The sequence below is a fragment of the Mytilus californianus genome, unplaced genomic scaffold, assembly GCF_021869535.1.
Source record: "Mytilus californianus isolate M0D057914Y unplaced genomic scaffold, xbMytCali1.0.p SCAF_66, whole genome shotgun sequence".
In the NCBI taxonomy this organism is placed as follows: Eukaryota; Metazoa; Mollusca; class Bivalvia; order Mytilida; family Mytilidae; genus Mytilus; species Mytilus californianus.
This window is the reverse complement of record NW_026262719.1, coordinates 426,201-498,289: the sequence shown is the minus strand read 5'-3', so window position 1 is coordinate 498,289 and position 72,089 is coordinate 426,201. Positions and strand designations below refer to the sequence as shown.

The 72,089-nt window shown below is 36.2% G+C and overlaps 1 protein-coding gene and 2 long non-coding RNA genes across 3 annotated transcripts; 2 read left to right on the top strand and 1 right to left on the bottom strand.

The window, feature by feature from the left end:
- Positions 1–6,753: 6,753 nt before the first annotated feature.
- On the top strand, positions 6,754–9,949 carry LOC127707347 (uncharacterized). Its single transcript, XM_052211860.1, has 3 exons — positions 6,754–6,886; positions 7,438–9,657; positions 9,945–9,949. Exons 2-3 carry the CDS (start codon positions 7,548–7,550, stop codon positions 9,947–9,949), a joined length of 2,115 nt encoding a protein of 704 aa, XP_052067820.1. The 5' UTR covers positions 6,754–6,886; positions 7,438–7,547.
- A 3,755-nt stretch (positions 9,950–13,704) lies between these two features.
- On the top strand, positions 13,705–14,414 carry LOC127707345 (uncharacterized). Its single transcript, XR_007984790.1, has 2 exons — positions 13,705–13,812; positions 14,364–14,414. It is a non-coding gene; the product is annotated as an uncharacterized LOC127707345 (long non-coding RNA).
- A 38,300-nt stretch (positions 14,415–52,714) lies between these two features.
- LOC127707352 (uncharacterized) lies at positions 52,715–53,971 on the bottom strand. Its single transcript, XR_007984791.1, has 3 exons — positions 53,874–53,971; positions 53,287–53,580; positions 52,715–52,846 (listed from the first exon to the last, which is right to left on the bottom strand). It is a non-coding gene; the product is annotated as an uncharacterized LOC127707352 (long non-coding RNA).
- Between the last annotated feature and the right edge of the window lie 18,118 nt (positions 53,972–72,089).

The following is a 72,089-nucleotide window of genomic DNA, read 5'->3' as shown; positions in this document are numbered from 1 at the left end:
TAAGTGAATTCTGTTTATTGCTAAAATTGCCACATCAATTTGATTAAAACACACGTTTTGTGTGTCAAAGCTTTGCTTACAAGAATCTGAAATCAATCATTTTACTTTCTGTTTTCCTCGCGTTGTGTCTTATTGATATGCTCCTTAAAAAAATGCAAGCTCTGAAATCTCATTGGCTGATGTATGATAACCAGAACAAAAAGTAAAACAGAAAGCTCAGAGACAGGTTCTCTATTTTAATCAGACTCATATCACAATCATTATTTTGAAATCAATTGGCGTATGTCAAAGGGACAGCAAACCATCATTTTCAGTGTGATAGAATCACAATCTTCTGAGTTTGCTTTTGTTTTTTGTGATTAATTATATTCACAACATAGAACGACTCACTATGAAAATATCAATTGAAATGGCTTAACTCAATCATGTCTTTATTCAAGCCAGCAAAATAGCATATTTCTAAAGAAATGGCGATCTTACCGGCACCAGCAATATGGTGATTTTTTTTTATTTTGCCGGTTATTTGTAAAGAGGGACATTTAATATTTACTTTTGAAAAGAACTATGGAAATGTGCACTGTCAACATACACGAATCAAATTATAACTGATATACCAGTAGTAAAATTAAAAAAAAAAAGCTAACAATGCTTAACATTTATATACAATAGATTGTTTTCAATCGATCGATTGATTAGCCATGTTGCAACACGCGCGCGCCATCTTGTAGGGCAAATAGAGTGAAGCGGTCATTCATCATGTCAATAAAGAAAATCAGCAAATCAACAGACGCCAAGGTGAAGGAGATTTATCGTGATGGCCTAGATACAATCACCAAAGCTAGATACCTGGATAAACTCAAAGGAATCGGGGATAAAGACCCATATGAGATGCAAAAAAGTGAGTTTTCTGCAGATATGGCACACTGGCCAGAAGTTACATATCCAGACATAGTTAATTACCTGGTGTACACTCAAAGTGCATACACACTTAATGAACTGAAAGCGTATAAATCTTTACAGGGATATAATTATTTTATAAGTGGTTTTGTTAAGGACATTGGACATATATGTATCAACGGGAAGAGCGTAATCTTGGGAATAGTGAAGCATTCCCAACGCATGTCAGACCCAAGTTGACGGCCGTGGTTGATCGTAGAGCAGGATGGATCGGTTACTTCTGCATACTGTACCTGTATGGCTGGCATAGGAGAAGTCTGTTCTCACATTGGAGCACTTCTGTTTGCCATAGAAGCTGCTGTTAAGATAAGAAATAGCCAGACAGTGACAGAGACTAAGGCATACTGGATGCTCCCCTCAGCTGTCAACAAGGTGGAATACAAAAGTGTACAGGACATAGACTTCACTTCAGCAAAAACAAAGAAGAAAAAACTAGACCAGGCAATTGCTGAAGATTCACCAGGAACATCCGGTCCTAAACAGCGAAAGCTTCCTACAGTAAAAGAGCCATCAACACAAGATTTGAAGAGGTTTTTTTCAAGTTTAAGTCGCACAGGAACCAGGCCAGTTATTTTGTCACTTGTGCCTCAATTTGCACACATGTACAGACCTAAGGTGCTTGACTGCAAATACCCTAGTGTGTTGTCAGAACTGTATACTGAGGATTGTGGATCCCTTCAAAGTAATGAGCTTCTTAAGCAGTGTGAGGAGGTATTTCAAACAATTAAAGTGACTGAGGAAGAGGCAAAGAACTGTGAACTTGTAACTCGTGACCAAGCGAAAGCAAACAGTGGTTCAACTTCAGAATTGGGCGAATAACTGCGTCTCGTGTCAAGAGGGTATGTAGGACTGATAAACCATCAAAAAGTTTAATTAAAGACATTTGCTATCTAATTTCAAAGACATTCACCTCGAAGGCAACTACATGGGGATGTGACCATAAGAAAGATGCAAAGGTTGACTACATTAACACCATGTCTAAGACTCGCATTAACTTTCAGTGGCATGACAGTGGACTTCTGATTAATCCTAAATATCCTTTCATGGGAGCCAGCCCAGATGGAAGAGTTTCATGTGACTGTTGTGAAGATATTCTGGTGGAAATAAAGTGTCCTTATTGTCAGAGAACAGCAGAAATAAGCGATGAGGTAGACTGTCTTAAGATTACAGATGGAAATTTACACTTGGACAAAGGACATGCTTATTTCTACCAGATTCAATGTCAACTTATGGTAGCCGAAGTACAGTCTTGTGACTTTGTAGTGTGAACAGAGGCAGACTTTTACAAAGAAAGAATTACTGTAGACAATATTTTCTGCATAGACATGGTTGAGAGAAGTTCACTTTTCTTTAAGAAGGCTATTCTTCCTGAGTTGATTGGAAAGGTTTACGCAAGGCCTCAACAAGAAGCAACCACCCCTACTACTGGGACACCCAACCAGCAAAGGTCACCTCTTCAAGCAGCCACTACCCTGACTACTGGGACACCCAACCAGCAAAGGTCACCTCTTCAAGCAGCCACTACCCTGACTACTAGGACACCCAATCAGCAAATGTCACCTCTTCAAGCAGCCACTACCCTGACTACTAGGACACCCAAACAGCAAAGTTCGAGTATCACAACAAGTGATGACAGTTTGATTATATGTACTTGTAAAACACCATATAATGAAGAAGCTGACAACGTAATTGGATGTGATAATGCAAACTGTCCCTTTGTCTGGTTTCACTTAAATGTGCAAGGATTAAACGCATCCCAAAAGGCCAGTGGTTCTGTAAGGAGTGCAGGAAAAAGTGACATTTTTAGAGTTTAAATATGTATCTGTCTCTGAATGATATATTTATTGTGAAAAGATATTTAGACAGTGAAAAAATAAAAAAAAGAAAGAAAAAAATGAACAAAAACAAATTTAGTCCATGTAGCTATATATATATATATATATATGGTAACTAATTAAAAAAAAAAGAGAAAAGTACAAAAAAACTGCTGTACTAAAAAAAAACCATCCTTATAGTGCGAAACAGTGCTTTATATTGTATACATTGTATTTCTTAAAATGAAATGACAATATAAATGATTAAACAACATATTTTCAACTGTTTTTGTTGGTAGTCATGCCCATTATCTGTACAGAGCCCAACCGCCCTAGATACATTTAACCTCACTATACATGTATGTGTCATTTATATCACAATTTTTACCTATACAAAAGAATAAGTGGACTGTTTGTATTGGGCACCTGTACATATGTTTAACCCCTCCACATTCTATATGTGACCATCCCAAGTCAGGAGTCTAGTTCATAGGTTGTTGTTGGTTCATGTCTGTCAAATGTGTTTCTCAAAATTTGTTTTGTCTTAAATTATGTCGTTAGTTTCTTTTAATTAAATTTTCATATTTTTCATGTCAGAGCCCTTTATAGCCAACTATATGGTATTGGTTTTTCTCATTGTTGAAGACTTATTACGTGTTGAAATGTTCATATGTACATCCACTTCATTTGATCTTAGGTGGATAATTGTCTCATTGACAAGCATGGGCCCTCAGCATGCAAGATACATAAACATCATAACACAACGATTACTATAAAACATGCCTATAATGCATTAATAATGAAGATGCGGGAAAAAGAACTTTATTTTTATTGGCATTTCATGTATGCATGGTATAAATAAAAAACATATTTCTAAAGAATATTTTAATATTTAATACTTAATCAAAACCGTTTCGCCCTATTAGGGCTCATCAGGTTGCCTAGCAGACAACGACGGTTTTCTTTTTTTTTTTTATATTTTTCAGTTTGGTTATCAGTTATCAGTTAATTACAGGTATATATGTAGGACTCGAAACCGCGATGGTACTCCGAACCGCGATGGTCACGCTGATTGATTGATTGATTGATTTTTTGCTGACGAATAAACAAAAGCTGCCCAATGAAGAAACATGGGAATACACGTTGGAAGACTGTAAACAGTGCAACACCTCTCATATTCATCACTGAATTTTTCGTCATCCGGTGATGCATACAATTCTCACTTTGTACAACGCTGCAACAGATTCAGTTTTGACAATTACATCACGCAAAACACGTCACAAACAACAAGAGGGCTAAATCTGTTAAGAACTTTGTAAAAATAGTACAGTCAATTGTCGAGGACCAACTTAAAATCAAATCTAATACTAGGTCAAAGTCTCTCATTCGACAATTAGATCAACTAAAAAACAGAATTTGAAAAGAGGAGAGGAACCCGGAACACACTAAAAGTTTCCCGAACATCACCTGGAGCAGATGTTTCGTTTTTTCTTTCATGTGGACAGTCTTTTATTAAACGCACAAGAGACCGTTTGGCAACTAGTTATGCAAATAAAAAGGATGCAAAAGAGGGAGTACTTAATCAACTAAATAAAGAACAACGTGGAAAAATACCAAAATAAAACATCAAGTAAATTTTTTAAACTGAATTTGACAGAGAAGCTTCATTCATGAAATAAAGGAACAATCTGAAGGGGCTGGTATAAAAACTGGTCCTTACTAGCGAGAAAATACAATTTAAAAACCAATAGCAAAGTTGCTGAAAATGCAGAATGTGACAATTCTAATGTTTGCTATTGAAATTTCATCCTAATAAAACTACACATTCCGCACTGTTTACAACCTTGGCTGATGGATTCAAACCCCTTGGTTGGATTAAGCAAACCAATCGCTTTGAAACCTATTACATAGTAGTTATCCAAGAATCGAAAAGACATCACAAGCTGAGCTATTTTGAACTATTAAGTAAATACGATCAAGAAAAATCCCGCAGAAAAATTTACGACTCTCTACAATCATTCCAATTTTTAAACTGAAATATTTTTTTTTCTTGTGTGTCCTAATGTTTTTATCATTAAGTGTAGGAACAATCTGTGATTAAGTAGTTGTGGTTATCACTTTTTCTTTTTGGCTTGTTGTCAAAGAGAATGTCATATTTCAGAAAATTACATTGGCGCAGAATATTTTCACTGTTTTCATTAAACTCAATTGCAATATTACGCCTCTTTATATATGCACTATTCTCAATCAATGAATGAGACTTTCTAGATTTAGAACAAACAAATGAAGATAGGGAACAATCTTTGTGATCTCAACAGTAACAGCCCACCATGGCATCTGAAAACATATGATAGTTTTGATTACATCAGGTACTTGTGGTATCTGATATTAGCCTGTACATATCCACATGACAACGGGTTGCAATGTCAGAAGCAAGCAAGCTTTGGAGTCGGGTTCTCTGCACCTTTAACCGAGCGGGCATGATGTGACATACTGCGGACAGATTATTTACAAGTTTTCTATGGTTAGATGCCACGAAAATGAACAGGGGTTGATGAAGTTAATGCTTCCTGGAACAAACTATCTGCTGCTCTGTAAGCACTACTGGCTGTGTCCTGTTTTCAATTAATCGAAGCACTCTCTTGCCCACCGCTCTTTATTACATATATTGTCTTGCATGTTTTTGTTTGCAGTGCACAGACCAGCATATAAGTTTTCTTGAACAAAGTTTAGATTTTGGTAAGGTGTTTATAATACAATGTTTGTAAGTCTCGTTTTCAGCTACAGTGTAAGGAAATTGGGTTGCTGGGTGAAAAGGGGTCTTCCCAATGCAAAAATAAATAGTATTATTATATACACAGTCAGCTTGAATGTTAACAACATCAGGAATTTCCGCTCGTTACTTTTTTATCCCTTTAATTGTATCACTTTGTCGTTGTAAATCTCTCATGTTTTCTTCCAACTTTTCAGACATTGCATTGGCAGTGTAGGTTAAAATTGAGGTTAATGGGAGAATTTTTACTTAATTTACTTTAAACGTAAAGAAAGGTAAGCAAAACAACCCCGATATTTCAACAGTCATGTTCTTCTATCAAGCAGATAACAACATTCGGCCCATATTTTCTACCTCTTTGACGGTTTCTTGATTGAGTTGGAATATTCTTTTAATTGTTGAAAATAACACAACAAAAATACGCGTTTGTTCTAGTACTTACAACGACAAAATTATTTCCCGTTTCGCTGTCATCCCGTGTACAAGAAGAACGTCCCTGAGGTACAGAATCAAACCTCGTATAATAGTGGAAAAGAGACGTTATCGGCATGGGAACTAGGGAAGAACTTATATGACTCAAAATTCAAGGCTCTTACTTTTCCTGTCAACTCCTTTAATTCCTGGGTTTGAAGCATTTATTTCTCATTGCCAGGAAATTGATATGAAATGTAAAAACAAAATCAATCCCCTTCAATTCCCTTTTCTAAAGGTAACAGTGGTACATTAAAAATTGAGCAAGATTGAAAGGTTGCACATCATTACTAATGACATTACTATAAAAACTGCCTTAACTATATTTTCTTTATTGTGCTGGCCTTGAGTGTAGGAGGTCATGGTTAAAACTGGGTCAATCCTACGACTTAAAAATTGGTATTTTCTGCTTCTCTGCCAATCACGCAGCATTAAGGAGTAAGAGCAAAGATTGGTCTGCCTGGAGTCTGATTTATATCTCTTGTAAGACAAACTGTTACCTTGTGTTCTTGCACGTTCAAAATTGGGTCGGCATGTCGGTCTAGTACAAAATACAAAGCAGGGTCAGTACTCATTTTAATTTTCTTGACTTGCAAATGCATCGGTCTTGCCTCTGGACATTAAGCAAATATCTGTCCATCAATTAATACTATAAATGCTTTTATTTTGATGATTTGCCGAAATCTTTTCAATATACAGTGACCTTAACCACAAGACCTCTTACATGGACTTTGTACTGTTTTGACTAAGTGCCGAATTGACCATGTCGTCCCTTTCTTATCATTTCATTCCCCAGTCTCATCAATCCCTCGATTATTGTCAAAACTGAAACACGTTGTTTTTCTACTTGGAAGTTTTATCCACCACTAGAGTAAGTTAACCTTTTATATTTGTGCTCATTTTTTATATCGTTGTGCATATTGTTTAATTATACATTTTATGCATCTTCATATTTGATTATTGGTGTTCATTTACACACGACATGAGTAAATATTGCTGCTGTGAATATACAGTACTGATTGTATTTTTTATGTATGCATTTCCCCCTTAAATTCCATTCATTATTTGTCAATCCCACATGTTAGGATTTATTTTTTGTGTTTTATTGATGTAGACAAGGGTCACGCTCGAATTTTCTAGAAATACAGTCCCGCACAGTCTCAACGTGTGTAAAATTTATATCGTGCGTGGTATGAAGAGTACAGTCAATGACAAATGCAAACTTTCAATTTTCTTGCATATTTAGATACGTGTGTGCAATTTTTTTCTGATATATTTATGTTGTATTTCGAAGTGTAGTGTACAAGAGTTACTTGTATTGAACTGTATAACCATTTTCTTTGTGAATGTACTACTATTTGACATTTATTGTATAAGTGTTGCCTTAATAGTATGCTTATGATTGTTATTTTGTACTTTCAGTTTTTCACCCTCTCCGGGGGTCTGTATACCAATAAACTGTTGATCTCTCAACGACTTATCAGTACAGTGAAAAATCTACATTATAGACATAAACCCAAGATAGATTCAACATGTCACAGTCAGAATCCGTTTCTGAAAGAGAGTTAAGAACTTCTAGAACACTTACATCTGATGGAGATCACCTTTTCCAACAGTCTAATGAACGACATCAATACATTATTAGAACTATTAAGAGAGATATCGACGCTATTATACTAGACGTAGAAGATAATCCAGTGGTGGACCTCTCCACAGCGTCGACGTACAGAGATGAAATTTCAAAACTATCAGAAAAGTTTGAAAAAGAAGCTAACACATATTTTGATTTCTTAAAATCATATAGGACAAAAGAAAGTGAAATCGAGCATGCATCATTTAAAGTGTCATTCTATGCGTTAAAGGCCAAAATATCCGTCGTCAAACAACATCTTAGTGAATTGCTACCTAGTAGATCCAAACAAGATAGTGAACGAACTCTTAAAAGTCGTAGCTCCCATCATAGTTCCCGTCATACTGGGTCAACAAGAAACTCGTCACTTAGTGCTCAATCAGAGATTCTTAAACAAACTGTGAAACTGGAAACCGCAAAGACACGACTTAAATATGCCAAAGAGGAGGCAGAACTGTTGCACCGCGAAGCTACACTCAAAGCAGAGAGAAACGTCCTCTCTATGAAGCGAGAAGTCGACGAAGCTGAGTCGGGATTGCAAGCCGTTAAGAAGGCTTTGAATTATGATCCTAATGACTATGGTGAAAGTTATGAACCACCAATAATTGCTAATCCGGTAGTTCAGTATGCCGATGTAGACAGGATATCTGAAAGAAAGTACCGTAGTTCTAAAGTACCAGATACACATAACATTACAGAACGACGTACAGCAGAATTTGTGGAGCAACAGCGCTCACAGCATGCTTCTCATTTGACCGAAAATGACTTTCAAGCAAACAGTGTTAACATTCCTGTTCATTCTTTAGGACCATTGAATCCAATAGCACGACCTTTTGTTCCGACCCAGAGGAACGAAGCACAAGAATTGGCCAAGTTTATGGTAAAGAAAGACTTGATTACATCTAGGCTCATATCATTTGATGACCAACCTTCACATTACTCATCTTGGAAAATTAGTTTTCAACACATAATGACCGAGTTAGATACAAATCCTTTGGAACAGTTGGACCTTCTAATAAAGTATTTGGGACCAAGCTCAAAACAGCATGCTCAGAACATTAGATGTGCTAATGCCAATAATCCGGATACTGCAGTGTGGCTTATATGGGAACGCTTAGATGCTAGATTCGGTAGTCCAGAGATGATAGAGTCGTCACTTCACTCACGTATAGTTAACTTCCCGAAACTTTCAAACAATAACCGAAAGGAACTCTACGAGTTAGCGGACTTAGCTGCTGAGATCGAGTCTATTCGCAAAGATGAAAAGTTTGCCACCACATTCGCTTACTTTGATTCGTCTCTAGGTGTGAATCGTTTTGTAACCAGATTACCTTACAGTATTCAAGAAAAATGGACTACTACTGCCAATGGTTATAAGTCAAAAAACCATGGAGTATATCCGCCATTCTCCTTCTTTGTGCCATTCTTGCAAAACATTGCTAAAGTGCGTAATGACCCTGGATTTTTATATGACAATCAAGACACCAAACCGACCACATCTAGACAAACGAGGGTACAAAATCGTTTTCGAAGTCCTGCGCAAGTTTCAAGCATTAAAACCGACATTGGACACAGTGTTAATAGACCACCTATTCAGAAGCAAAATGAGGACTTGTGTCCCCTCCATGGAACTAATCATACACTTAACACGTGCCGTGGTTTCCGTGCTAAACCATTATCAGAGAGACTTGATTTAATTAAGCAGAAAGGTTTGTGTTTCAAGTGTTGCGGACCTAAGAGACATTTCCGTGACAAGTGTAAAGAGGATGTCAAATGCAGTGTGTGTTGTTCTCGTGACCATCCGTCAGCCTTACATGTAGATATTACAGCCGAACCCCAGAAAAAGCACGAGGAGGAGAATTCTAAGGAACAGATTAGCAGCAAATGCACCAAAATATGTGACTCGATACACAATACCAGTAAATCATGTGCTAAGATAGTACTCGCCAAAGTATATCACTCTGATAGACCAGATCATTTCAAAACTGTTTACTGTGTGATCAATGACCAAAGTAACAGGACTTTAGCAACGTCAGATTTCTTCAACTTCTTCCGAGAAAACGACACTGAAACCGAATATGTACTTGCTTCTTGTGCAGGAAGGTTCGTTACTAGTGGACGAAGAGCTTCCGGATACGTGTTAGCGTCGCTTGACGGATCATTCTGTCTTAACGTACCTGAAATAATCGAATGTAATGACATTCCAAACAATCGGGAGGAAATACCCTCATCTGTTGTAGCTTTAAGTTATCCGCACATGATGGACATAGCAAGTTGTATTCCTGACATTGACAATCAGTCTGAAATACAGATGTTAATAGGCCGTGACCTTATTAGAGCACACCATGTTATTGAACACCGTGTTGGAGCTGACGAAGTACGGTATGCACAGCGTTTACCTTTAGGATGGGTTATTGTAGGCAATGTATGTCTTGGTAGATTTCATGGACAAAAAGTAGTTAATGTAAACATAACTGTAATCTTAGGCAACGGACGACCTACATTATTGTCTCCGTGTGATAGCGAGATGTCAGTTAAATTAGACCCAATCTTCGACAAGACTAAACTAGACGAAAAGGAAGGTGTGTCAATAGAGGATCAAACCTTTTTGAATATAATGTCATCGGGATTCTTCAAACAAGATGATGGACACTGGATCGCTCCACTACCTTTTAAACCCAACAAACCTTCTTTAGAAAACAACAAACAAATTGCAGAGCGTAGAGCTAAATCGTTTGATATGAATTTACGTTGCAACTCCGTAAAGCGCACACAAGTGTTAGATTTTATGCAGAAACTGTTTGATCGAGAACATGCCCAGATAGCACCCAAACTATCGCCAGGTACTGAGTGCTGGTACTTGCCTATGTTCGCAGTGTATCATCCGAGGAAACCAGAGAGTGTAAGAGTAGTTTTTGACTCTTCTGCAAAACATCATGGACTATCTTTGAACGACGTCTTGTTGAAAGGTCCAGACATTTATAACAGCCTTCTTGGAATATTACTCCGTTTTAGGAAAGAGGCTTACGCCGTTACCGTTGATATCGAACAAATGTTTCATAACTTCAGAGTCATAGATGAACATAGACGTTTCTTGCGCTTCCTGTGGCACAAGGACAACGATTTTGAAAAACCACTTACAGAATATCAGATGTTAGTACACGTCTTCGGAAACAGTCCGTCCCCAGCAGTGGCTACGTATGGTCTGAGACGAACTGTCCAATGCGCTGAACTTGATGTGAAAGACTTTGTTAGCAACGACTTTTACGTAGATGATGGACTTACCTCTTGTGCAACTCCAGAGGGAGTTATTGATCTTGTTCAAAGAACTAAGAAAACTTTATACGAAAACGGTAGACTTAGATTGCATAAAGTTGCATCTAACAGCAGGTTAGTGCTAGAAGCATTTCATTCAGATGACCTTGCCAAAAATCTCAAGGACCTTGACCTTGGATCGGCAGATCTCCCGATGCAGAGAAGCTTAGGTCTCTCATGGGACACAGAACTGGACGAGTTTACCTTTAGTGTGTCTTCCAACATCAAGCCATTTACACGCCGCGGAGTTCTTTCAACAATCAACAGTCTGTATGACCCAATTGGCTTTGCTGCACCAGTTATCATTAGAGGCAAATTACTCATGCGTCAAATGCTTTCATCTTCATCTACTATTGATTGGGATGATCCACTTCCAGAATTACTGAATCAGCAATGGGAATCGTGGGTACATTCATTGAGCGAACTTGAAAATTTGCGTATATCAAGAAAGTACAATGGACCTTCATTCGCCAATAGTGTTAAACGAGAGGTTCACATATTCTCAGACGCTTCTAAAGATGCAATTGCAGCTGTTGCATATATTAAATTTTATAGTGCAAATACTGTTAACATTAGCTTTCTTTTCGGAAAAGCCAAAGTTGCCCCGTCTCACGGACACACAATCCCCCGTCTGGAACTGTGTGCTGCAGTCTTAGCAGCAGAGCTTTCCGACATTATTCGAGATCAATTAGATATCAACCCAGATGATTTTTATTATTATACAGACAGTCGTGTAGTACTTGGATATCTGACAAACGAAACAAGACGCTTCTACATATATGTTGGTAACAGAGTCAGTCGAATTCGTTCTTCATGTCAACCTAATCAGTGGTCTCATGTGTCTACCAATGAAAACCCAGCTGATTTGGCTACTAGGTCCATCAGCACGATAGATCTTCCAGAGAGCCTTTGGATAAAGGGCCCCGACATGCTCTTGACTAACAACAAACAGGATGAACACGATCACTTACTAGTAGATCCAGAAAATGACAAAGAAATTCGTCCATCAGTTAGCTGTAAGAAAACAGAACTCCAAATCGAATGCAATGAAACTTCATTAGGATGTAGTAGATTCGACAGGTTTTCTCAATGGACACGTCTCGTTAGAAGCATTGCCTTTATAAAATCGGTAATTCGTAAGAAACTGCACCAAGACGGAGTTATTTCGCCCGATCTGCTAAGAGACTCTGAAAACTTAATACTACGTTCAGTTCAGCAGGATGCCTTTTCCGACGAGATTAAGTTGCTTCAAGAAGGTAAAAGCATAACATCAAAAAGCCAGTTGGCTCAGCTGTCTCCTATACTAGGTTCAGATGGACTCGTACGAGTAGGAGGAAGGCTCAAACACGCTCCTGTAAATGATTCATTAGACATGTCGCACCATCCTGTGATCCTTCCAAAGAACCACCATGTTTCGTCACTTATTATTCATCATTTTCATGAAAGTATACACCATCAAGGCCGACAGTTGACGGAAGGGGCCATCCGTGCCGGAGGCTATTGGATTATTAGTGCAAAACGTTCTATTTCAACTCTCATCAACAAGTGCATAATTTGTAAGAAGCTCAGAGGAAAACTTGAATGGCAACAAATGTCCGATCTCCCAACAGATCGACTTAGCCCATGTCCACCATTCTCTTATGTCGGCGTGGACACATTCGGTCCATGGTCCGTCGTATTTCGTAAAACTAGAGGAGGCTCAGCAAACCAGAAACGTTGGGCGTTACTGTTTACATGCATGACCACACGCGCTGTGCATATCGAAGTGATAGAAGACATGTCAACCTCGTCTTTCATCAACGCTATGAGACGCGTAATTGCAGTTAGAGGTCCTATCATACAATTTCGTTCTGATCGAGGAACTAATTTCATTGGAGCAACATCAGAGCTCAATATTGACCCTGAATTTGTCGAAAAAGGACCAATCAAGGAATTCTTACTGAAATCCGGAACTACCTGGAAATTCAATCCACCATATGCACATCATATGGGCGGCTCATGGGAGAGACTTATCGGTGTTTCTCGTCGGATACTCGACGGCTTGTTATTGGAAAACAAAAGTAGGACAATTACACACGAAGTGCTTGTTACTCTCATGGCTGAAGTTATGGCCATCATAAACAATAGACCGTTACTACCAGTTTCGACTGATCCAGAGTGTCCCAGTATTTTGAGTCCGTCGTCACTTCTTACGATGAAAACTTCACCAGACGTGAAACCGTTTCCTTTATTCGGTCCAAAGGATATGTTGAAAGCTCAATGGAAATGCGCACAAGGAGTAGCAGAAGAGTTTTGGCGTAGATGGAAATCCGAATATCTTCATGAACTTCAGATTCGTACAAAGTGGCAAACTGACCGTCGTAATCTACAAGTTGGTGACTTAATTCTCATGAAAGATCAGGATGCGCCACGTAATTCATGGCCCGTAGGACTTGTGGACAGGGTATTTCCAAGCTCGGATGGCAAAATTCGTAAAGTGGAAGTCGCCATAGTCAAAGACGGAAAGCGCACAACTTATTCCAGACCAATTACCGAATTGGTTACTCTCCTTGAAGCTGACTGACTATAATAGTGACATTGTGTTTTATTCAATCATATTTAATACACGAACAATTAGTATAACATTGTTAGGGAAACACATGTTAATTTGTCATATGACATTATCTTTTAATTTTGAAAATGTAGTGATTTCATAAAGAAATCAGAGGAGGAGTGTACTGTTTTGACTAAGTGCCGACTTGACCATGTCGTCCCTTTCTTATCATTTCATTCCCCAGTCTCATCAATCCCTCGATTATTGTCAAAACTGAAACACGTTGTTTTTCTACTTGGAAGTTTTATCCACCACTAGAGTAAGTTAACCTTTTATATTTGTGCTCATTTTTTATATCGTTGTGCATATTGTTTAATTATACATTTTATGCATCTTCATATTTGATTATTGGTGTTCATTTACACACGACATGAGTAAATATTGCTGCTGTGAATATACAGTACTGATTGTATTTTTTATGTATGCATTTCCCCCTTAAATTCCATTCATTATTTGTCAATCCCACATGTTAGGATTTATTTTTTGTGTTTTATTGATGTAGACAAGGGTCACGCTCGAATTTTCTAGAAATACAGTCCCGCACAGTCTCAACGTGTGTAAAATTTATATCGTGCGTGGTATGAAGAGTACAGTCAATGACAAATGCAAACTTTCAATTTTCTTGCATATTTAGATACGTGTGTGCAATTTTTTTCTGATATATTTATGTTGTATTTCGAAGTGTAGTGTACAAGAGTTACTTGTATTGAACTGTATAACCATTTTCTTTGTGAATGTACTACTATTTGACATTTATTGTATAAGTGTTGCCTTAATAGTATGCTTATGATTGTTATTTTGTACTTTCAGTTTTTCACCCTCTCCGGGGGTCTGTATACCAATAAACTGTTGATCTCTCAACGACTTATCAGTACAGACTTTGACAATCACACAGTGCAAGTCAGAGGGGGGAAATAGCAATGAAAGAAAGGGTAAAAAAATGTGCTAAGATGGTGTTTAGTAAATTGATAAGAAAGAAATCATATAATAACCAACTAATTTAACCAAAGGGTTGTCATTTGCTGTCTTAAAGAGAGGTCTGTCTCACTGACACTAGTAGATCGTTTTCTGTAACACTCCAAGGTAAAACAATAAGTCGATCACTTAAGGTCATATAAAACATTTTTTTTAAATTATTATTTTAATGAAACTATACTTAACTATTCATTTTTGCATTTTAAAAATCGATAACATATAATTGACCAAAATATTTCATTTAGCGATTGTTGATGAAAACTAGTTAACTTTCAGATTTTGCTGCTGAGGTTTACCAATTCTTACCTGAATGAACTATCAACAACGATCATGGAGCACATGAAAAGTAAGAAATGACATAGTGAATGTCCATGCATTTCCATTTTGAATTACGCTTTGTCATATAAGTTGTTAAATGATTTGGTTATTATATGATTTCTTTCTTTACAATGTCTTCTGGTTGGGGAAGATTTTTTTTCTTGTTAAAATATCTCTCTGATAAATTATTGCAAGGTTATTGACTCTAATCCTCCATTCCATTTTCATTACAAAATGGAAGTCCGATGACTCTTTTTTTCATCGTTTCACCTCTTTCCTTTATAATAGAAATACCAAGTTAAGATGATACCATTCTCATTATATCAAATCCTGACTTCACAGCTGTGCTTGGATGCTTGAGTTCCCAATCTTTATCTGCACAAATTTCAAGTAGTTATGTCACGTGAAATTATTAGATTATTTATTTGTGCAAATACATGATTCCATATGAAAGGTCATGAAAAAACTTTAATTTATCTTAAAATCTTTTTCCATTCAAAAGTTACGGCAATTTAGATTTCTATAAATTTGCCACTGTTAAGCTTCTTATGATGAAAATGTAGCAAAAAATGGTTAAATATCAATTTCCAAGCTCAAATATTGTTCCTGTTGATCCAGCAAAAAGAGATGTCTTTTGAAGATCTTTCTCTTGGCTGTTCTTCAAGAAGTTTAAACTTCAATGAAGTGCTTCACATCTGGATAACAAGTGTTGATACGTTAACTATGTGTATTCTTTTAAGTGAACAAAGTTCCCAACGCAGTTGTTGCACATTCATTGTTTGTAACTGTCTGATGACATGATGGAGTAACATATGCCTACTGTTGACAGCACAGCCTCACGGAAATATAAACATAACTTGCTAATATAATAAATATTTTGAGATATTTTCACAAATCAATAATTATGTATAACTTTGCTGACTCTCCATAGAAGTCCAATCCATGAAATATCCTTAAGGGCATACGATACGATCTGCGGAGCACGTTTTATATTACATATGTGTCTTCCCTCTACAAGTTGTAAAATATTTCAATACTTTGTCATTTCCAGATCTAATTTCGGTTACACGTGGTGTTTCGTCAAGTCGATTTTCAACTAATAGGGGTTTTACGCTCTTATCCATTACTTTCGAAGGCCACAAGTAATACTGGTGATTGACCGCCAAGCCATGAAATATCCGGCGATTAAGATAAAACCAGGCCACAAGTAATACTGGTGATTGACCGCCAAGCCATGAAATATTCGGCGATTAAGATAAAACCAGGCCACAATTCTCAATTTCTCTTCCACATTCCCTTTCTGTGGCTTATATCGCCTACTCTTTGTACTACAACAGCAATTTCGGACAAGTTTGATGGAGGTTTATTTGATATTTTGAACTCATATTTTGCACAACCATCAAATTTGCAATTCGTTTTTTTTTTCCAGTACAAAAATTACACTTTGTTTCCTAGATTCCTTTTTTGCAACGAAATGCCTTAAAACACACTTCGATCAACCACAGTCGCAAACTTGGGTCCGACATTCGTAGAGAATGCTTCATTTTTTACAAGAAATCGCTCTTCCCGATGATACATATATGTCCCAATGTCCTGGAAAAAAACTGCACTGATTAACAGTTAAATCACACTTGCTTCTGAACAAATGGTCATTAGGCTTAGCAGTGTCTGCTTAAATGTGCACTTGTAAGTCTTGTTGCAGTGTGTATTGACAAAAGCAGTCATAAGTCGTTTTCATCACAAAAAATCCTCAAGTTTATCTAATAATACTTCTAGTCATTAAAACATCTCAAAACACAAAAACATAATTTAGAATCTTGAAGGAAAATCGGTTTGATTTTTATTGCATTAATTTTCAGGGCTGGTAAATTTTGATCAGCACAGGTAATTTTTTTATGCAGCCAGCCCTGTGGTCTGGTAGACATTTCCAGTGAGTTTCCTACCCTGATGTACATAATCATAAGGTTACAGGTCGCAGGAAGGAATGTCTCCCTTCCTGGACACATTATTCTGATTCCCGGGCTAACCAGTCTTTGCTCTTACTCTTTTTTTTTACCCAGTCGCTGTTCGAAGCTATGACCTCCTGCACTCAGGTTGAGCATGCTAACTATTACACCACTAAGACAGTAGAGTCAAAATATAACAGATCTACCATTTTAATTTCATCATCCAGAGTTAATTTGATCATACTAAGGCAGAGTTCATGAACCGCACAAAATCTTGTTACACACTTATTTCACCTCATGCAACTATTTCAAATGAAATATCCGAGATAAATTCCATTTTTTTAATTTGGGCGAATGACGTAAAATTCTGTGAACCAAAAAATAAATAAACAAGATGGACGAAATAAAATCGTTATATATATTTCTTTAGCCAAATTCTTTCGCAAATGATGAATTTTAATACACAATTATTACTTTTTCGCAAAATGCGAAAATGGCAACCGCCAGCGGAAACCCTGGTAATAACACATGTATGTTTTTTTTCTCTAATAATTTATTCAAGTTACACCTTTGACCGTTGGTTGGATTTTATGTGGTCCTACTTGGAAGTATTAAAAAAATGGAAAATTGTGGAGAAAATCACAGCCGTGAACACCCCAAAAAATTACATATTAGAAAATAATATTCCCAAACAAGCTGAAAAAATGTGACCTATTCCAGCGGCACGTCACTTCACCTTGTATATTTTATAGGAACATTTTATTTAAATTGATAAAGGGCCAGACAATAAATATTTTTAATTAATAACTGGGGACATTTTAAGATGAGTATTTTTTTCTGTTGCCAAAACTTGGAACGGGACAGGAAATTGAATATCAGCATCATGTCCCTTCACTATTCCCAATATTTATGTCATCTTGAAAGGCTATTTCTTTTTCTGCGACAAAAAAATTAAAATAGCCTTTTAGGCTTTTAAGACATTAAAGATTACTTTTTTTTACTTTAAGACATTATAGCTATTTGGACAAATCCCTTTACTAGAAAACAATGCAGCATTTCATCTCCCCAAAAGTATGTTCAACAATGTTCAATAAGCTATAACAAAATCAGCATTCTTGCCAACCTTGTGTTATTTGTCATAAGGGGAGTCTGTACCTTAAAAAAATAAAAAAGATTTGATGATAATTGCAAAAATAGTATGAGAGAACTCTCCTTCCAAGACCAAATCTTGTCAGTGTATTCAATGAAAGATTACTGTAGTAACTGTACGGCCTTCAACACAGACTCCAGAGTCTTGGCTAACACCACAAAAAGGCTATAATCAAAAAAATAAATTAAGGGCACAAAATTCCTAAATGGAATGCTGTTATGAATTGTTTCAATTAAAACATGAATAACTTGAAGATACATTGTCATTGCAAATGTTTGCTCTTTCTAGCAACTTTTCAAAAAATTACTTGCAAGAAGAAACAAAAGGCCTTTGCGTTTTACCAGCTTGCAAAATAAACTGTAAGCCTCAGTAATTTCGGCTCGAGTCTCAAATTCATATATTTCGTGACAATTTAAAAAAAAAACCACAAGGACCGACCAAAGGAATTCGCATCTTGATCATATCTTCCTAGCTCCTAAAACCATTTTAAGGTGTTATTTATCTTTGTTTTTTAACGAGCAGTCACTCTTCTGGCTTCAATCTCGATTTATGTAGACAGGCGACCACGAGGTCTGTGAAAAATACCTCGTGGTTCTGGCAAAATTGGCTTTCAGACACCAAAATCTTCGCAATTGCAGATGTTTGCACAGTGAAACTTAACACAATTGTTGAAAATGTTCATACAAACTATAATTATCAACTCTCTTACCGATAAACACAAAAATCAGTGCTTAATTCAAGTATTTGTGTCCAAATTTCTTCGTCAGTTAATTTCACACAGGTGCTCGTCTTCTGCTGAATGCAAGCTTCTGATCGACCCAGCGAATTTTTTGATTGGTTGTTTTCTATAGAAAGGCGTGGCCAATTCCCGGATAAAAAAACTGCTAAATCTAATAAACGTTAAGTATATTTGAAAAATTGAGAGCAAATATCTGTTTCATATTAAAAAAGGCATCATACTGAACTACTTTTTACATCAATAGCGTATCTGTTTTTAAGTTATTAACACATCTAACCAGCATACGCTCGGTTGGCCATTGCTGACGTCATGAATATTAATTAGGTAACTAGAGTTGTCTCCTCTTAGAAAAAACTACGGGAAAAAATAAAGAAAACAGCATTAACCAACCTGCGAATGCACATATATTACACAAAAGTCAAAACACATTTATTATTGCTTCCAAATATGTTCATCCAAAAGCCCATATGGCTGTATATGAATTTGTATAAATCATTTTCTAGTTTTAACAATGATGCTCATCTGTAAGGACTGCTTAGAACAAGGTTTAAAGTATATGTTACATGTAATCGCTTGATGAAAACCTGGCAGTGGTTAGATATCAGCCTCTGAAAATGCAATATGTTAAAACAAATGCCAGTTGTCATCATCAGTTCTGATGTTTCATTGACGTGCATGTTATTAAACAGTAACCGGGAAACAGAATATGTCTTCAATTTGTATTGCAGTGTGAGGACATACGAGAACAAACAGATGAATAGGCGTCTCCGACGAGTTGGAATGTCATACCGCATGTGACCCCACGCCCAGAAGCACCATGATGCTCCTTTTGTATTCTTGGGTTTGAGCCAGATCCTGAACTACTGTTAATCCCAGTTGCCTCCCCTTTACTGCCAAGAACAAATCAATCTGAGTATTTAACGATAGTGGTACATCGTGCCAGATTAATCTCTGTTATGGTTCCAAAACCGGCTAATCAAATTACTGATGAAGGACTGCTTAGAACAAGGTTTAAAGTATATGTTAAAACAAATGCCAGTTGTCATCTTCAGTTCTGATGTTTCATTGACATGTGCGTTATTAAACAGTAACTGGGAAACAGAATATGTCTTCAATTTGTATTGCAGTGTGAGGACATACGAGGACAAACAGATGAACAGGCGTCTCCGACGAGTTGGAATGTCATAACGCATGTGGCACCACGACGCTCTCTCCGGATTCTAGGGTTGGAGCCAGAGCCTGTACTGATCCCAGTTGCCTCCCCTGAACTACCAAGAAATAATCAACCTGAGCATTTCACGACAGTGGTACATCGTGCCAGATTATTCTCTGTTATGGTTCCTTAACCGGCTTATCAAATTGCTGTCGAACTTATCATTGATGAAGATGAAATGGCTGAGGTGAGCCATCTCTTCAGGAGCTCTGGGACAGGTTTAAATTACAGAGAAGATCAGCAATGAAATAAAATGGAATGCGAGTAGAAGCTTTTTAAGGGGAATTAACTACTATGTGTGTCAACACATGCACATATATTACACAAAAGTCAAAACACATTTATTATTGCTTCCAAATATGTTCATCCAAAAACCCATATGGCTGTATATGAATTTGTCTAAAACAATTTCTAGTTTAAACAATGATGCTCATCTGTAAGGACAGCTTAGAACTAGGTTTAAAGTATATGTTACATGTAATCGTTTGAAGAAAATCTCGCATTGGTTAGATATCAGCCTCTGACAATGCAATATGTTAAAACAAATGCCAGTTGTCATCTTCAGTTCTGATGTTTCATTGACATGTGCATATTATTAAACAGAAACTGGGAAACAGAATATGTTTTCAATTCGTATTGCAGTGTGAGGACATACAAAGGCCAAACAGATGAACAGGCCATCTCCGACGAGTTGGAATGTCATAACGCATGTGGCACCACGATGCTCTCTTCGGATTCCAGGGTTGGAGCCAGAGCCTGTACTGTTTCGAGTTGCCTCCCCTGAACTGCCAAGATTGATTGATTGATTGATTGTTGGTTGCTTAACGTCCAGTGGCAAATATTTCATGCATATTCAGGACGAGAACAAGTTCACAATAAATACAATAGGTAGGTTCTGTAAAAGATTAAGGGATTAAGGTCAGAGAAATTTAGACTGCCACGGGAAATGAGGGTATATTGGATAGGGACAGAAATTTAGCCTTGCAACAGGTCACCTACGGACCCCTCAATGAGTTGTTGCAAGGGTTCTTAACGTGCAAAGAGCGTGGCACTCTCTTTACACGAGGCATCGGATTTAACGTCCCCATTCTGACCGGACGTGGCTGCAAATTTGTACATCCCGCACAGCCAAACGGACGCCCCACTTTAGCACGGGTTTTACTGCCGGTCGGAGGAAGACCAATGGTGACCATACTTCTATTCCCCAGTCACCCTTGGGGGTTGAACTGCCAAGAAATAATCAACCTGAGCATTTCACGACAGTGGTACATCGTGCCAGATTATTCTCTGTTTTGTTTCCTTAACCGGCTTATCAAATTGCTGATGAAGTTATCATTGATGAAGATGAAATGGTTAAGGTGGAGCCATCTCTTCATGAGCTCTGGGACAGGTGTAAATTACAGAGAAGATCAGGAATGAAATAAAAAGGAATGCGAGTAGTAGCTTTTTATTGGGAATTAACTAAAATGTGTGTCAACACAATGCACATATATTACACAAAAGTAAAAACACATGTATTATTGCTTCCAAATATGTTCATCCAAAAACCCATATGGCTGTATATGAATTTGTCTAAAACATTTTCTAGTTTTAACAATGATGCTCATCTGTAAGGACAGCTTAGAACTAGGTTTAAAGTATATGTTACATGTAATCGTTTGAAGAAAACCTCGCATTGGTTAGATATTAGCCTCTGACAATGCAATATGTTAAAACAAATGCCAGTTGTCATCTTCAGTTCTGATGTTTCATTGACATGTGCAGGTTATTAAACAGTAACTGGGAAACAGAATATGTCTTCAATTTGTATTGCTGTGTGAGGACATACGAGAACAACTAGAGGCTCTCAAGAGCCTGTGTCGCTCACCTGACTCTACTTTGGTTTTAGAAATCATGTAAAGATAGATAAAAATCATAACAGATACCCAAATAATGATTGAGGCCAAATTTTGATTAATATTGGTCCCGTTATTTAATAAAATATCCTGGTGGCCATCTTGAACAGTAAATCGACTGCAAAGTAACAACACTTGGTCAGCAACTCATAAGGAACATTCATGCCATGTTTGGTTCCATTCCATTCAGTGGTTCTCTAAAAGAAGACAAATGTATGTATTTCCCATAGGGTCCTATGTGAAACTAAGTCGCCCGCTGGCGGCCATCTTGGATGATGGACCGACTGCAAAGTAACAACACTTGGTCAGCACCTCATTAGGAACATTCATGCCATGTTTGGTTTCATTCCATTCAGTGGTTCTCTAAAAGAAGACATTTGTATGTATTTCCCATAGGGTCCTATGTTAAACTAAGTCCCTCGCTGGCGGCCATCTTGGATGATGGATTGGCTGCAAAGAAACATCACTTGGTCAACACCTCATAAGGAACATTCATGCCATGTTTGGTTCCATTCCATTCATAGGTTCTCTAAAAAAAGACATTTGTATGTATTTCCAGTAGGGTCCTATGTTAAACTAAGTCACCCAATGGCAGCCATCTTGGATGATGGATCGGCTGCAAAGTAACAACACTTGGTCAGCACCTTATAAGGAACATTCATGCCATGTTTGGTTTCATTCCATTCACTGGTTCTCTAAGAGAAGACATTTGTATGTATTTCCCATAGGGTCCAATGTTAAACTAAGTAACCCGCTGTCGGCCATCCTGGATGATGGAGTGACTGAAAAGTTACAACACTTGGTCAGCACCTTATAAGGAACATTCATGCCATGTTTTGTTTCATTCCATTCAGTTGTTCTCTAAAAGAAGACATTTCTATGTATTTCCCATAGGGTCCTATGTTAAACTAAGTCCCCCGCTGGCGGCCATCTTGGATGATGGACCGACTGCAAAGTAACAACACTTGGTCAACATCTCATAAGGAACATTCATGCCATGTTTGGTTCCATTCAATTTATTGGTTCTCTAAAAGAAGACATTTTTATGTATTTCCCAAAGGGTCCTATGTAAAACTAAGTCCCCCGCTGGCGGCCATCTTGGATGATGGATTGGCTACAAAGTAACAACACTTGGTCAGCATCTCATAAGGAACATTCATGCCATGTTTGGTTTGATTCCATTCAGTGGTTCTTTAAAAGAAGACATTTGTATGTATTTCCCATAGGTCCTATGTTAAACTAAGTCCCCTGCTGTCGGCCATCTTGGATGATGGACCGACTGCAAAGTAACAACACTTGGTCAGCACCTCATAAGGAACATTCATGCCATGTTTGGTTTCATTCCATTCAGTGGTTCTCTAAAAGAAGACATTTGTATGTATTTCCCATAGGGTCCTATGTTAAACTAAGTCCCCCGCTGGCGGCCATCTTGGATGATGGATCGGCTACAAAGTAACAACACTTGGTCAGAACCTCATAAGAAACATTCATGCCATGTTTGGTTTCATTCCATTCAGTGGTTCTCTAAAAGAAGACATTTGTATGTATTTCCCATAGGGTCCTATGTTAAACTAAGTCCCCCGCTGGCGGCCATCTTGGATAATGGATCGGCTACAAAGTAACAACACTTGGTCAGCACCTCATAAGGAACATTCATGCCATGTTTGGTTTCATTCCATTCAGTGGTTTTCTAAAAGAAGACATTTGTATGTATTTCCCGTAGGGTCCTATGTTAAACTAAGTTCCCCGATGGCGGCCATCTTGGATGATGGATCGGCTACAAAGTAACAACACATGGTCAGCACCTCATAAGGAACACTTATGCCATGTTTGGTTTTATTCCATTCAGTGGTTCTCTAAAAGAAGTCATTTGTATGCATTTCCCATAGGGTCCGTTGTTAAACTAAGTCCCCCGCTGGCGGCCATCTTGGATGATGGATCGGCTACAAAGTAACAACACTTGGTGAGCACCTCATAAGGAACATTCATGCCATGTTTGGTTTCATTCCATTCAGTGGTTCTCTAAAAGAAGACATTTGTATGTATTTCCCATAGGGTCCTATGTTAAACTAAGTCCCCCGCTGGCGGCCATCTTGGATGATGGATCGGCTACAAAGTAACAACACTTGGTGAGCACCTCATAAGGAACATTCATGCCATGTTTGGTTTCATTCCATTCAGTGGTTCTCTAAAAGAAGTCATTTGTATGCATTTCCCATAGGGTCCTATGTTAAACTAAGTTCCCCGCTGGCGGCCATCTTGGATGATGGATCGGCTACAAAGTAACAACACTTGGTGAGCACCTCATAAGGAACATTCATGCCATGTTTGGTTTCATTCCATTCAGTGGTTCTCTAAAAGAAGTCATTTGTATGCATTTCCCATAGGGTCCTATGTTAAACTAAGTTCCCCGCTGGCGGCCATCTTGGATGATGGATCGGCTACAAAGTAACAACACTTGGTCAGCACCTCATAAGGAACATTCATTCCATGTTTGGTTTCATTCCATTCAGTGGTTCTCTAGAAGAAGTTCAAAATGTAAAAAGTTTACGCCGACGACGGACGATGACGGACGACGCCGGACGACGGACGACGGACGCCAAGTGATGAGAAAAGCTCACTTGGCCCTTTGGGCCAGGTGAGCTAAAAAGATGAATAGGCGTCTCCGACGAGTTGGAATGTCATACCGCATGTGGCCCCACGCCCAGAAGCACCATGATGCTCCCTTCGGATTCTTGGGTTTGAGCCAGATCCTGAACTACTGTTAATCCCAGTTGCCTCCCCTTTACTGCCAAGAAAAAATCAACCTGAGTATTTAACGACAGTGGTACATCGTGCCAGATTAATCTCTGTTATGGTTCCTAAACCGGCTAATCAAATTACTGATGAAGTTATCATTGATGAAGATGAAATGGTTGAGGTGGAGCCAGCTCGCGAGGAGCTCTTGGACAGGTTTAAAATGCAGAGAAGATCAGCACTGAAATAATAAGGAATGAGAGCAGAAGCTTTTTATGGAATTCACTAAAAAGTGTGTCAACACAATGCTCATCTGTAAAGACTGCTTAGAACAAGGTTTAAAGTATATGTTAAAACAAATGCCAGTTGTCATCTTCAGTTCTGATGTTTCATTGACATGTGCGTTATTAAACAGTAACTGGGAAATAGAATATGTCTTCAATTTGTATTGCAGTGTGAGGACATACGAGGACAAACAGATGAACAGGCGTCTCCGACGAGTTGGAATGTCATAACGCATGTGGCACCACGACGTTCTCTCCGGGTTCTAGGGTCGGAGCCAGAGCCTGTACTGATCCCAGTTGCCTCCCCTGAACTACCAAGAAATAATCAACCTGAGCATTTCACGCCAGTGGTACATCGTGCCAGATTATTCTCTGTTATGGTTCCTTAACCGGCTTATCAAATTGCTGTCGAACTTATCATTGATGAAGATGAAATGGCTGAGGTGAGCCATCTCTTCAGGAGCTCTGGGACAGGTTTAAATTACAGAGAAGATCAGCAATGAAATAAAATGGAATGCGAGTAGAAGCTTTTTAAGGGGAATTAACTACTATGTGTGTCAACACATGCACATATATTACACAAAAGTCAAAACACATTTATTATTGCTTCCAAATATGTTCATCCAAAAACCCATATGGCTGTATATGAATTTGTCTAAAACAATTTCTAGTTTAAACAATGATGCTCATCTGTAAGGACAGCTTAGAACTAGGTTTAAAGTATATGTTACATGTAATCGTTTGAAGAAAACCTCGCATTGGTTAGATATCAGCCTCTGAAAATGCAATATGTTAAAACAAATGCCAGTTGTCATCTTCAGTTCTGATGTTTCATTGACATGTGCATATTATTAAACAGAAACTGGGAAACAGAATATGTCTTCAATTCGTATTGCAGTGTGAGGACATACGAGGACAAACAGATGAACAGGCTATCTCCGACGAGTTGGAATGTCATAACGCATGTGGCACCACGATGCTCTCTTCGGATTCCAGGGTTGGAGCCAGAGCCTGTACTGTTTCGAGTTGCCTCCCCTGAACTGCCAAGAAATAATCAACCTGAGCATTTCACGACAGTGGTACATCGTGCCAGATTATTCTCTGTTTTGTTTCCTTAACCGGCTTATCAAATTGCTGATGAAGTTATCATTGATGAAGATGAAATGGATAAGGTGGAGCCATCTCTTCATGAGCTCTGGGACAGGTGTAAATTACAGAGAAGATCAGCAATGAAATAAAAAGGAATGAGAGTAGAAGCTTTTTATTGGGAATTAAGTAAAATGTGTGTCAACACAATGCACATATATTACACAAAAGTAAAAACACATGTATTATTGCTTCCAAATATGTTCATCCAAAAACCCATATGGCTGTATATGAATTTGTCTAAAACATTTTCTAGTTTTAACAATGATGCTCATCTGTAAGGACAGTTTAGAACTAGGTTTAAAGTATATGTTACATGTAATCGTTTGCAGAAAACCTCGCATTGGTTAGATATCAGCCTCTGACAATGCAATATGTTAAAACAAATGCCAGTTGTCATCTTCAGTTCTGATGTTTCATTGACATGTGCATGTTATTAAACAGTAACTGGGAAACAGAATATGTCTTCAATTTGTATTGCTGTGTGAGGACATACGAGAACAAAAAGATGAACAGGCGTCTCCGACGAGTTGGAATGTCATAACGCATGTGGCACCACGACGTTCTCTCCGGATTCTAGGGTTGGAGCCAGAGCCTGTACTGATCCCAGTTGCCTCCCCTGAACTACCAAGAAATAATCAACCTGAGCATTTCACGACAGTGGTACATCGTGCCAGATTATTCTCTGTTATGGTTCCTTAACCGGCTTATCAAATTGCTGTCGAACTTATCATTGATGAAGATGAAATGGCTGCGGTGAGCCATCTCTTCAGGAGCTCTGGGACAGGTTTAAATTACAGAGAAGATCAGCAATGAAATAAAATGGAATGCGAGTAGAAGCTTTTTAAGGGGAATTAACTACTATGTGTGTCAACACATGCAATATAAATAGAGTCGAAATATTGCAGTTTGATATCCTTAATGTACCGTAATTATGTTCCTCAAGATGAGGAACATGGGTTTAATGTGTAAACAGAAATATTTGTGCGAGTGATATTGGACAAAAACAGGATCCAGCCCATAGCTACATAAATAAAATGTCTGGTTGTTAATTAGTAAGTACATCAATCGGCAATCAAAAAAGACAATTAAATTGCAAAAATAAACCTAGAAACAAGATTAACCTTAATAATCATAAAGTATATACTTTCAAAAATGAATCACTTTAATTTACCTTACAATGCATCTTATCATTAATAATTACCTCTTCATTTTTACTTTCGTTTTTCATGTTATTCTTTGGCCCCCAAGGGTGACTGGGGAATAGAAGTATGGTCACCATTGGTCTTCCTCCGACCGGCAGTAAAACCCTTGCTAAAGTGGGGCGTCCGTTTGGCTGTGCGGGATGTACAAATTTGCAGCCACGTCCGGTCAGAATGGGGACGTTAAATCCGATGCCTCGTGTAAAGAGAGTGCCACGCTCTTTGCACGTTAAGAACCCTTGCAACAACTCTTTGAGGGGTCCGTAGGTGACCTGTTGCAAGGCTAAATTTCTGTCCCTATCCAATATACCCTCATTTCCCGTGGCAGTCCAAATTTATCCGACCTTAATCCCTTAATATATTACAGAACCTACCTATTGTATTTATTGTGAACTTGTTCTCGTCCTGAATATGCATGAAATATTTGCCACTGGACGTTAAGCAACCAACAATCAATCAATCAATCATGTTATTCTTCTTTGATGAACCATTCTGGGGGCTTTGGTTTGAAATTCTACGTTAAGCAGTTTGTTTTTTCCTGGGGGACATACGTGGTGTCAGAGCTGTTGTTTCTTTTTGGCCATCAAGCCGTTCTATACTTCCATCATTGGTATCTGAAGTGTGGCTTTTTTTTCATTTGCATACTTTTCCACTAAGCTGCTGAATTCTGTGCCTTTCCGATTTTTTTCTAATGTTTTCTTTTCCTTTTCATCTTAAAAATAAATAATCAAAACCATTTAATTTAAAAGCAGTTATTGATGTAATTATATCAAGTATGATGATTTTGTAATTGTAGACTTCTACATGTCAGGTTGCTGTACAAGTCTCATGATTACCATAAAAATGTACAGTGATTCTCATATCTTACTAAGTAGGCGTGTTATACACCATTGTGTAGATAAATCAATTTAAAAATGAAGATGAACCACAATGTATACTATTAAACATGTTTTAATTAATTGTATTGACTTTGCTGATTCTAAATTTGCATATATGTTTTCTATTCAGTTTTAATCTGCTTAAACAAAAGAAGTTTGCTATTTTGGTCGAGAGATGATATCTTATTGTCATATATTTCTTTATATCTTTGCTGAAATTCATTTTTATAGTATTTTTTACTGAAATTCTTACAGTCTCTGTTTTTGTTTTATTTTCATCTTTGGGTTTGCTAATATTATTGTCGGACCTAATATGATTTACACATGAGTACCATGAGTATATACCTTGATCATGAAGTGACTTTGAAAGAGAGTAACACTCTTTAAGTAAATCAGATGAGTTTTCACTAAAAAATCGGTCTTCATACAAAAGTGACTGTGTGGCAATGAAACAATAAAGGGGGAATCTTCCTAATTCAGATCTAGAGGCAACATTACTAGCACATTTCTTTACTCCAAGTGTAAATTTACAAAACTTATTGTGAATTTTTCAGGAGGACTCTTATCTATATAACTGAATTTATCCAGAGAACTATTTTTTCTGGCTCTAGCAATTGCATTATAGTAAAATTTGTACACATCCATATACCAAATTTCACAACTATATGTAAGAATAGGACGAACCAAAGAATCAAATAAATGAACAGATAAATTTGCAGGTAATTCGTTCAGACCACTTGTATAGCTTTTGATAAGAGTACATAACTTTAAGAGCTTTTTTCGAAAGTGCTTCAGCATATGAAAATAAGTTTCCATTTTGTGAGAGCAAGTTGCCTAAGAACCTAAATTCATTTAATGATTCTAAAACAGTGTGCTTGTAATTAAATTATATATTTTGCGTTATTTTATGATGATGATCAATAACTATAGTCTTAGTCTTTTTACAATTAACAGTGAGTTGCCATTTATCACAGCTTTCTTGAAGACCTTCTTTTGATTCTGACATTATTAATAAATCATCTGCAAACATTAAACTTCCAATAACAGAACTTTCTAAAGTTTGCGGTTGACAATCATTTCCTGAGAATAAATTTGGAACATCATTTATATATATGTAACACTCAGAAACGTGTTCAAAACCTTACGTTTCAAAGTTCCTTAACCTACCTGCGTGATTGACATATTATATCAACACACAGGTCAAGTTTGGATTAGTCTGGGAAACTTTATTTTGATCAAGAGTGATGTTCCTTGAAAACTTAGAAAAATTAAGTGAGCCACTGTCAAGTATGGAAAGAAGTATTTCATTCAAAATACATGTATGAATAAGGCAACAGGGACAGTACGTACCGAAAATATGGGGAGGGAAGTTTTGATAATAAGAAGACAAATGTTGAAAACATAGGATTTAAAGAGGTTGTAAATATATGGACTTTCAGATATCTCATTTTGTCTAATAATGAGACCGTTTACAAATGGGTGAGAGCTTAGGGGTTACTGGTTCCTGACCTGAACTGTTATTGTGGGGAATCTTGCAGAATGTACAGAAGATCTAGCTGTTCGTAGGAAGGTCAAATTTGTCATATGACCAAAGTAGCATTTTCTCTAAGTCAGAAACACCGTAAGATTGTAACACATTTTTTCATGTGTTCCTATTTGTCCTTGAGACAAAATTCCAGAGCAGACTTCTGAATAAGCATAGCCAAGAAATAGTACTGATGGATAGCACTTACAACACCATGAAGTATGATATGCCTTTCATACTCGTTAGTGTGTTGACATATATGGGTAATAAAGTGGTAGTGATAATAGTGACAGACATTTGTGCAGTATTGATTGATTGTTGGTTGCTTAACGTCCAGTGGCAAATATGTCAATATGTTAACAATAAATACAATAGGTAGGTTCTGTAATAAATAAAGGGATTAATAAAACTGAGAATGGAAATGGGGAGTATGTCAAAGAGACAACAACCCGACCAAAGAGTAGATAACAGCCGAAGGCCACCAATGGGTCTTCAACGCAGCGAGAAAATCTCGCACCCGGAGGTGGTCCTCAACTGGCCCCTAAATAAAATTGTGTACTGGTTCAGTGAAAATGGACGTCACACTAAACCCAAAACATATAAAGGAACTAAAATTAAAAAAGCATACAAGACTAACAAAGGCCAGAGGCTCCTGACTTGGGACCGGCGCAAAAATGCGGCGGGGTTAAACATGTTTTGTGAGATCTCAACCCTTAAGATTGGAAAAATTAAGACTGCCACCGGAAATAAGGGTTTATTGGATAGGGACGAAAATTAAGCCCTGCCACTGTTCACCTACGGACCATCAAAGAGTTGTTGCAAGGGTTCTTAACGTGCGAAGAGCGTGGCACTCTCTTTACACGAGGCATCGGATAGAACGTCCCTACTCTGACCGAGCGTGGCTGCAAAGGAGTATGGCCACGAAGTGCCGATATTGGCCCTGTGAGGTGACAAAAAAAAAAGAGAAATAAGGTGGATCCTTTATAGCTTAAACATATCTACGTATATCGTTATTTGTTATTATTGTATAAAATCATATTTTTGTAACGTCATTAATGTGACGTAATACCCGGAATCAAACCGGAACGATCAAAATGTCCAAATTCATAAGAATTTCACACTTCCTGGTTAAATTTCGCATTGGCCACAGGCCTCGACCAAAGTAATTTTACTCTTATTTTGATTGTTTGACACTTTGACTCGGTTTGCAACAATATTTAGCGTGGTCGAGGCCTGTGGCCACATCGAAAATTTAACTTTTGCTAACGCCGCCATTTCCGAGGTACGATATATTCTGTGACGAAATAACTGTACCAAGAACTTGTACAATTGTTATAAATAGAATAAGTTCTATAATTTATTATTTTCTTATTTATAACAAACAAAAAGAAGAAAATGGAATAACAAGTCTTTGTTTTAGCGAAGCTTCGTTAACCTCCGATCTGGCGAGGTTTTTAAACACGGATAGATACGACCTCATAACTGTTTTTATTAGAAAACTAGACAAATTGGTGGAAATGGAAATTATGAATTTGCAAATTATTTTAAAGTTCATTTCCACGTTATTTTGTAATAATTAGCCCGGTTTGTGCTATGCAAACAAAAATATGACAGTTTAAATTAGAGCCGTAGTTTTTTCCGTAAAATTCTACATCCAGCAGATGGATATGGGTGTCAACATAAAAATTAAATACAAATTTCCTTCATTTCAATTATTTGCCACTGGACGTTAAGCAACCAACAATCAATCAATTTTACTGGCATGCTGGCTTCCGCTTACCGAGAGTTGGCAAAATAGCATATTTTCAATTTTGGCGGCGCCGGCAAAATAGCCACTGCCTTTAAACTATGACTTTGTCTAGTTAAAAAGTTCTGGGAAAATATAAAAAGGATCCATTGAACCATTTGAAAAAGAATTATATTTCAATATTTACAGATAACTACATATTTCATGCGCTTTAGGTACAATTTGAGATAGCAGTACTATGTAATGTGGTCAGTGACGACGTATGAACGGCAGTATTAAATGAAACTAATGTTTATTCAAGTGTTTAATTCTGAATGTTGCTTTGAGAGTAAGCATGTAATCCTCCGGAATGAGAATGATGTTTATGAGTGCACGTGTGGTTCTGGTGTCTGATGACTTTTGTACAATTATAATGTGTTCTATGATTATTGAAGTACATGTAATGCTATGTACTGTCTATACACAATGTTCATCTTTATCTGTGTTTTCATCTTTTATTTCTTTATTAGAAAATAAACTTATCTGTGTTTAAGTGAATCACGGTTTCTCTTTCTATATACAAATAAGATAATGTGGTGTGATCAACTATCCTCATACTTTTTTACGCCGCCACGCCTGTACTTCGCTCGCCAAGATATTTTACAGCTTTCAATCTAAATTCCTTCTGCCCAATAGAAGACATTCATTGCTTATGTTTTAAAATCCTTTATGACTTTTAATTTAGTCTATGCATTGTGTTTGTTTACATAGTCTCTGCAATTTCTATTTCGTAAATATCAATACAGAAAACGAGTATTCGGGCCACTTATACAAAATTTAATTGGAGCGCTTATGTGCAGCTTTAACCTTGATATTAGTAAGTTTCTGTTAAAATAGTTAAAAAAACAAGATATATGGACGAGATTCAAGAAATGTTTTGTAACAAATTTTTTTGTGGTAAAATGATTATAATGTTACTAGAACGTTAATGAAAACAATTTTAAGTTTACGCGCAAATGGCTAAAATACCATTGTACCTTGGTCTTTTCTGACGCCCCGGAATATTATACAAACACAGTTACAAGTCTAATGGTTATCGTTTTATGAACTACACTAGTTAGTGATCCTTCTGCAGTAATTTCGTTTTTATGAACTACACTAGTTAGTGATCCTTCTGCAGTAATTTCGTTAACTTCTGAGACGGCTGTTTTAACCCTTCGTGGCCCTACTCCTTTGTATATCCCGCACAGCCAATCGGACATCCCACTTTGGCAAGGGTTTTACTGCCGGTCGGAGGAAGACCAATGGTGACCATACTTCTTTTCTCCAGTCACCCTTGGGGGTATTGGTGCTGTAGAGAAATTAACTTAAAGGTAAAGTGTATTATATGGTCTAAATTTTAAGGAATATTGATTCACAATTTTTTAATTAATAATATACACAGAGTAAAAATTGTTAAATTCAAATTTATAACTTTTTCTTCCGAGAGCTGTCAATTCAACCGTGCATGACTTCACACCTTAGATCTACATGTTTGCACTTTACATGTTTAACCTAGCTCCTATAGTATTTTAGAATATAGCAGACACTGCAAATGAACAGTAAAATCAACATTTCAGGGGCTACAACTTCTAAATACGTCGTCACATTTTATGAGACCATAGATCTTATCATACTAATCATATTCGCATTTAACCTACTTTTACTAGCTCCGATAGTTTTCATGACAGTAAAACGCAGCCACAATTGAATAAATCTAGTCCAGGTGAGCTTAAAAAGAGTTATTTTCAGCAGCAATAACATCCTTTTTTAAATTCAATTTTTAAATAGGCAATCAATGCATATCAAATGTATATAAAGGGCAATAACTCCCACAACGAGTCGACTGAATATTTCAGCCATGTGGCTTATTTATAGATCTTTGTCTTGCTGATCATTTGTGCTATTTATAGTTTGTATCTATCTATTACTGATTTTTTAAATAAATAGGCAAAAATTGGGGGAAATTTCATTAGAGGGCAATAACCACAAAATATAAAACACGTCCTGCCTCATTGGTATTCAAATAATAAAGAAAATATACATTTTATCGTTCGTTTATGTTTTGCCATGGTGTGGCCATCTTTGCTGACTGACAGGAAAGAAAACATTAAGGAATATATAATATATACCTTTCTTGTTTATTTGGCTTTTTTATGTTCCTCATGCCATTTGTATTCAACTCAAGTTGCATAGCGACAGCCTATTACATGAATTCGTTGGGTTCAATGGGTAGATAATCTTTTTAAATTTGCCCTGCGTTGACTAACGATATTGGACAAATGATGTGACTTTTGTCTGCAATTATAAATTATCTTATTGACTTCAAAAGAGGTTGGCTCACATTGCATTAGTTATACAGGGTCCCTAAATGACCATTGTTAAAAAAATAGTTTTGCTGTTTACAATGGATGATGTGTGACCTATGACTTTTGAAACCAGATGACCAAAAAGGAAAAGAACAGACATGCAAGTAATCATGCCCTGATGTTCCTTTATCTCAAAGACATACTTGAAATTATCATGTCCAACTATAAATTTTAGTGTTCTTATTTATAGCCAAAAATTTACTACTATTGTTTTTATTTGGATTATAATACTTGATATTTTCAGGTGGGTTTTTTAAGAAGTCTGCTTCCTTGACAAGATAATTTTGCAATCTTTCATAGGACATTTCCATCTTTTCTCACCATTATGACGCTTTGATAAAGTTTGTTCATCCATTCCACAAATAAAAAAATATTTCTATAGCAAAGTTGAAATAACAAATTGATCATTTTATGTATAACTATTTAAAGAACTTAGAAATAGAGATAATCGTGAGAAAATCTCTAGGGTGTGCTCTGCCATGACTACAAGGATGTTATTGCGGTTACAAAAATGTAACTTCTTACTGAAGTATATACCAGGTAAGCACGAGCGCCGATAAAGATCAACACTATTAATGCAGTGGAAAATGATAGAGTGTTTCGTGAACATAGTCAAATACATCACTGTCTGATAAAAGAGAGGTGAAGGATACCAACGGGACATTCAAATTCACAAGTCGAAAATAAGTATCAACAAGTATTATTAGTTTGCAATACGTTGTGTATAAATTTCCTAAATTGAAAAGAATATATCAAAATTATAAATATTGTGACGTATTAAAATAGGTTTTTCTAAAACAGATGAAAATTCTAAAATGGTCTTAACAGTGCTTTCTGTTTAGAAATAGGTTCCATATTTTCTCCCTGAATACATAATGTTGGATCTGTGACTATAGGTAATGCTAGTAACCCTGCTTGACTTAATTTTATATCAACACTTGGAATTACATACTTCTGAAATACATTCTCATCAACTTTAGCTGCAATCTGAGTTATGTCACAATTCTTACATAAGCCAGTAGTTTTTAAGTCGAAGGAAACTGTCTATCTGAATTTAGATATTTAAATATGTTGGGGAATCTGAGGAACATTATCTTTAACAGTGCTTATTTTTTTGGTTTTCTTTAAAGAAACCCTCCTTTTCTTAATTTCTTTTTTTATTTGCCGTCTGCTGTCTTTTCCTTCTTTGGGCGTCCATTTTTTATGTAAATGTGGTAGTTTCCCCAAGGGTGACCGGGAAATAGAAATATGGTCACTATAGGTCTTCTTTCGACCGGCAGTTAAACCCTTGCCAAATTTGGGCGTCCGTTTAGCTGTGCGGGATGTATCGTGTAACAGACGAAAGACCGATGAGGAACACATCACTATTCTACCAAAAGGCGAATCAAAGACATTTTGCGTTTTATCATAATGGGATTACAGGGAATTCCTATCACAATCCCAGAGCATATGAATTTATTTTGAATAATTACATGCATTTGCTGCCTTTATGGACAAGTATTTTGGTACTCTGCAAAAAGAGAAAAGACCAAAGATTGATTGTTGATTGATTGTTGGTTGCTTAACGTCCAGTGGCAAATATTTCATGCATATTCAGGACAAGATCAAATTAACAATAAATACAATAGGTAGGTTCTGTAATAGAGGCGGTAGGGGTTGAGGTCGGAGAAATTTAGACTGCCACGGGAAATGAGGGTATATTGGAAAGGGACAGAAATTTAGCCTTGCAACAGGTCACCTACGGACCCCTCGAAGAGTTGTTGCAAGGGTTCTTAACGTGCAAAGAGCGTGGCACTCTCTTTACACGAGGCATCGGATTTAACGTCCCCATTCTGACCGGACGTGGCTGCAAATTTGTACATCGCGCACAGCCAAACGGACGCCCCACTTTGACGAGGGTTTTACCGCCGGTCGGAGGAAGACCAATGGTGACCATATTTCTATTCCCCAGTCACCCTTGGGGTAAAAGACCAAAGACCAGGTGTCTTTGTAAGAAAGCAGAATAAGACTTTGAAAGGTAGACTAAATGAATTTAGTGCCGGTATCAAAATATTTGATTGTTGATTGTTGGTTGCTTAACGTCCAGTGGCAAATATTTCATGCATATTCAGGACGAGAACAAATTAACAATAAATACAATAGGTAGGTTCTGTAATAGAGGTGTCATGGATTAAGGTCCGGGAAATTTAGACTGCCACGGTAAATGAGGGTATATTGGATAGGGACAGAAATTTAGCCTTGCAACAGGTCACATACGGACCCCTCAAAGAGTTTTTGCAAGGGTTCTTAACGTGCAAAGAGCGTGTCAGTCTCTTTACACGAAACATCGGATTTAACGTCCCCATTCTGACCGTGTCTGCCAATTTATATACCCCGCACAGCCAAACGGACGCCTCACTTTGGCAAGTGTTTTACTGTCGGTCGGAGGAAGACCAATGGTGACCATACTTCTATTCCCCAGTCACCCTTGGGGGTAAATATTCTTTTAACTTCACATGTTAATTTAGTAGATTTTTCACTGATTTTTTCTAAAAATGTTGCTAATGAAAAATAAATAAGAAATTGAGTAGTTTTCTTTTTAATGGGAACCCTGAGAAATGATTCACATCTTAGATGAATATTATTTCGAAGTAAATACTATTAGATTCGATTAATTGGACATCTTAAGACTAAAATTCTGTTACCCATTCTATACTTATTACCCGTATTTGATATGTGTATATATATTTACTTTTATCCTGAACGAAGTAAATTTTATAAATAGCAGAATGCAGAAATTTGTTTTAACTGAAATGTTTTGAATATGTATAGTGACAATATGTATATTTGGTTGTTACTTGTATTGAATATATTATTTTTCATGGACTTAGTTGCATGATTAATTACAAGAACCACCAAAGACCGGTTTAAGATAAAGGACATTGAATATGAAGATGCCCCAAACCATCCTGGAAGAACAAATTTGGTGAAGGCATTAAACGTCGACTTATCTTCTTATTTTTACATTTTATCAAATATTTGAAAATGATGTTTGGCATATGTCATATATCGACAAAATAAGATAACATACTTTTCATCATTTCCTGGTCCGAATTTTTATACAAGTGTTGTGATCATTGATCACAATGTTTCCCTTGGCAAAACTCTTTTAAGTATCTACTTTTGAAGTCTCCGTGTTGCCGCTCTAATCCGTTTGTGGCTCTTATATTGAATATTGATTGCCGGAACATACGTTTTCAAGACAGCATGTGCCGTTTATGTTTCTCTGTTATAATGAAGTTAATATTTTGGATTAAAATTAAAGGTTTATGCTGTTTTTATTTTAATATGCTACTATTTGACTAAACAAGGCTTCATGTTTACATTTATCTATGCTTTACATAGGGAAGATATTCATTCGGAAACTTAAAGCAGATGGAGCAGCAACAGTCAGTACATCGGATAATATGTCCAAACTATCGTTGACAGAAGATGATTGATTGATTGTTGGTTGCTTAACGTCCAGTGGCAAATATTTCATGCATATTCAGGACGGGAACAAATTAACAATAAATACAATAGGTAGGTTCTGTAATAGAGGCGTCTGGGATTGAGGTCGGAGAAATTTAGACTGCCACGGTCGTTGACAGAAGAAAAAGTCGGTAAAGCCAACCGCAAAAAAATCGTAGAAAATTCTGAACAAAATTTAACCTTTAGCCTACAAATAGAAAGTTGAAGATAAAACAAAACCTATCAGTGTGACTTTTAATAAAACGGCTGCTGCCTCTTAACCTAAGAAGATGTAAATAAAATCTGCAAAAAAACATGAAGGCTGTTGTCTGCTCTTCGATCGGGTTGTTGTCTCTTTGACATGTTCCCCATTTCCATTCTCAATTTTATAACACATCTATATTTACTTAATGGAATATGTGTTGGCGGAATTCACATATACCAAAACACGACATTACGGACATTGTTCAATTCTTTTTTCTTTCTTTCATTTGTAATTATTCACAGGGGCGAATCGAATATTTTGACTGTCGACAAATGTAAAAATATATTGGACAAATATTCTTTTGGCTAAATTGTTTGAATACAATTGATTTTATTTTACAGGAAGAAGTGAACTTTGTTGGTTCGCAACCAAATTCGTCTATCAATTTTGAAGTGACTGTTGCCGGCATAAGCAAGAAAATAAACACATGGGACTCCAGTGGCTCTCTTAAAGATTTTGGCATAGTTCACTCCGCAGTCTTGGAGGATGAGTTTCATTTTGAGAGGCCTGTTGTTTCTCATTCTGCAATAAGGTATTTTGATCTTCGTAATTGAAGGAGAAAGGGAGAGAAAAGTGAAAGGTCAGTCAAGAGGGGACAAGTCAAAAGATATATAATAAATTTGAGAACATGACATTGGAAAAATGAAATCAAAATACATATATTTAAACCACAATTGAACATGTTCCTCCGACAATTGGTGGAAGATTTGGTTCAACTTTACCAAAAAGGTATTAAAGTCAACATCCAGCAAACTCTGACAAAAACTACAGCAATAATGATAGTTGCTACAATGGATCTACAGACCAGGGCTTGTGTGCTGCAAATGACACAACATAACGGAGAGCATGGCTGCTTATGTTGTCTTGAGCCAGGAAAAGTAAAGAATGGTAAAGTAGAAAGCTTCACATACAGATGTTGATCCAGAGCCGATGCTCAGGAGGCAACTGCCAGTGGAAAGAGGATTCGTGGTATTACATACTTTAATAACACCACAAATGTTGTAAACGATCACATTCATTGTATCCTTTTGGGAATCTTAAAGAAACTCGTGATCTTGTGGTTTGGTGCAAAGAACTTCATTGGAAAGAGGGTGAATGAGTTTGACAAAATCGCCTCAATACTTCTTGAAGAGATAACATAGAAAGATTGCTTGAAACTACAACCATCGGGAAGCATCTGAATTTATATCCTGACTACTTCTTACATTACATAACATTTGGTTTTCTTTTAAAATCAAGTTTATTACACTATATTCTGTTATAAAAATGCCATGTCTTATTGTCGATACACACTATTGTTACGAATTTACAGATTAAGAATGTTATAATATTTCTACATTTATGAATTTTCCGATTTCTCTATGAATTTTCCCATTTGATATTTTTATCATTGAAAACGGAATCAAAAATCTTCCCTTTATCCTTGGTTGCTATAAGACGCTTTACCTGTACAGTTGTTGCTGGGTGCTCTCTTCGAGGTCCGCGTCCTTAGTATAAATAGTGGTTAAATTAGTCAAGGTCGTAAACAATACATTTCATTCAATCCATTCAGTCACGTCTCAGTCATTACAACTGAACGGACGTGCTGGGTCAGCTCTCCTTTACCCGCTATCTTCGATGAGGGTTTACTGTTGGATGGATCACAACTTACTACTTTCGATGACAGAAACCAATCCAACGCTGTACAGACTACGTTAGGCTATAATCCGCGTAGGGCTAATTCCCGCGTCAACATACACTCCAAAACCCATTATGGATGGGGGAGTGGTATGCCGAGTGACGTCCGAGGGCTGTATCCTAGGTGTTAGATGATGGACCACCATTTCACTGTCTCACGACTTTGGTCCTGATAATGCTTCCTGTCATCGTTAATACTACGTCCGAGACTCATCTACCAGTACTCCATCATCGAGGTTAGCGGGCTGCAAAGCTGACCAATCTGGCCCTGAAAGCAGCCGTTGTGAAGACATAACATCAAAATAGTCAACAAAAGAAAAACCAAAACAACTCACAAAACCAAGATGGCGGCCTACCAAAATGGCGTCCACCACCTGTTCCTGACCGATGGCACAAAATTATTCAAACGCTCACCAAACGCCTTCAGGCACCGAGCCGACCGTGCGAGGGATGTATATCCAGTTTAGGTCGTTAAACACTTCCATTTGTTGAAGGTCGTAAAACACTTCCATTTGTTGAAGGTCGTAAAACACTTCCAGTAGATTTGTACCGAAGACAGTAGACCAAACAGATCTGAACGGTAGGAGAGTAAAAAGTTAATAGTAAGCAGTAGAAGTAGTTGAATAAAGTGAAGTGTATGAGAAAGGCTGAAACAGTTGGTTCGGTACAAATTTCCAAACAGGGCTGGTGCTAGGGTTTAGCGTTACACATCTCTCACTTTTGCAGTGAGTGTTTGCTGTTAAACCATACTTTAGTGCTACCCTGTTGTTCCGACAGTTATAGACATATTTTTCAATAAGGTTTCATACGAAAGTTTACATAGTTCAAATAGTTTCCATACATTAGTTTTCTAATAGGTTCCATACATTTAGGTTTCAGCCCGGTTCCATACATTTAGGTTTCAGCCTGGTTCCATACATTTAGGTTTCAGCCCAGTTCCATACATTTAGGTTTCAGCCTCTAGTTCCAAACATTTGGTTTTAAACAAGTATCAAGACTGAAAGGGTTTTAGGCAGTTTAATTTACAAGGTTCGGGTCAGGTTGATAGGTGTTGAAATTCATTTTAAGAAGTGTTTGTTTTATATTAAGTAGTATAGCGTAAACTGTTTGACTTTAGAAATTTTGCATTGCGCTTCAAATCCCAGGAAACTGGTACGAACCCGCCCGGTTACACTATATTTATCACTGAGGGACACAACATTTTGTACCACCAACGACAAAAGTATTTTTTCCTTTTACCTGTGTGACCTTGCCAGTCTAAACAGACAATTCGAGAATTAGTCAAATGCTGGAGAGGTATTTCAAAACAGATGAATGTCATTTCACTTAAAATTTCTCAACAAAGATCAAATTGTATCCGAAAGTTCCGTAAAAAACATCTTGGCAAAATCTGTCGAAATGATTTGGTAAGAGTTTGGCACATTCATACAATTTTTTTTTATTGAAGAAATCAACAAGGATCATCCATTAGTTCAGCAGCTGATACGTTCAGCAGAATGGTTTCCCCAACATCTACAGGAGGCAGTATGTAGATATACTACAATATATTTAACAGGCAGATAGAAATTGTTATATCGATATTAGAACTAAGTAAATAATTTTAACATTATTAGTACTAAGTAAACTATTTTGTCGTTGCTAGTACGCAAGTGAATAATTTTGTCTAATTTTATGTGTCTGCATGTTCATACAATCCATGACCATACATTTACATAGATCACACACTCCAAACTCTGCTAACATTTGCGGTAATATTTTTATACTTAAAAATAAAAGCGATAACAAAAGAAAATTAAAACGAAATCAACCAAAATAATATCAAGTTGCATTCTTTCAAGAAAAGCAACAGATGCATCCTAAGACTGCCGACATGTCACCAAGAGAGTTGCTGATGTATTTTGTTTTTGATTCGTGGTAATTAATTTCGAAAAAGATAATGACGTAAACAGTGTTGTTAAATTTAGTTGCAAGTAGAAAAGTGTACTCATCCTTTGGAAGTAACCTCATACCGCTGGACTTTTTATTTTTATTTTTTTCTTAGTGTTCTTTTTTTTAGACAATATACCATCGACATCCGATGATAACATACTGTTGCCTACGTTAACTATTTAAACAGAAAGGGTATGTGAAAGAATCATTTACCCTACAATATCAAAATATAATTATTTTGTGTTTGATTGACTATTACTACATAAAAACTATCTTATCTTTAAATTCTTAAATACAGGCATGAAATAAAACATAGTTTCAGAATAAATGACCACGGCAAACACATGCTATTGCCTATAAAAGTTCAATTACCGTTAAATCTTCAATCTCTGTTTTTAAAAGAAGTATTGTGTAACCTATGATAGCTGATATCAATTTCAATGAGGACATTATGTGCGAGTTGTCTCATATGCAATCATATGACCCTTTTTTTAAATTGAGACGGATGAACAGCAATACAAGTGCTGTTCCTTTGCTTTTTTTTTGTGTGTATGTGTGTTTTATATTTTGATATGGCCTTACCTAAGAATTAAACGTTGTAGGACATTCTTGAGGCCAGAACTGATAAACTTGTCTGCCTTGTTGTCATGTTTCTGCTTTTCGGTATGAACTGACGACATCTCTAGTCTTCAATGTGTAGGACTACCATGTTTTTTCTTTCATTTTCTGATAATCCTGGCAAAATGACTGACAACCCTGATACCAGGAAATCATTCAATACTACTTTACTAAGAATTACAAAGTAAAGATTTAACCTAGTAAAAAAGCCATTTCATTATATATTTTGCATAACATATTGTGTACGTAGTACATTCACGCCACAGTAAAAACTGGTTAGAAAAAACTTCTTTACTTTGTGTAATAAAAAACTTGAAAATTTAAATACTGCTGGCTAGAACATTCTGCAAATCTTCCCCGTCTGCTGAAGAAAACAATATTACCTATTTTATATGCATGGTTTTGTTAAGTTTATATTAGTCCCCTACCGGCTAAGCTGAAGGGGACTTTTGGTTTGCTTGCTCTCTATCCGTCAGTCTATCTGTCAGTCATCAAATTAAATACATATCTTTTGACATTTAGAACTCCAACTCCTCCTCCATCTATTACTTTAGGTTGCTTCGGAATCAGAGTTGACAGGTTTATCCCTAACCCAATTCGATGCTTCACTTGTCAAAAGTTTGGTCATGGAAGCAAACAATGTCGTGGTACGCAGAGATGCTTCAAGTGTTCTGACGAAGGACACGAGGGAACAACCTGTAGCTCTGAATCTTCTAAATGCGTAAACTGTGGTGAATCCCATTTTTCATCATCTAGGGACTGCCCTGTTTACCTTAAAGAAAAAAATATTATCAAAATTAAAACAGAAAGAAACATCAGTTACCCAGAAGCTAAACAGATAGCTTCTGTTTCGAATGATCTCCTTGTTTCGAACAGACCATCGTACGCCAGCAAAGTTGTCCGCTCATTCAGTCACGAGCATACACAAACTCGCATGACCTGGCCAATTGATGCTGAGACATTTACAATGCTGCCTGTTGAAACAGAACCTAACGATAAAATATAAGTTCCAAGAAAACCAACACCTTCTAAAACCAGTACTCAGTCAACTCAATCTTCCTTACAGAGCTCAATGTCATCATCTAAAAATAATGAAAAAAAGAAATCAAATAAAAGAGATACAGTTAAATCAGACAGTTGGGGCGGTGAATCTGTCTGGGATCTTCCCAGTGACATAGATGATTCTTCCATCTCCAATAGTCCTCCTTCATCTGCATCTAATAAAACTAGTTTATCTTCTGCATCTAGTACAAAGTCTTCTAAAGCCCCGTCTCCTCTTCGTTCTCCAGAACAGAAGGATGTCCCAAAGAAGCCAGCAAATACATCCTCTCAGAAGTCTTCTGATTCGAGGTCGCGGGGTAGGGGTCGAGGCGGAGTAAAACCAGCTGCGCATGGTCCTGGAGATCGACGACTCTTCTCACACAACAGATTTTCAACACTTAACGACGAATCAGAAATGGAAATCGAAAGTGTTCCGCCACCCGAAAGTTTACAATCTCAGGGTGAGCGAAATAAGAATGCTGGCAAACTCGATAGCATTCGCCCGTCTATTAACAAATCTTGACTAATATCATCCAATGGAATTGCCGAGGTCTTAAAATAAATCTTCTCGAGTTAACGCTTCTAGTTCAGTCATTTTTATCTACTGCATTTTGTCTTCAAGAAACTCATTTAAAAGAAAGTGACAATGTATCTTTAAAAGGATACAACATGTATAGCACATTTTCTAAGGTAGATGAACGTGCTGCAGGCGGATCATCCATTTTTGTGAAGGACAACGTCATTCATAGCACAGTCCAACTCACCACGGATCTGCAGGCATTAGATAAAACAATTACATTATGTTCTATATATATTCCACCCAATTCAATTATAGATAAAGCTAAACTCAAAAACCTCACTGATCAATTACCCTCACCATTTATACTTATGGGCGACTTCAATGCACACAACCCCTTGTGGGGAAGCAAGTCTCATAATATCAAAGGTAAGATCATTGAGGACTTTGTCTCTCAAGAAGGATTATGCATTTTTAATAATGGATCTAATACTTATCTTCATCCTGGAAACGGGTCTTATTCTGCTATTGATATCACTATTTGCGATCCCTCTCTTCTTCTGGATTATTCATGGCGTGTTCATGATGATCTATGTGGAAGTGATCACTTTCCAATAGTACTTGAACATCTTTTTACTTCTGCCCAACAGAGAGTACCACGTTTGAAACTTGACAAGGCGGATTGGTCCTTGTTTGAGAATCTCTGTCAAGCGGAACTTCAGTCAAAGATGTTTGAGACTGTACAAGATCCAATTTTAACTTTTAATACAGTTTTAACGTCAATTGCTGACAGAACTATTCCTAAGACCTCGGCAAATCCGAAACATCCCAGCAAACCATGGTTTGATGATGCTTGTGATCAAGCAATAGGTGACCGTAAAAAATCTGAAAGACGGTTCAACCAACAACCAACGACAGAAAACTTGAGTAATTTCCGTGTTTTTCGCGCTAAGGCACGGCGGACTTGCAGGCAAGCACGACGAACGTCTTGGAAGAAATTTGTCTCGGAGATAACATCTCGCACTCCGATGACAAAAGTATGGAACATGATACAAAAGATAAAAGGTAAAAATTCTAAAGCCACAGTTAAACATTTAAAAAATGGCAATGATTTATTAACATCTGAAAAGGATATTGCCAACAAGCTTGGTGAAACTTTTGCGAAATCTTCTTCTTCTAACAACTACAGGGAAGATTTTAAAAAAGTTAAAAAACAAAAAGAAAAAATTAAATTAAACTTTAAATCAAAAAATGGTGAAAATTATAATAAACTCTTTTCTCTTGAAGAACTTAAAACATCTCTATCAAAAGCCCATGATACAGCTTGTGGGCCTGATAATATTCACTACCAACTGTTAAAACACTTGCCAGATTCCTCGCTGGAAGCTCTTTTGCAGCTTATGAATAACATCTGGGAATCTGGTGATTTACCATCAATCTGGAAGCTTGCAACCGTCGTGCCTATTCCAAAACCAAGTAAAGATCACACGGATCCTATTAGTTATCGGCCAATTGCTCTTACCAGTTGTGTCTGTAAAACACTAGAACGGATGGTTAATGATCGCCTTGTTTGGTTCCTGGAATCCAATGGGCTTTTAGCCAATATCCAGTGTGGATTCCGCCAAGGTCGCAGTACTCTTGACCATCTTGTTCGATTCGAATCATTTGTCCGTAATGGTTTTGCGAAAAATGAACATGTAGTGTCGGTCTTTTTCGATCTAGAAAAAGCCTATGATACTACATGGAAGTATGGTATTTTAAAAGATCTGTTTGATATGGGGTTGAAAGGCAATATGCCAAATTTTATTTCGAATTTTTTATCTAACAGACAATTTAATGTTAGAGTAAATTCAACCATGTCTGATCTGTATGATCAAGAGATGGGTGTCCCTCAGGGCAGTATTTTATCTGTTACATTATTTAGTCTTAAAATCAACAGCCTTGTTGAAGTTTTAAAAAGTAATATTGAAGGTTCATTGTATGTTGATGACTTTTTAATATGTTATAGAGGCAAAAATATGAATAACATAGAAAGACAATTACAGTTATGTCTTGGAAGAATTGAAAAATGGGCCTCGGAAAATGGGTTTAAATTTTCCATTTCAAAAACGGTCGGGATGCATTTTTGTAACAAAAGGAAATTGCATCTTGATCCAGAACTCACTTTGTACGGCAACCCAATTAAAATGGTTGATGAAACCAAATTTCTTGGGTTAATTTTCGATAAAAAGTTAACCTTTCTACCCCATATCAAAATGTTAAAATCGAAATGTTTAAAAGCATTAGATATTTTAAAAGTTGTCGGCAGCACCGACTGGGGTGCTGATCGCAACATTTTACTTAATTTATATAGATCTCTAGTTAGATCTAAACTAGATTATGGCTCTATAGTGTATGGCTCTGCAAGGAAGTCCTACATACAGATTCTCGATGCTGTGCATCATCAGGGTTTGCGTCTCTGTCTTGGCGCATTTAAAACCTCACCAGTTGAGAGTCTGTATGTAGAGGCTGATGAGCACTCACTCTCTAACAGACGTTTGAAGCTTGGACTTCAATATGCTGTCAAACTAAAAGCCTACTCAGATAATCCTGCCTACAGCTGTGTTTTTAATCCAATTTATGAAGATATTTTTGCAAAACATGAAAATAAAATTCCTCCGTTAGGTATACGTTTAAAACCACATTTAGCTTCTTTTGATTTAAAATCTGTTGCTCAAGTTGAAACTTGCAAATGTCCTCCATGGGAACTTCCACAACCAAAAATGATATTTGATCTCCGTGAACACAATAAAAATAAAACAAATCCTCTTTTAATTCAGCCCCCCAAGGGTGACTGGGGAATAGAAATATGGTCACCATTGGTCTTCCTCCGACCGGCAGTAAAACCCGTGCTAAAGTGGGGCGTCCGTTTGGCTGTGCGGGATGTACAAATTTGCAGCCACGTCCGGTCAGAATGGGGACGTTAAATCCGATGCCTCGTGTAAAGAGAGTGCCACGCTCTTTGCACGTTAAGAACCCTTGCAACAACTCTTTGAGGGGTCCGTAGGTGACCTGTTGGAAGGCTAAATTTCTGTCCCTATCCAATATACCCTCATTTCCCGTGGCAGTCTAAATTTCTCCGACCTTAACCCCTTAATCTATTACAGAACCTACCTATTGTATTTATTGTGAACTTGTTCTCGTCCTGAATATGCATGAAATATTTGCCACTGGACGTTAAGCAACCAACAATCAATCAATCAATCAATCTTTTAATTCAGCAACACTATGCTGAAATCAAAGCCAATTATTCAGATTTTTCAACTGTCTATACTGATGGATCAAAAGATGGTGACAGAGTTGCATCTGCTGCTGTCTTCAGGGACGGAGCTGCAACTCTCCGTTTGCCATCTGATGCATCGATCTTTACTGCTGAAACAGAAGCAATAATTTTGGCTTTGAAATTTATTGCTTCTTCAGATAAATCCAAATTTATTATATGTTCTGATTCACTTTCATGCTTACAAGCTATACAAAATACTAAAATTAAAAACCCAACAATTCTCAAAATTTTATATGTAATGAAGAATTTAAAAATTCTTCTTAAAGAAATATTATTTCTATGGGTGCCGAGTCATGTTGGAATCCTTGGAAACACAGCTGTAGACCTTGAGGCAAAGAATGCCCTGGGTGACCCTTTATCTAACTGTGATATACCATATACCGATTTTAAATCTAATATTAGAGAATAAGTTTTTAATATATTGAAAAATGAATGGAGTAAAAAAGATGGTAATAAATTACATGAAATTAAACCTAATTTATGTAAACCTTTCAATAATTTTATGTGCAGAAAAGATCAGTGTGTTATTTCTAGATGTCGTATTGGTCATACTAGAATAACACACGAATATCTTTTAAAAAATGAAGTAGAACCACAATGTATACCTTGTAACTGCAAGTATACTATTAAACATGTTTTAATCAATTGTATTGACTTTGCTGATATTCGAAAGAAGCATTTCAATGTCAATAATATGTATGATTTATTTAATAATATTCCATTTACAAATATTGTTTCATTCTTAAAAGAAATTGGAATATATTATAAAATATAAAAATGTTGTTATATTTAAAACGATTTTAATTTTTATCACGTTATCTTTGTGTTGATTTTTATTTGTAAATAATCAATTTGCTTTAGTATAGAATTTTAGTTTATTGAAAGACCTTTTGTCTGATTTTAAAAATATACCTTAAATTGTTATAATATTCGAATTAGCTCTCGCCGCGATATAGCCTTTCTGTGCTAATGCGGCGTAAAGCAAACAACAATCAATCAATCAATCTGTCAGTCCGGCAAATCAGTTTTCCACACTTTTTTCATAATGCTTAAATATATTGATTTGAACCCCCAAGGGTGACTGGGGAATAGAAATATGGTCACCATTGGTCTTCTTCCGACCGGAGGTAAAACCTTCGCTAAAGTGGGGCGTCCGTTTGGCTGTTTCACACGAGGCATCGGATTTAACGTCCCCATTCTGATCGGACGTGGCTGCAAATCAGTACATCCCGCACAGCCAAACGGACGCCCCACTTTAGCAAGAGTTTTACTGCAGGTCGGAGGAAGACCAACGGTGACCATACTTCTATTCCCCAGTCACCCTTGGGGTGTTCTCCCCAGTTTTGATGCCCATACCTGGGAGCTGGAGTAACTTTTGAAAACTACACGTGTTTATGTTTACAACCGACGTTTTTTTTATCGTATAAACTATAACAACTGCTTCCCCTCAAAGTTTATTTATTACAAGAAATAAACAACAATAATAAATCAACACACTATTTTATTCTTATACAATATTTATTAATGTCAAAAATGTTCCTGGTAACCCGTCCTTCTGGTCTACGGTTACAGGAAGTAAACAATACAATAATATCCAAGTCACAAATGCTTCAGGCAACCCGTCCTTCTGGTCTGCGGTTACCGGCAGTAAACAAAACAAGAAGTAGACTTTTACCTTGTCCCTTCAGGGTACCAGGCCACCTATCGTCTGACAAACAACAAAAAACAAACACAAATGATCTGCAAACAACACGGGTTTTACCGCGCTGCAAAACCCCTGAAGTGTTATGTAATGATCTCTTCTGAAAAGATTACAAAACCGCAGGTCCAGATTGTTAAAGGCTTCCCCGAATCCTTTTCTGCGGGAAATCTTGTCCAAGCGAACGTCGCCTCAATTTGAAAATAACTCTCTACTGCTTACCACCCCGCAATTAAGTGCTCGCAGCGCCAATGTTGTGATTGCCGATATATATGAGCAACTTACCACGGGTCGCTGATAGCTTTATGAGTCTGGATGGTGTCGATTCTGTCTGGTTCAGATTACTTTTGACTGTCGTCTTGTGCAATTAAACCGGAAAGAGAGAGAGAGAGCATCATGGAATCGCTGCCCATATCCGGTAGGGTCTGGCTTAATACCAACGGGGAATGCCATAGTACCAAGACACTTTGTCATTTTGTTTTCATAACAATTATTTGATCTTTATTGATATTTATTGAATACATTTTAATTACAAAGTTGCTTTTATATATAAAAACTAAAGAAAAAACAAACGCTTTATTTTTAAAATTTGTGTATTCTTGTTCAAAGAAAAATAATCTAAAAACTGAATCGCTGGTTCAGGGGTACCGATTCTCTCTGTAGTTTTGTTATTTGCTGTTTTAACATTTAGTTGTTATTCTACAAACTCTCTGTAGCGCTGCAGAATCTGTACTGGGTTTCACATATGTAATTTAAGATATACATAAAATATATGGTTATATGTTTGGAATAGCTAGAATGAAAAATGAATACAATGTGGAATTTTAAATGTCATACCAAAAACTATAAATGCATTCGGTTAAATTGTCAGGTAGAAACCAATGGTTATAAAATCTTGATTCGTTCAGTGAGAATAATGAATAAGGTATTCTTTTATAGGTATTATACCTCATCAGATGCATGTGATGAAGAATTCCTTCAATAAACGTGGAGCTCATGTAAAATACTGAGTTGATCATAATGTATACACAGTCACTTGTAAATGAAGCAATACTACAGATTTGGTGAAATGCTGCTGTACAAAAGGTTTCCAGATCTTTTAAATTTTGTAGTGTATTTATGACAATGCACATAATATGACACAAATTAGTGGTGGGTCTTTTACAAACGTGTACAATTCATTAGAATGTGGCGGATGGAAAATAGCACAAATTCAATGAGCATCATATTCAACATGTAGGGTTTACACGTCATTAGATTGGGAAACAACTTTGACTACAAATTTAGAGTTTTTTTTTTCTTTTTTGGAACACGAAATCTAGGCCGCTCTTAAGAAAACTGTTGTCAAGATGAAGATTATCATTTAAAACGGCCCCCAAGGGTGACTGGGGAATAGAAGTATGGTCACCATTGGTCTTCCTCCGACCGGCAGTAAAACCCTTGCTAAAGTGGGGCGTCCGTTTTGGCTGTGCGGGATGTACAAATTTGCAGCCACGTCCGTTTAGAATGGGGACGTTAAATCCGATGCCTCGTGTAAAGAGAGTGCCACGCTCTTTGCACGTAAAGAACCCTTTCAACAACTGTTTGAGGGGTCCGTAGGTGACCTGTTGATAGGCTAAATTTTCTCTCTATATCCAATATACCCTCATTTCCCGTGGCAGTCTAAATTTCTCCGACCTTTATCCCGGACGCCCCTATTACAGAACATACCTATTGTATTAATTGATAATTTGTTCTCGTCCTGAATATGCATGAAATATTTGCCACTGGACGTTAAGCAACCAACAATCAATCAATCAATCCTAAGACTGCCGACATGTCGCCAAGAGAGTTGCTGATGTATTTTGGTTTTTGATTCGTGGTAATTAATTTCGAAAAAGATAATGACGTAAACAGTATTGTTAAATTTAGTTGCAAGTAGAAAAGTGTACTCATCCTTTGGAATTAACCTCATACCGCTGGACTTTTTATTTTTTTCTTAGTGTTCTTCTTTTTTTTAGACAATATACCATCGACATCCGATGATAACATACTGTTGCATACGTTAACTATTTAAACAGAAAGGGTATGTGAAAGAATCATTTACCCTACAATATCAAAATATAATTATTTTGTGTTTGATTGACCATTACTACATAAAAACTATCTTATCTTTAAATTCTTAAATACAGGCATGGAATAAAACATAGTTTCAGAATAAATGACAACGGCAAACACATGCTATTGCCTATAAAAGTTCAATTACCGTTAAATCTTCAATCTCTGTTTTTAAAAGAAGTATTGTGTAACCTATGATAGCTGATATCAATTTCAATGAGGACATTATGTGCGAGTTGTCTCATATGCAATCATATGACCCTTTTTTTAAATTGAGACGGATGAACAGCAATAAAAGTGCTGTTCCTTTGCTTTTTTTTTGTGTGTATGTGTGTTTTATATTTTGATATGGCCTTACCTAAGAATTAAACGTTGTAGGACATTCTTGAGGCCAGAACTGATAAACTTGTCTGCCTTGTTGTCATGTTTCTGCTTTTCGGTATGAACTGACGACATCTCTAGTCTTCAATGTGTAGGACTACCATGTTTTTTCTTTCATTTTCTGATAATCCTGGCAAAATGACTGACAACCCTGATACCAGGAAATCATTCAATACTACTTTACTAAGAATTACAAAGTAAAGATTTAACCTAGTAAAAAAGCCATTTCATTATATATTTTGCATAACATATTGTGTACGTAGTACATTCATGCCACAGTAAAAACTGGTAAGAAAAAACTTCTTTACTTTGTGTAAATAAAAAACTTGAAAATTTAAATACTGATGGCTAGAACATTCTGCAAATCTTCCCCGTCTGCTGAAGAAAACAATATTACCTATTTTATATGCATGGTTTTGTTAAGTTTATATTAGTCCCCTACCGGCTAAGCTGAAGGGGACTTTTGGTTTGCTTGCTCTCTATCCGTCAGTCTATCTGTCAGTCCGGCAAATCAGTTTTCCACACTTTTTTCATAATGCTTAAATATATTGATTTGAACCCCCAAGGGTGACTGGGGAATAGAAATATGGTCACCATTGGTCTTCCTCCGACCGGCGGTAAAACCTTCGCTAAAGTGGGGCGTCCGTTTGGCTGTTTCACACGAGGCATCGGATTTAACGTCCCCATTCTGATCGGACGTGGCTGCAAATCAGTACATCCCGCACAGCCAAACGGACGCCCCACTTTAGCAAGTGTTTTACTGCAGGTCGGAGGAAGACCAACGGTGACCATACTTCTATTCCCCAGTCACCCTTGGGGTGTTCTCCCCAGTTTTGATGCCCATACCTGGGAGCTGGAGTAACTTTTGAAAACTACACGTGTTTATGTTTTACAACAACTGCTTCCCCTCAAAGTTTATTTATTACAAGAAATAAACAACAATAATAAATCAACACACTATTTTATTCTTATACAATATTTATTAATGTCAAAAATGTTCCTGGTAACCCGTCCTTCTGGTCTACGGTTACAGGAAGTAAACAATACAATAATATCCAAGTCACAAATGCTTCAGGCAACCCGTCCTTCTGGTCTGCGGTTACCGGCAGTAAACAAAACAAGAAGTAGACTTTTACCCTGTCCCTTCAGGGTACCAGGCCACCTATCGTCTGACAAACAACAAAAAACAAACACAAATGATCTGCAAACAACACGGGTTTTACCGCGCTGCAAAACCCCTGAAGTGTCATGTAATGATCTCTTCTGAAAAGATTACAAAACCGCAGGTCCAGATTGTTAAAGGCTTCCCCGAATCCTTTTCTGCGGGAAATCTTGTCCAAGCGAACGTCGCCTCAATTTGAAAATAACTCTCTACTGCTTACCACCCCGCAATTAAGTGCTCGCAGCGCCAATGTTGTGATTGCCGATATATATGAGCAACTTACCACGGGTCGCTGATAGCTTTTTGAGTCTGGATGGTGTCGATTCTGTCTGGTTCAGATTACTTTTGACTGTCGTCTTGTGCAATTAAACCGGAAAGAGAGAGAGCATCATGGAATCGCTGCCCATATCCGGTAGGGTCTGGCTTAATACCAACGGGGAATGCCATAGTACCAAGACACTTTGTCATTTTGTTGTCGAGCCTGCGACTTTTGTCGCAGAAAGCTCGACATAGGGATAGCGGCGGCGGCGGCGTTAGCTAACTTCTTAAAAGCTTTATATTTTAGAAGGTGGAAGGTCTGGATGCTTCATACTTTGTATATGGATGCCTCATGTTACGAAGTTTCCGTCAGTCACATGTCCAATGTCCTTGACCTCATTTTCATGGTTCAGTGACTACTTGAAAAAAAAGTTAAGATTTTTTGTAATGTTAGATTCTCTCTTATTATAAGTAATAAGATAACTATATTTGGTATGTGCGTACCTTGCAAGGTCCTCATGCCCGTCAGACAGTTTTCACTTGACCTCGACCTCATTTCATGGATCAGTGAACAAGGTTAAGTTTTGGTGGTCAAGTCCATATCTCAGATACTATAAGCAATAGGTCTAGTATATTCGGTGTATGGAAGGACTGTAAGGTGTACATGTCCAACTGGCAGGTGTCATCTGACCTTGGCCTCATTTTCATGGTTCAGTGGTTATAGTTAAGTTTTTGTGTTTTGGTCTGTATTTCTTATACTGTATGCCATAGGTCTACTATATTTGGTGTATGGAATGATTGTAAGGTGTACATGTCTAGCGGGCAGGTGTCATCTGACCTTGACCTCATTTTCATGGTTCAGTGGTCAAAGTTAAGTTTTTGAGTTTTGGTCTTTTTTTCTAATACTATGTGCAATAGTTCAACTATATTTGGTATGTGCGTACCTTGCAAGGTCCTCATGCCCGTCAGACAGTTTTCACTTGACCTCGACCTCATTTCATGGATCAATGAACAAGGTTAAGTTTTGGTGGTCAAGTCCATATCTCAGATACTATAAGCAATAGGTCTAGTATATTCGGTGTATGGAAGGACTGTAAGGTGTACATGTCCAACTGGCAGGTGTCATCTGACCTTGACCTCATTTTCATGGTTCAGTGGTTATAGTTAAGTTTTTGTGTTTTGGTCTGTTTTTCTTATACTGTATGCCATAGGTCTACTATATTTGGTGTATGGAATGATTGTAAGGTGTACATGTCTAGCGGGCAGGTGTCATCTGACCTTGACCTCATTTTCATGGTTCAGTGGTCAAAGTTAAGTTTTTGAGTTTTGGTCTTTTTTTCTAATACTATGTGCAATAGTTCAACTATATTTGGTATGTGCGTACCTTGCAAGGTCCTCATGCCCGTCAGACAGTTTTCACTTGACCTCGACCTCATTTCATAGATCAATGAACAAGGTTAAGTTTTGGTGGTCAAGTCCATATCTCAGATACTATAAGCAATAGGTCTAGTATATTCGGTGTATGGAAGGACTGTAAGGTGTACATGTCCAACTGGCAGGTGTCATCTGACCTTGACCTCATTTTCATGGTTCAGTGGTTATAGTTAAGTTTTTGTGTTTTGGTCTGTTTTTCTTATACTATATGCAATAGTTCAACTATATTTGGTATGTGCGTACCTTGCAAGGTCCTCATGCCCATCAGACAGTTTTCACTTGACCTCGACCTCATTTCATGGATCAATGAACAAGGTTAAGTTTTGGTGGTCAAGTCCATATCTCAGATACTATAAGCAATAGGTCTAGTATATTCGGTGTATGGAAGGACTGTAAGGTGTACATGTCCAACTGGCAGGTGTCATCTGACCTTGACCTCATTTTCATGGTTCAGTGGTTATAGTTAAGTTTTTGTGTTTTGGTCTGTTTTTCTTATACTATATGCAATAGTTCAACTATATTTGGTGTATGGAAATATTTTATGATCTATTTGGCAGTCACGCAGGTTTTATTTGACCTTGACCTCATTTTCAAGGTTCATTGCTCAGTGTTAAGTTTTTGTGTTTTGGTCTGTTTTTCTTAAACTATAAGCAATAGGTCAACTCTATTTGTTGTATGGAAGAATTGTTAGCTGTACATGCCTGCCTAGCATGGTTCATCTGACCTTAACCTCATTTTCATGGTTCATTGGTCAATGTTTAGTTTACTTGGTTAATGTTAAGTTTATGTGACAGTTGTAATAAAGCTTTATATTTAGGACTATCAACATAATATCAATGATTAGTAAAGAAGGCGAGACATTTCAGCGTGTGCACTCTTGTTTTCATAACAATTATTTGATCTTTATTGATATTTATTGAATACATTTTAATTACAAAGTTGCTTTTATACAGACACTTTGTCATTTTGTTTTCATAACAATTATTTGATCTTTATTGATATTTATTGAATACATTTTAATTACAAAGTTGCTTTTATATATAAAAACTAAAGAAAAAACAAACGCTTTATTTTTAAAATTTGTGTATTCTTGTTCAAAGAAAAATAATCTAAAAACTGAATCGCTGGTTCAGGGGTACCGATTCTCTCTGTAGTTTTGTTATTTGCTGTTTTAACATTTAGTTGTTATTCTACAAACTCTCTGTAGCGCTGCAGAATCTGTACTGGGTTTCACATATGTAATTTAAGATATACATAAAATATATGGTTATATGTTTGGAATAGCTAGAATGAAAAATGAATACAATGTGGAATTTTAAATGTCATACCAAAAATTATAAATGCATTCGGTTAAATTGTCAGGTAGAAACCAATGGTTATAAAATCTTGATTCGTTCAGTGAGAATAATGAATAAGGTATTCTTTTATAGGTATTATACCTCATCAGATGCATGTGATGAAGAATTCCTTCAATAAACGTGGAGCTCAGGTAAAATACTGCGTTGATCATAATGTATACACAGTCACTTGTAAATGAAGCAATACTACAGATTTGGTGAAATGCTGCTGTACAAAAGGTTTCCAGATCTTTTAAATTTTGTAGTGTATTTATGACAACGCACATAATATGACACAAATTAGTGGTGGGTCTTTTACAAACGTGTACAATTCATTAGAATGTGGCGGCTGGAAAATACCACAAATTCAATGAGCATTATATTCAACATGTAGGGTTTACACGTCATTAGATTGGGAAACAACTTTGACTACAAATTTAGAGTTTTTTTTTTCTTTTTTGGAACACGAAATCTAGGCCGCTCTTAAGAAAACTGTTGTCAAGATGAAGATTATCATTTAAAACAAGTTCCAATAAAAATCTAATCCTTACTTCTACTGCTTTGTTTGCTGAGCCAAACACAAGGACACTGTTCAGTCTTCTTTTCACAGGCTGAAACAATTCTGATTCTGTTTAGATTCTGCTGTCAAGATTGCAGCCACGTCCGGTCAGAATGGGGATGTAAATCATATGTCTGACACGCTCTTCGCACGTTAAGAACCATTCCAAGAACTCTTTGAGGGTCCGTAGATAGCCTGTTTCAAGGCTAATTTATGTCCCTTTTTAAATTATATCATTTTGCCAGTGGCAATTTCCCCGACCTTCATCCGTGAGATGTTGAGGTAAATGTCATGAATGTAACACACTCCTGTCTCTGCTAAATAGTTCTGTAGAGTCATCTTCAAAATAGAAGCTCCTTTTCTATTTACATGACGTCTATCCCTTCTAAGATAACAGCAGGTAAAAAGAGCTGTGAATTATCAATAAAAGAACATCTACTGTAACCGCCAGTTAAAGACTGTATATCAGCGTTAAACTTCTCGACATCTCTCTCTGCAGTTTTGGCAATGCTTACATGTTCCAATAACATAGTGGTTTACTGCACGGGGAAGTATGCCACAAATTCTTATTTCGCACAATTTAAATTTCTGCAGCAAATTCTCTTTCATCAATGTACATGACGTTATGACAAAACAAGAAACGTGTACATAGGCAAACAATATTTATCTTATTCATGCAGTAAACAAGCTTATTCAACCTATCGCAGAGAACAACAACGTAAGCGTTTTCTACAAAATTCATTACCTTAACAAACTAGGTAATTTTATATCATATAAATTGAGAAAATTCAATAACATTAAATGTTTCCAAATAATACGTGACTACAAAGTAAAATCATTTCTTAAAACACTGCAAAAACTTTCATTCGGATTGATATAGTGGTACTGTTATAAAGTGCGTTGAAATGAATAGTGGTATATCAAACATCGAATTACCTCACAAAATTGTCCAGAAATTTAACGGATTCAGTAAGGAGGGAGTAGCCCATGACTCTTTGTCTTTTGACCTAGGCCTGAGATATTTGGCTTGTTTGAATTGAATTCAAAATTTTATTTGCAGTCTACATTTAGTGAACAAATACATATTACCCAAGCTCTAATGAGCTATTCAAAATGACCAACCCCCAAGGGTGACTGGGGAATAGAAGTATGGTCACCATTGGTCTTCCTCCGACCGGCAGTAAAACCCTCGCCAAAGTTGGGCGTCCGTTTGGCTGTGCGGAATGTAAAAATTTGCAGCCACGTCCGGTCAGAATGGGGACGTTAAATCCGATGCCTCGTGTAAAGAGCGTGCCACGCTCTTTATACGTTAAGAACCCTTGCAACAACTCGTTGAGGGGTCCGTAGGTGACCTGTTGCAAAGCTAAATTTCTGTCCCTATCCAATATACTCTCATTTCCCGTGGCAGTCTAAATTTCTCCGACCTTAATCCCGGAAGCCCCTATTTCAGAACCTACCTATTGTATTTATTGTTAACTTGTTCTCGTCCTGAATATGCATGAAATATTTGCCACTGGACGTTAAGCAACCAACCATCAATCAATCAATCAATCAAAACTTATTTAAATAAGCTAGACGAATAGAAACACTATATAACTAAATGATAACTTACTTCTAATTTTAATGCCAAATTAGAGTTTTGATCCCAATTTCACGGTCCACTGAACATGTAAAAAGATAGTGCGAATGGGGCATCCGTGTACTATGGACACATTCTTGTTTTATTCCTATTCCTTCATTAGTCCCCTACCGACGAAGTCGAAGGGGCCTTTGGGTTTGCACTCCGTCCGTTTGTCTGTCTGTCAGTCTGTCCATCTGTCAGTCCAGCAAATCAGTTTTCCACACTTTATTTCTTCGTACTTGGAAGATATTGTTTTGATTTTTGATATATTGTTTAATCATGACATGTTACAGATCTAGTTCTAATTTTGTTCCGGTCTAATGATTATGTGCAGAGTTATGGTTCTTGAACTTAGAAAGTTCACTCAAATAATCAGTTTTCCGCACTTTTTTTTTGTCATGCTTGAAGATATTGACTTGATATTTGTTATATACTTTACATTATGACAAGTAATAGATTAAGTTGGCATTTTGTTCCAGTACAATGAATTTTTAACCGGTACGGGATTATGTATTGCCAGGCAATACTAACAGATTGCTTGTTACATTCAGATTTTTTTTTCAAGCTTATTGTTCATGCTAGGGGAGGGTTGAGCGCTTACAATAAAGTTTAACCCCGCCACCACATTCTGTATGTACCTGTCCCAAGTCAGGAGCCTGTAGCTCAGTGGTTGTCGTTGGTCCACGATTGTCATATTTGTTTTTCATAAATTGGTTTGTGATAAATTATGCCGTTAGTTTTCTCAATTGAATAGTTCATATTTGTCATGTCGCCTTTTATAGCCTACTACACGGCAAGGGTTTTTCTCATTGTTGAAGGCCGTACGGTTTCCTATAATTGTTTACATCCACTTTATTTGAACTTTGGTGGATAGTTGTCTCATTGGCAATCATACCAAATCTCCTTTTTCTTATATTGAAAATATTTAAGGTAATTCAATAAACACAAAAAAGGTGACGTGTTCGCTGTCAACATTGTAGAAAATCGGCACTTATTTTTTTTATTTTATTATAAAATTTTAGATATTAAATCTTTACATTTACAAACTAACATTTCAGTGATATTCTACCTTTACGATGAACACAAATGTTGCTTTGATGATAAATTATGTAAATAAACCTTTTCATCTCTTTAATCTTCAAAGAAAAGAAAAGTACAGTTATGTTGAATGTATGATTATTAATGGTTTTTAAATGCGTCAACACATTCGGCTCAGCTTAGCATGAGGTAAATGTTCCTTAGTTTCTTAAAATTTTTAATACTTTTTGTTATTTCTTTATATTTTTTATACTGAATATCTTTGTCACTAACCTCCTTAAAGGCGGACGAAAATTTTATACATTGATAATCAATACCTTCAGCGAAATATCAACGTTATGAAGATTTGTATTGAACTTACTTTTGTATATTTTTGAATGAAAGTATGTAAGAAAGAATAAGATCTTCTTTTATCTTTTAATATAAAAAGAAAAAAGGATAATTAATATCGATATCTCTGATATGTGTAAATCGTTTTGGTATGTATTTTTGAACATTTTGTCGTTTAGTTTTCGATGATCTCTCTAAAAAAGTTTTTTTTCATGAATAATCGTTATCAAAACAATTCATTAATAATACCAATAGATACAATTAAAATCCTATAATACTTCAAATATAAAAAAAAAGTTGAATATGATTTATATGCTTACACGAATGGCTTAGTTTTAATATAAAACACGACTATTTTTTTGCAGTTGAATTGAGCAACTGTTTTCAGAATTCTACAAGTTTTGCAGTTTCTAATATTACATTTCGAAATAATAGTACTGATTGAATATCTTCTTGCTGAAATTGAGAACATTTTGCTGATGATATAAATTTAAATACCGAATTATTTGTCTTACCGGAAGATAGTGGGACACTTACTATAACAGACTCCATCGTGACCTTGGAGACAGTCTTTATATCTCCGCGTATGGCTTTTTACAGAATACGACAGAAGGCTATGGTTGAATAAGTACTGTTTCTCTGTGCTAAGTGTTCTTTCGTTTGTTTGTACTGTATTCCTGTTACGTAGTGTTATCATTTAAGCGGTATTTTTAACATTGCCATATTAGCGGGAGGTTTGGCTAGCCATAAAACCAGGTTCAACCCACCATTGTTTCTTAAAATGTCCCTCACCAAGTCAGGAATATGGCAGTTGTTATCAGACAGTCCGTTTCTATGTATTTTGGCCATTGCTTTTGTTGTAGTTCAGTGTTTCTGTTGTTCCGTTGTTTTCCTCTTATAGTTGATGTGTTTCCCTCAGTTTTAGTTTGTTACCCGGATTAGTGATTGCTTAATCGAATTATGACTATTGAACAGCGGTATACTACTGTTGCCTTTATTTACCCTTAATATATTCCGTTTAAAGGTTTTTTTGGCTTGTTCGTTTGGCTACGATGTTGTCTGTTTATCTTCAACATATGACTTTGGTTGTCCCTTGTTATCTCTTGTACATGCGCAAACAGGCAAACACGGAAGTGATAAATGACGTGTTCAAAAAGTGAAAGGGTCACATTGTTATGTTAAAAAAATAAAGTACAATTTCATTCACACGTTCAATGTAATAACTACACCATTTAAAAAATATAATTAATTAAATTACAATAACTGTTCTGTAATAAAATAAATACAATTTCCCTTGTGTAATTAATTGACATTTTTTTCTGACTATTTCAACATTTTTAGCTCACCGGGGCCCTTCGGGCCCCAAGTGAGCTTATGCCATCACTTGGCGTCCGTCGTCGTCGTCTGTCGTCGTAAACTATTTCAAAAATCTTCTCCTCTGAAACTACTGGGCAAAATACCTTCAAACTTTAACTAAATGTTCCTTAGTGTATTTAGTTTATAAATTGTATCCGAAGTTTTGATCCATCGACAAACATGGCCGCCATGGCTAAAAATAGAACATAGGGGTCAAATGCAGTTTTTTGCTTATATCTCAAAAACTAAAGCTTTTAGAGCAAATCTGACATGGGGTAAAATTGTTCAATTGGTCGAGATCTATCAGCCCTGAAATTTTCAGACGAATCGAACAACTCATTGTTGGGTTGCTGCCACTAAATTGGTAGTTTTAAGAGATATTTTGCAGTTTTTTGTTATTATCTTGAATATTATTATAGATAGATATAAACTGTAAACAGCAATAATGTTTAGCAAAGTAAGATCTACAAAAAAGTTTTATATGACCAAAATTGTCAATTGACCCCTTAAGGAGTTATTGCCCTTTAAAGACAATTTTACACAATTTGTTCATCAAGTTTGCTAACATTTAAAAATCTTCTCCTCTGAAACTACTGGCCCAAATACCTTCAAACTTCATCTAAATGTTCCTTAGCATATCTAGTTTATGAATTGTATCCGAAGTTTTAATCCATCGATAACATGGCCGCCATGGCTAAAAATAGAACATAGGGGTCAAATGCAGTTTTTGGCTTATATCTGCAAAACTAAAGCTTTTAGAGCAAATCTGACATGGGTAAAAAATTGTTCAATTGGTCAACATCTATCAGCCCTGAAATTTTCAGACAAATCGAACAACCCATTGTTGGGTTACTGCCACTAAATTGGTAGTTTTGAGGAAATTTTGCAGTTTTATGTTATTATCTTGAATATTATTATGGATAGATATAAACTGTATACAGCAATAAAGTTTAGCAAAGTAAGATCTACAGAAAAATTAAATGACCAAATTTGTCAATTGACCCCTGAAGGAGTTATAGCCCTTTAAAGACAATTGTACGAAATGTGTTCATCAAGTTTGCTAACAATTAAAAATCTTCTCTTCTGAAACTATTGTGCCTAATACTTCTTAACTTTGAATGAATGTTCCTTTAGGAATCTAGTTTATGAATTGTATCTGAAATTTTGATCCATCAACAAGCATGGCCGCCATGGCTAAAAATAGAACATAGGGATGAAATGCAGTTTTTGGCTTATATCTCAGAAACTATAGCATTTAGAGCAAATCTGACATGGGGAAAATTTGTTCAAAAGGTCAAGATCTATCAGCCGTGAAATTTTCAGACACACCGAACAACCCATTGTTGGGTTGCTGCCACTAAATTGGTTGTTTTAAGGAAATTTTGCAGTTTTTATACATTATCTTAAATATTATTGAAGATAAAAATAAACTGTAAACAGCAAAAATGTTCAGCAAAGTAAGATCTACAAAAAAGTTAATATGACCAAAATTGTCAATTGACCCCTTAAGGAGTTATTGCCCTTTGAGGACAATTTTACACAAGTTGTTTTATGTTTTTTAACTTTAAAAATCTTCTCAAATGAATCTAGTATAAATTTTGTATTTCATTTCCTTGTACGTCAAGAAACATAGACAATATGGCTAAAATGGAACATATGGGTAAAAAGCAAAAATAATCATTGATGAAAGATTTAAGCAAAAAAAAAATAACAGGTGAGCGATTCAGGCTATTGAGAGCCTCTTGTTAACTGATATATTCTGTCTGTTTAAACTTCAAAGAACAATGGATGTTGTTATTATAAATTATGTTGTTAAGTCGTCGTTAATATCAGATTCAATCACAAATAAATTTACCTGTTTTAGTTAACAAATTATTTTGATTTAAATGAATTTCATGATTAAATTAAAATAATCAAAGGATACTCACATCACCTAAGTACCTGGGATTTGATCGTCTAGTTAATGTTTCACAATAGTATCCCATTATTTATCAAAAATGATCAGCCATCAGGTATTAAAATGTAACATAAAAGTAAAGACGAAGCCAGTACTGAAGTACTGACATGTCAATACGGATTTTGTTCTATTAGAATTTGCTGTTATAAAATTTAGTAAATAATTTGAAAGAAAGGAATGTATCGCCCTTATACATAGCCTTGATTCACTGCCCGGGTTTTAACTTTTTTTCCCTGTCCTTGTTTGGTTATATGAGATTTTCAACGTTTGTACAAAGTTTTGGATTTTCAAATATTTTGACTATTATTATTAATTATCGAAATGGGCATCTGATGCAGTAAATTTGATACTGTCTATGTTGCAGATAGAATAAGAGTAGTCTACGAATTATTATCAATTGAGTGAACATACTATACTCATTAACATTTTTGACTAGCAATGATTTATATAATTTAAATGTGTTCAGATATTGCAATATTAACATGGTTAATACTGTTCTCATGGTTTTTATAAATTTGAACTGTGTACTTATCTTAATTAACATACCAGAATATAATTTTTTATTAGTATTATTTTTTCCTTGGGTATCTAAACAAAGGATGTAATTGATAAGTTATTGGAATTACACACCCTTTCCTTAATATAATTAATTAATTTACAATTACATGTAATTGAAAAATGGCACAATAACGCACAGCATTTCAATTGCATATGAATTTATATTTTAATTATAGAAAATAGCAATTTATTTTTCTTCGAATACCCCGTCCCAATGTTCAAATGGACTGAGACTATGCGCGTCTCCTAGGGGTTAACACATCTTACCTTTAGGCACCACCCTTGATAAAGTTCCCGTATTAATCAGTAATTATGGTATCCATCGACTTATAGAGACTGGTCTGAGTAAAAATCCTAAAAACTAAATTTATATGAAAATGAACGTACAAAAGTAGTCAAAGCGGATTTGGAGTTGTTCTTATTTATTGGTTTGTTTCATATTTGAATCATTACTTAATGCTTGGAAAGGAAAATAACAATTCAACGATAAATGCGAGTTCATTTGACATAAGTGGTCATCTATGAATCTATGAAAAGCGAGACGATTTTAATTTTGAAATTATAAATTTTCCCCACCTTAGCAGCAATATACCAACTTCACCTACTTATGTGATATACATTTCCCAACTCATTCGGAATTCAAGAGCTAGCAGCTGCTACTCAGACTTTATAGAACGTCACCAGTGTCTAAACAGAAAGTTGATGAGGCAAGGTTATGTCAAAGAACGTCTCGTCCTGTTTCTAAAAAAGTGCATTGGAAGATACCAAGACCTTGTTGATGAATATTCCATATCAACTTCACAAATAGTAAATGATGGTCTTGAAGTATAGATTCTAGGTACTGACGTTGCTTATCATCTTAATTACGTGTAAAGGTTCCCTTTTTTTTATCCTTGTATATTTTTTACCGTTACTGTTTATCCATTTTTGATTAAATACTTATGACGTGGATCGGTTCCTATACATCCAACCATTATGTTATTGTGTTTTGGTCAATTTTGAGTTCTTGTCTTTGATTTTTGCTTATGTTCTTTGTCTTTGTTGTAACAGTTGTTTTTTTTTGTGGTGATTAAGATTGTATTACAATGTTGACTGCTGTACCCCAATTGTTGCCTATTGTGTCTGTTTGTTTTGCTCACAGATTGTTGTCAATATAATGGGGTTCTGTGCGACTGTCATACAGGAAAGAGGTTTAGCTGGCTGTAAGACAGTTGTTTTCCATTCGTTGGATGTGTTTGGGCTTTTGACTAAAGATTATATATGTATAAAAAAAAACAAATGTGTTTGTTCGCATATTGCATTCTTTTCGTTTATGGAAGTACACCACTAATTCATGGCCCCATTGCTTTCTATGTTAAATTCCTCAATTTCAAGCAGGCTTAGCTCTTTTGTTTTAAGTTCAAATAAAGTGACAATCATTGCATGTCAAAGCAACACTTTATGGTGTCTTGTACTGAAAAAATCAACATACCTTTAATGGCATATAAGAAAGAACTGGTTCCCGGAACTTCGGATGTACCAAAACAGGTACTTCAGATCTGACAAACAGGCAAAATGTACCTTTTTTTAAAAAATTGATGCAGTTTTTTTAATATTCAAAATTATAAGTAAAAAAGTGTTCTACAATGATCACCAGTCATTCAGCTTTCATTTGATACCAAAAAATACCTAAATATTCTACATATTTTGAAAGTTACACTCATGCGTAGGAACTATTTTGTGTTAAATATGTACTACTTTCTGGTATGTGCTTTCTAACCGGGCCCGAATTAGTGGTGTTACACCTTATCAAAACAGCGTCAAGAAAAGAGTCTTTTTGTAAGTACTCGTGTTTTTTTTAATATAGAAAAAAATATAGTCATCTATTTCTTTTAAGAACGAAGTAAGAAACAAACGTAAAATTTCGTCCACTAACATTTTTAAAGATAAATACAGTCCTATATAAATCCGTGCTGTTGACTTAAGATATCACGTTTATTGCACACAGTTGTATCAATACGATATCAAACAGGAAAGGAAAAAAGCCGGGTTTATTCAAATACCAATTTATATGATTGATTGATTGTTGGTTGCTTAACGTCCAGTGGCAAATATTTCATGCATATTCAGGACGAGAACAAGTTCACAATAAATACAATAGATAGGTTCTGTAATAGATTAAGGGGTTAAGGTCGGAGAAATTTAGACTGCCACGGGAAATGAGGGTATATTGGATAGGGACAGAAATTTAGCCTTCCAACAGGTCACCTACGGACCCCTCAAAGAGTTGTTGCAAGGGTTCTTAACGTGCAAAGAGCGTGGCACTCTCTTTACACGAGGCATCGGATTTAACGTCCCCATTCTGACCGGACGTGGCTTCAAATTTGTACATCCCGCACAGCCAAACGGACGCCCCACTTTAGCACGGGTTTTACTGCCGGTCGGAGGAAGACCAATGGTGACCATACTTCTATTCCCCAGTCACCCTTGGGGGGTACCAATTTATAAAGATTGTACGAAAACCCGGACACATTTTTGCCTTTTTAATGAAAAATGTCATGTCAATATAGTATTGCAATTGATATGAATGTCGATAATGAGAAGGAAATTTAGAAATAAATAAACGTGCATATCCTTTCTTTTTACATTATGTGCAAATTTCATATGGTTAATAAACCCTTAGGATTGGTCATTTTCTTTCATTAGGGTGGGGGGAGGGGTGAAATTATTATCGTTCAATACAATATTGCATCAGTAGTGGGTCTAGAGCTAAAAGTTGGGAAAGTTGTTTGTGACTACAGGGAATTTTATTTGGATATATATGTAAAAATGAGGAGATGTGGTATGATTGCCAATGAGATAGCTATCCAACAGAGTTAAAATGAAGTGTTAGTAAGCAATTGCAGGCCACCGTTAGTCCTTCAACAGAGTTAAAATGAAGTGGTAGAAATCAATTATAGGCCAGCGTACGGCCTTCAACAATGACAAAAACTCATACTATATAGTCGGCAATAAAAAGGCCGACATGAAAAATGTTTAGCAATTCAAAAGAGAAAACTAACGGCATTATTTATCACAAAACAATTTACGAAAACACAAATACATGTATGACAGACTTGAACCAACAACAATCACTGTACTACAGACTCCTAACTTGGGACAGGCATATAAAGAATGTGGCAGGGTTAAGCATGTTTGTGAGTGCTCAACCCTCCCTTAACCTGGAACAGCAGAGTTAAGCACCACATTAGAACAAACTGTAAATTTATTTCAAACGTGATAGCACATCCTTATTTCTACGGAGACGTTGTTTACCGAGCCCTGAAATTTAGATACGATCTGAGTATATTTAAATATGGTATAAATATTGATTTTGTTATCAGTAAACTAAAATCAAACTAAATATCGTCGTCATCAACAGTTAGAGAAAAACATGACATTGTGTAATGCCAAGATACAGGTATCGACAGATTGTAGAGCCATGTATGTGTATATGCATATAAAACGTCTTTACACTGAGTCCATTGGATATTGGATGTGTACTGATTGATCTTTTAGTCTTGGATGCATGATTTTTTTATTAGTTGTTATTGACTTTGAACTAGCTGTCAGTAACTGCGAGTACTCTAAGATCTGTACTTAGTGTCCTTTTAATTGTGGTGAAGTATAAATACCCTACCACCTCTGGTCTCTGTTTTTGTTAGATGTTTTTTCTGCTTTTTATCGATCTGATGAACTAAGCCCGTTTCAACGGATTATCATAGTTTGTTCTTATATTGTACGGTTACACCATTGTCCCTTGTTAGGGGGAGAATTTGGCGCCAGCAAACTAGTTTAACCCTGCCACATTCTGTATGTGCCTTTCCCAAAACCGGAGCCTGTAATACAATTGTCGTAAGTTGCTGTATATTATATTTGATTTTTGTGCATTGCACTATAATAAATCAGACCGTTAGTTTTCTCGTTTGAATTGATTTACATTTGTCATTTTTAGCCTGTTATAGCTTACTATGCGGTATAGGTTTTGGTCTTTGTTGAAGGCTGTACGGTGACTTATAGCTGTTAACTTCTATGCCCTTTGTTCTCTGATGGAGAGTTCTCTCATTGGCAATCATACCGCATTCTTATTTTTACATGTAAAAATCAGTTGCAATTTGCAACTCAAAAGATCAGAAAGAGCACAAAAACAAAAGACATGACGCACCGAAAAAATGAGTACTCACAATTACTGAAAGATAGTTCAAATAGATATAAGAAGATGTGGTATGAGTGCCAATAAGACAACTCTCCATCCAAGTCAAAATTTATAAAAGTAAACCATTATAGGTCAAAGTACGGTCTTCAACACGGAGCCTTGACTCACACCGAACAGCAAGCTATAAAGGGCCTAAAAAATTACTAGTGTAAAACCATTCAAACGGGGAAACCAACGGTCTATCTATATAAAAAACGAGAAACGAGAAACACTTATGAACCACATCAACAAACGACAACTAATGAACATCAGATTCCTGACTTAGGACAGGTGCAAACAATTGCAGCGGGTTTAAACGTTTTAATGGTACCAAACCTACACCCTTATCTGAAACAATAGTGTAACATCACAACATAGAAATACACACTATAAAATATCAATTGAAATGGCTTAACTCAATCAAAAGACATATTAACACCAGTGAACATACACTGAACAAATAAATTTGATCTATGATACAATGTAAATACAAAATAAATAAACTAAGGGAAGAATAATTAAAGTAACATGTTATACCGCTGTGAAATGTTAAACAATTTAAGAAAAACAATATGCTTGAACAAAAATATCAGCCATTTGCAATTTCTTTAAACACAGGTAATGAAAATAATTGTGTTGTTAGGTATACGTGTACAGTTCAAATGGAGAATGGAAATATTTTTACAAAATAAATAATTTGATGTTTATAGTACGAAGAAGTGAAAATTTATAGTAATACCAAACACTTATCAAAGCTGGTATATAGACCAGATATAACCCTGGAAAAGTAAACATTAAATAACAAAAAAGAATTACAATTAGTATCAACAGGTCAAATAAACAAGAAAGTACGATTTGAGAGTACTCGCAGTTACTGACAGCTAGTTAAAAGCCAAAAACATTAATAATAAAAAAATCATGCATCAGAGACTAAAATCAACTAAAACGCCAATTACAACTAATAAATAAATCATGTTTTCCAGTTTAAACCAGTACACATCCAGCGGATTTAATGTAAAGACGTACATATAAACAGTCTGAGAAACGCATGACCTGGTACAATGCCAAAATACAAGTAAGCAGTATCTACAGTATGTAGAATCATAACTGTACATATATAGCAACATATAGTCAGTTATGTTTAAAGTTTTCAAAAATAAAAACATAATAGTAGTCCTATAAAAAATATTTAAAGATTTAACTACTGTGTAAAATTGTTAACCTTTAAGGATAAGTTTATTCAAAGGATCAATCAATTAACATGGATTGTGTCTAACTTTATGGACTTTATAAACAACATCACCATAAAAGTTAGAATGGAATATTTATCCCGTTTGTAATAAGAATTCTACAGGTACAGCCAAACTTCCTAACCAAATATTTTTATCTATGAAATAATTTGGTAAAGGTTTTGATCAATTTGTAACGAAATCCCTGCCTTTTAATTTATCAGTTACACAAAGATTATGTTCATTGAAAGCTAAAACCAACTACAGACACGGGCATAGCGAGCAAGTTGTGAAATATATTATTACACCGTCAGAAGGGCTAAAGGAATATGCCTGTTATAATCTCATTGACATTTACCACATCTTCATTCAAACAAAGCACATTGTTCATAAACATATATCGTCCCCAAGGGTGACTGGGGAATAGAAATATGGTCACTACAGGTCTTCCCCCGACCGGCAGTAAAACCCTTGCCAAAGTGGGGCGTCCGTTTGGCTGTGCGGGTTGTATCAAGTACGCAGCCACGTCCGGTCAGAATGGGTACGTTAAATCTGATGCCTCGTGTAGAGAGAGTTTCACGCTCTCTGCACGTTAAGAACCCTTGCAACAACTCTTTGAGGGGTCCGTAGGTGACCTGTGGCAAGGCTAAATTGCTGTCCCTATCCAATATACCCTCATTTCCCGTGGCAGTCTTAATTTCTCCGACCTTAATCCCGGACGCCTCTATTAAAGAACCTACCTATTGTATTTATTGTTAATTTGTTCTCGTCCTGAATATGCATGAAATATTTGCCATTGGACGTTAAGCAACCAACAATCAATCAATCATAAATATATATCCTTTATTAAAGGAGTTGGTAAATTGTGAGCTATAAAAGTCTTTGGTAATTTAATCTTTTGTCGATAACGATAAAAAGTACCAATGTTTCTCTTTTTAATTTTTCATATTTGTACATTTGGTAAAGCAAATTTCTTACGGTTTATAAAAAATCATATACAAAGAGTCTTACAGTCAGTACTCGTTTTTATTATTTTGAGGTAATTATTAATCATTTATCACCTTTAAATAAAAGACAGTTAAAAATAAACGTACATTAGTCTACTAACATTTTGAAAATAAATACAGATATATATTAAACAGCTATATTGACTTAAGTTTATTGTACACAGTTGTGTTACAATATAAAAAATTAAAGGCAAAACGCCGGGTTCAATTAAATGTCAGTTTATAAAGATAGTACTGTCATACGGACATAAAAAAATATTGATAAAAGTTGTGTCAATATAGTGGTGAAATGTATGTGAATGTTTATAAAAAGAAAAAGATCCAGAAATATATGATGTGTTTTTTTCTTGACAACCATATAGTTTATAGTTATTCCAATAGGAGAAAACATTACGTATCGTGAGTATTGACATAAACTTCAAACGTTTGAATTATTTGATTGTCCGCACATGTTGGTTTGTTAGTGTACATGTCAATATACTGAATATAAAAACTAAATTGGAATGTTGATGATAATAAGATCGGTCCTGTTTTAAAAACTACCTTACCCACTACGTCATCATAATTTACCTTTTATAAGATTTATAATATTCAATTGCCAATGCACATCTTTATATCTTGTAAGAAAACATTGATCATTTAGGATTATTTTATTAATTAGAGTGAACAATAGATTATCGATGTTCTAATCTCGTGTATGGAATCCACGGAAACACAGTAGTAGACCAAGAAGCAAAGAATGCCCTGAACTACCCAATATCTAAATATGAAATACCGTATACTGATTTTAAATCTAATATAAGAGAAGAATATGTTTTTAATATATGGAAAAATGGATGGAGTAAAAGGAAAGACAATAAACTGCATGAAATTAAACCACATATATGCAAACCTTTTACCAAATTCATTTACAGGAAATATCAGTGTGTTATTTCCAGATGCCGTATTGGTCATGCAAGAATAACACACGTGTATGTTTTAAAAAATGAAATTCAACCAGAATGTATATCTTGCGGTTGCAAGTATACAATTAAACATATCTTAATTGAATATTTTCACATTTCCGATATCCGGAAAAAAACGTTTTAATGTAAATAATATGTATGATTTATTTAATGATATTCCTGTTGAAATAATTGTTTCTTTTTTAAAAGAAATTGGAGTATATTCCAAACTATATATATATTGTGTAAGTGTAAATTGATTTTACAGATTTATTACTTTATCTTTTTTGTGAATTTATGTCTGAAGCTGTCAAAAGAATTCAATACCCCCTTAACATAATATTGTCCATATTTTGAGTTAGAATTGATTAAGTTTTCTATAATTTGTATACAATTTGTCCCAAAAGTAGTATACCACACTGTAAAAAAATTATCGAGAAAGCGCAGGTGTGTTTATTTTTTAAATTTTCATTTATTGTTTAAAAGAAATGCACTACGAAATAACTGTGTTCTCAGGCTGAATGAGTTCTAATGAAATAGATAAATACCTGATAAAATCGCATAGAGAGGGTTATCAAGATAAAAGGAATAAAATAATGATATCGAGTCGAGTAAAATACGGAAAATGCAGGCGGAGAAAGACCAGGAATATAAACAAATAATTTAAACGGAAGCAAGAATTCCAGACGTCATGGCTTACAGATTTCATCTAGCTCTCCAGTGAAGAAACATCAGAATTAAATTAAATGTTTGTACAATTTGTAGGAAACACCCATATCTTGCTGAACAAAAGTATAATTTTTTTGTTTGCAGGTTAATAGATTGTTTCACATGTTTCGAACATTGCAAAATAATTTTCGCCTAGATGTCTTTTGGTTGTTTTGTTGTTGGGTTTCTGTCTCATTGATGTTAAACCCTCCTTTTATTTATACACATAAACAAATACGTGTATCACAAACATCTAATGCAGTTTTAAGAATCATACAAGCTTACACATGTTACAATAAAATACTTCAATATTTTTTTGGAAATTCAGGACAAGTAACTTTTTTCCGGACAAGTACAAGTTACAGTTTTACTTGCCAAGGGACATGTGCTCACAACAAACATTTTCACACCCCTGTATTGTATGCAGTAAGGTCACCACCTAAAACATGGCCAGCATATTTATATAGCTTGGGAACTGTACGGTTGATACTGATATTCTGGAACACATGTTTGTAGTTGCGAAACATGGTTGTAATATTTGGGGGATAGGTTAAAGAGATGACTGAAACAGACAAATGAAAAGGGTATTTTCTCCTTTTGATCTTTTCCAATGCGAACCGGTCTAAAAATTCTATGACTGACAAGATCCGAGATGATAGCTGGAAGTGTGTATTTGTATAAATGGGGGTTTGTAACGATATTTTCCAAACACAAGTTGTACAGAAACGATTGATTGATTGTTGGTTGCTTAACGTTCAGTGGCAAATATTTCATGCATGTTCAGGACGAGAACAAGTTAACAATAAACACAATAGGTAGGTCCTATAATAGAGGTCGTCCGGGATGAAGGTCGGGGAAATTTGGACTGCCACGGGAAAATGAGGACAGAAATTTAACCTTGCAACAGGCCACCTACCTCAAAGAATTGTTGCAAGGGTTCTTAACGTGCAAAGAACGTGGCACTCTCTCTACACAAGGCATCGGATTTAACGTCCCCATTCTGACCGGACGTGACAGCGAACTTGTACATCCCGCGTAGCCAAACGGACGCCCACGTAAGCGAGGGTTTTACCGCCGGTCGGAGGAAGACCAATGGTGACCACATTTCTTTTCCCCAGTCACCCTTGGGGTTACAGAGAACGAAAGTTTATAAAGGGATAGTGAATGAAGCTTCGTTCGGATATGATGAATACCAAACGGCTTTTGTATAAATGGCACAAGTTCATCAATAAACGCATCATGGAGAGTAGGCGATGTATAATGACGATGACCATGACTGCGTCTATGTCGAGGATCAGAGTTGAAAATATTCATCACATTCACCGAGCCACTGGAAGGACTTGAAAGAATCCCTATATCATCAATTTTGTCATTGCAAACATATGGTGTCGCAGTTTCCAATCCAGTAGTTTTCTTTTTGTCTTTGGAGAGGTGTTGCAAGACGAGGAATGTTAGTCCTGTGGTCTCAATTTTTTCGATGATGCGAATTCGTATAGGAAAGATTGAATTATCAGACTGATGAAAAAATGCAAAAAGGTTGAAGTACATGATTATAGGACAATAGCTCCTTAGAAAGAGTCGTCTTACTATTTAAGCTATATTACCTTTTTGTAAAACTATTTTTTTGATTTTTTTGCAATTTACAGTTT

Excerpts from the sequence above, each read along its gene's own strand:
- LOC127707347 (XM_052211860.1), top strand. The coding sequence starts at position 7,548 with ATGTCACAGTCAGAATCCGTTTCTGAAAGAGAGTTAAGAACTTCTAGA.